Source organism: Erigeron canadensis, chromosome 9 (assembly GCF_010389155.1).
Source record: "Erigeron canadensis isolate Cc75 chromosome 9, C_canadensis_v1, whole genome shotgun sequence".
In the NCBI taxonomy this organism is placed as follows: domain Eukaryota; kingdom Viridiplantae; phylum Streptophyta; class Magnoliopsida; order Asterales; family Asteraceae; genus Erigeron; species Erigeron canadensis.
The window spans coordinates 16,009,193-16,080,843 of NC_057769.1; the positions used below are offsets into that span (position 1 = coordinate 16,009,193).

At 36.0% G+C, this 71,651-nt stretch overlaps 1 protein-coding gene across 1 annotated transcript; it reads left to right on the forward strand.

Annotated features, from left to right (window-relative positions):
- The first annotated feature begins 39,280 nt into the window (after positions 1-39,280).
- LOC122582508 (peptidyl-prolyl cis-trans isomerase CYP22) lies at positions 39,281-49,330 on the forward strand. Its single transcript, XM_043754913.1, has 6 exons — positions 39,281-39,504; positions 39,883-39,970; positions 42,969-43,061; positions 47,647-47,679; positions 48,152-48,208; positions 49,013-49,330. Exons 1-6 carry the CDS (start codon positions 39,296-39,298, stop codon positions 49,121-49,123), a joined length of 591 nt encoding a protein of 196 aa, XP_043610848.1. The 5' UTR covers positions 39,281-39,295; the 3' UTR covers positions 49,124-49,330.
- Positions 49,331-71,651: the final 22,321 nt, after the last annotated feature.

Genomic DNA, 71,651 nt, shown 5'->3' on the forward strand with positions numbered 1-71,651 from the left:
GTAGCTTGAGACCTCTCCATAGCAGCTTGATATGCAGCAAAATCTCTATCAACTTCAGCCTGAGATCGCTGAGAAGTTGGAAGTCTCTCTACAGCGTCAACACCTTTTCCTTGTCTTCTTCTTCGCTTTGGCAATCTTTCTTCCTCTTCTTCATCCTCTGAATCCTCAACCACATTAACCGGCAATTCAGAAGGACCAGCAACATCAACACCAACTTGAGCAGAGGTAGAAGCAGAAACTCCAGTAGTTGGTGGAACAAGATTTGCAGGATCATCAATATCCTCCATAAGAGCATCCATATCTGGATCATGCTCCAGATCTCCAGCATATAAAGGAACATCACTAAGTCCCTCAAACTGGTCAGCTCGCTCTTCTTGAGGATCATCTTGAGCCTGATCATCACCAGCAGCAGCAACAGCAACAGCAACGGGCACTTCATCTTCCCAATCTTGTCTAGGGGCAACATAATTAGGATTAATCAAATGTCCGAACAAAGGTGGATTATCAACATGTACCGAAACATTTCTACCCGACAAGTGCTTCATGCTTTCAACAAATGCCTTATAAGTAAGACGACCTAAATTGAACGTAGGACCATCAAATGGCAATTCAGCTGCAAAGTGACGAATAATTATCATCACAAATCTTGGAAACAAAAAGAATTTCTTGTTTGTACCAAATGACCTCAACTGCTTCTCTAAATTATCAAAGATGTACTAAGAAAAGTTGTACGGCTTGTTCAGCACCAAAGCAACCATCTGAGAAGCATTCTGGATATTCATCTGGTCATAGCCTGTACTCCGGTGACTAATAGACCTCAACAAATAGTAAGCTAGCAACTTCCATTTGCCACGAATATGATTCCTGAAGTATGGGTGAGAAATAGCACCAGTATAACCCATACGACGTAGAGCACCGTCACAAAATTCCTCTGAAAAATCAATCGGACCTTGCTCTATCTCGACATCACCTAAGTGTAATATCATCAGTAAGTCTCCAGCTGAGAACGAGAAAGAACGTCCTTCAACATTAGTGCGAATGTACATATGATCACCCATCTGCACTGAACGGGTTGAGTTCCAAAACTCCTGAACGAGACTTATCACCAACGGAGGGTTCTCTGTCACTGTAAAAAGTACACGAGAACGTGCAAGAAACTGTAGGACACCATGAAACTCTGGTGTGCACCCCGTCTGAGTAATACTGAGATCGAGTGCAGCATTGTGCTGCTTGACGAACACACGAGCATTATTACCTTTGTTAGCCATACCTACACAAAAACAGACAAAAATGACAAGAAACCGAAAAGTTAGAATAAAAAATAAACAAAAATTAGGGTCTTGGCTCGTCTGGTTCATGATGACGTCATCACGAGGAAGATCTTCTTCCTCGTGACGTCAGCACGGGCTTCAAACGAAACCCAGAAACACGAAGTAAAAACATCTCCATTTGATGAGCTAATCAAAAAAAATCATCAACGTGGACTTGTTTGTGGATCGTGTATGCCCAGAAAATCAAAAATCGAAACAAATTCGATGAACACAAAGTGGTTCGTGTTCTTGATGTTCTTCGTGTGAATAGTGACCAAAACATAGTATCTTCAATTAATCTTGATTTTAAGTATGTAACATGAACTTATGTTAGATTTAAAGTGTACAAACATCAATTAATCCAATTTTAAGTCCAATTTAAGTCCAAAACATCAAAAAATTGAAGATCTAATTATTGGTTCGTCCAAGTTACTATTCACGCAAAGAAGATTCAAAACTTTGGGCATCATAACGACTTGAAATCGTTAAATCTGATAGTCAAAACATCAATGATCGATCAAATATTGTGATTTTACCAACAAATCTAAGTGAAAAACACGAACTAAAGATGAAATCGATCGAAAAAGGGGGTGGATGAATAGTGGCACGAAGAAGAGTAATTCATATGATTAATTAGGGTTAATTTACGATTAGGGTAAACTAATGAAAGGTAAAAACCCGTATTTATATTCGAATCCTCATGGGCCGGGCCGAAGGACAAACTTCGTGGGCTTCGTGATGACATCAGCGCGAGGCATGCTGACGTCATCATGAAGGACTTCGAATTTTTCAGATTTTTATTCTCATAAGCTTCATTCCTTAGCCAAATATTGTGAATTTTCCAGAATTACACAAGGAAAAGTTACAAAAATTCCAGAAACATAAACCTATAGATACTCGTTACCAAAAACCTGTATCTACTCAAATATACAATCGTAAATCATCCGTACTAACTTGTCATCACAATAATGTATCAAATAAATCTTACATTATTGTCTTGACATAAAATCGATCATTTCTTCATTGATGTTTAACTTTAAACAAATGCAAACTTACATTAAAACATATTTAATGTATAATGCATTACAAATACATCAAAATATCATATCAACAACCTATCACATTACATCTTAGGTTGTGATCTTGATAATACAATTATAACGTATCACACTAAGTCTTAGGTTATTAAATACAAGGCAATCCATCCTTGTAGCACAGTTCTTGTAATATCTGAGCACCTTGTATTATTCGTCGCAATGCAATTCTAAAAGCAAGCGAAAACAATTTTGCCTTCAATCACAATCTGAAATTTTGATGCCAATTACATTGTAAAATGAGTTTATTATCTGTAACCTGCACACTTAACAAACTTCATCAATGCATCAAAAAAAGTATTATAAATATGCAAAACAACCAAAATCTTAACCTAGCAATCATTACAAGATCTAAGGCAAGTCCAATCTTTGTCAAGCATACTTATCAACCAAAAAAAATTGAAATTTCAAAAATTTACTTGAAACACATTCAAAAATATTTTGACTTTTCAATTTTCAAAATCATTTTATTATCTAAATTAAACAACTTATGTATTAATTAGAAAATCCATCTTTTAAACATACTAACCATAAGCAACAAGACTCATATAATTCACTAAGAATCATATAACTTTCTACAGAATCATTAGATGCTTATCAAATCTCTCGTGCAATAAGAACTAGTTTGACACACAAACTGACATTTATTAGTACAAAAAGAAAAATAAAAATAAAAATAGCTAAAATAAAAACCAAACTACTTTATTTATTTACAAGAAATTCTAAGTTTTTGCAGATTACATCAGATTAGCATTTACATAAGTCTGCAAGTGAGAAATAATTCTCTTATTATTAGTTATGAACAATGACCCAACCACGATTACCGGTATATTTGTCCTCTTAAACACTTGGTACTTCCAGTTTCCTTTGAGTTATGACACTTTCGACATACCCTGGCCAAGGACATTCACCATGTAACCCGACTAGCCTAATATGCCATTGAATAGTTTGCGAACTTATGTGACCCACATTCAGATATACTTCCGTAATCGATACAAGCACTAAGATAACAAATATTCAATATATATTCAAAAACATCCTTAAACAAATCATGAGACACTTTTTAGATAACAAAATTTAATTACTTTGTGATTTAACTTATTTGCTTTTGCATTTCATTATTTATAAGGAACCCGTGATTTTCTATGAGACCCATGTAGCGAATTTTCTGACAACCTATCCCAAGTTGGAAGCTTTAGGTAGGCTAGGTATACAAAGACACCCCAAGGACATACTTGTCCGAATCTCAAAGACCACATTAGCCCCTTAATTTATATTCATTTCATTTGCATAAACAATATCACATTTAACTTTCATGCTCATGAGTTGTAGAGGTTTTTGCCTATATTTTGAACAAATCCTATAGTAATGCTAGATCTTTCACAAAATTTAATGACTAGATCAATTCATTACTGAAAAGCAAGCATTCTCAGCCATATATCTGAATATGTTTCCCACAAGACATTGTATAAATTAAGTTCAGATTTAAGGAAACCTTGCTACTTTGTGTCTACCAATATATCCCAAATTGTAATCACTGAACTAAGCAGTTATATTACGATTAAGCAGACTTAAAAGCTAAGTATCCTCACTTCTAATCATCTGACAGCATTAACTTAAATCTCTTCATATTTTTGTCATTTTCTCATTTTTCATACTTTTATGGTTTTTATGACACTAAGAACTCTTTGTGTATTTTTATGACTCTAGCTATTTACAGACACAAACTTACAAAATTAGTTCTTTGAGAGATTTAATATGAATCATCATTCTTCATCCCATTGAGAAGAATTAACTTCTCAAATCGAGCCTTATCAAATGCTTTGGTATACAAATCGGCTAAATTATCATCGGTTATAACCTTTTCCAAATGAATTAACTTCTTTATGCATGACAGGGTTATTTGTAATGTCTATAGCTGACTTATTGTCTATTCTAATAGGAGTATCAAGAAAATCCATACCGTAGTCACGAAGTTGTTGCTGAATCCACAAGACCTGGGAACAACAGCTACCAGCAGCCATATACTCTGCCTCACATGAAGACTGAGCAACACATGTCTGCTTCTTGCACTGCCACGATACTAATCTTCCTCCTAACAACTGACAACCTCCAGTCGTAGACTTTCTGTCATTGTTACAACCGCCAAAATCCGAATCAGTATATGCAACAAAATCAAATGTTCCTCCAATTGGATACCATAGACCAAGCCCTTGCTTTCCCTTAAGATAACGTAGAATACGTTTTGCTGCAGTCAAATGTGACTCTTTCGGACTAGCTTGAAATCTAGGGCAAAGACAAACAGTGAACATAATATCTGGACGCGAAGTAGTCGGATACATCAATGAGCCAATAATAGCACGATAATAAGTTGCATCCACAAGTTCATCTTTCGAATCAAGAACCCCTAAACCATGATTTTGCTGAATAGCAGTACCATATGTCTTGGACTCTAACATTTGAAACCTCTCCAAGATGTCATCGACATACTTAGACTGGTGAATAAAGAATCCATCTTTCCTTTGATCTACTTGTAGTCCGAGGAAAAATTGTAATTCCCTCATAGCACTCATTTTAAATACATTTTTCATGCTCATTTCAAACTCTTTGCACATCTTTATATTAGATGAACCAAAAATGATATCATCCCCGTAAACTTGTACAATCATATAATCTCGCTTCTTTCACTTGATAAACAATGTGTTGTCTATCGATCCTCTTGTAAAACCATTTGTCAACAAATGTGTTGACAACTTTTCATACTACACTCGCGGTTCTTGATGCAATCCATAAAGAGCCTTATCCAAACGATATGCTCTTCTTAGATACTTCGGATCTTCAAACCTCGGTGGTTGGTGAACATACATTTCTTCTTTAACTTCACCATATAAGAAGGTACTCTTAACGTCTAACTGATACACCTTTATACCTTTGAAACTTGCATAGGCTAAAAATAACCTTATAGCTTCAATCCTAGCAACTGGCGCAAAAGTTTCGTTGTAGTCATATCCTTCTCGTTGTGCAAACCCCTGAACAACCAAACGTGTTTTATTTCTAGTAACGATCCCTTTGTCATCTCGTTTGTATTTATATAGCCAATGAGTTCCAATCAGTTCTTTACCTCTAGGCACATCTACTAACTCCCAAACTCCAAGGTTTTCAAATTGAGCTAATTCTTCTTGCATAGCTTCAACCCAACATGGATTTTGAAGTGCTGCCTTAACATTCTTAGGTTCTACTTGTGAAATGAAACCAGAATATAAACACTCAGTTATCAATCCAGTGTCTTTCACTTCACAAAATAAACTAGTCGGGTCCTTATTTAACTGATTTCTAGTTCGAACTGGTTCTGTAGCATTTCCAAGAATATTTTCAACTGGATGATCCTTATTAACTCGATATTGAGGAACCGAATCAACATTCAAACTTTCTCCTAAATTTGTTCTAATCTGAAACTCAGGAGAGCTAAATCATCTTCCGATTCTTCAGAAATAAGATCATCATCAGGAAGTGTAACCTTCGATGGAGTAAGTGGTGTAGTGTTCTTGGGTTCATTATCATCTGAATCTGGTGTCTTATTCATGTCCTTACTACTTTCATCAATATCAGTAGTAGACTGAACTTTGGTTGGAGTAGTATCGACATTTAGAGTAAGCGGAGATGTAGGAGTATTATCCATGTGATCTCTTAAAATAATCACATCATCAACTGTCTCAGGATCTGAATAAGAATCAGGACCGTGTAGCGAACTAAACACACTATTGTAATTGAAGTTTTTGACACTTCCAAAATGAATAGTGGGCTTATGACTGACAATCTTGACATTTATTCCCAAATCAACTTTGCCGGTCTGTTTATTGTAAACCCGTCGAATTGATGTTCCCGGTTTATAACCCATGAAAAATCCCTCTTCAATCTTTGAATCAAACTTTAACTGAGGTAGATACTTCAAGAAAGTACACGGTGCACCAAACGGTTCAACATTCTGTAAATTCGGTTTCTTCTTATGTAGAAGCTTATAACATGTCTTATTATGACGCTTAACTACAATAACCCTATTTAAAATATGACAAGCTGTATTCACTGCCTCCGCCCAAAACATAGTAAGAAGCCCTGAATCTGCAAGCATAGTTATGGTTGTCTCGATTAGAGTCATATTCTTTCTTTCAGCAACTCCATTCTGTTGTGGTTCATACGAACAACTGTATTGATGTTGAATTCCATTTGACAAACAAAAGACATCCATCACATTATTCTTAAATTCAGTTTCGTTGTCACTCCTGATTCTCTTAACACGAACTCCATAAATATTTTCAGTTTCGACAAAGAAATTTATCAAAATCTGCGGAGTTTCATCTTTCGATTTAAGAAAGAATACCCATGAGAATCTCGAGTAATCATGAGTAACCACCAAACAGTAATACATCCCACCGATACTTCTTACATTTACTGGACCAAATAAATCGATGTGAAGTAACTCGAAAGGATTGGCAATAGAATTTTCTTGTTTCGGTTTATGTGAAGACTTTTGCTATTTACCTTTTAGACAAGGTACACATTTGTCTTCCATTCCAAACCGTTTCATGGGAACACCGTCAACCAAACCATGTTTGACAATGTCATTCATCTTTTGAAAATTGATATGTCCCATTCTTCTATGCCATAGTAACGATTCAGATTCGTTTGCTTTTGATAATAAGCAAACAGACTCCTTTGGATCATCAACACCTAACACAAGGCCATAGATGTCTCTCTTCCTAGGAGCTTTTAGCAGGATCCAGTCTTTAGGAATAACATATCCTGGTTTTAATATAAGTGCTTCTTTCTCAGTAAAATGGACATTGTTACCCTTGTCACAAATTTGAGAAACACTTAATAAATTATGTGCTAACTGGTCCACATAATTGACTTTCTCCAGCGTAATCTTCCCATTGACAACATCACCTTGGCCCGAGATGTTGCCGCCCTTGGGACCTGTGAAACTAACATATGAACCATTTACATCTTCATAATTGGACAAAACATTCTTGTCCCCTGTCATGTGCCGAGAGCATCCACTGTCAACATACCAAAGACTTATAGGCTTCCTTGGTTCTCCCTGCACATTAGACAATAAGATGGTTAGTTTCTGAATGGAACCTAAACCTTTTGAGGTTTAGGTTTTCCGAATTCATCTCTAATGATTAATTCTGTCCAATATCCATCGCTCTGTAATGGAGCCTTGGATGAGGATGGTGTCACAGACTATTTCTTAGGTAAAGTGAAACGAGTCTTAGGAGGTGAATTCCTTGGTGAGTGAGTACCAAATCTAGGTTGACTCCCTAATCGATCATAGAATTTAGACGAACTATTAATTCTAGAAGGAGGAGATCAATTTTGTTGAGTCATCTTCCTAGGTGAATAACTCCTTTGAGGTGTACGAGAACGACTCGGACTTACACTACTAGAAGTAGTATTCTGTGAAGGTCCCTGTCGTTTTGGAGTCTTAGATCTATTGAAATTAATCCTTTGATCTGTAACCGTAGACTCACCATATGACACATTTCTAACTTAACATAATTCTGTGCATTTTTATTATCAGGATGTCTTTTTGCATACTCCTCATAATAATCTCTTTTATATGCACTCATAAATTTTGGTGAAGCTACTTGTTCAACTAATTTACCCTTCCTTTTAGTATTAGGAATATCACTAATGTTGATGTACGTTGATGTGACAACAGCAACTTAGATTTGATATGTCGTTTAGATTGAGACATTATGTTAATTTATGTCGTATCTATATATGTAATTGATAGATTATGGACTTTATGTTTTGGTAATGATCGATTACATGTTTTGGTGTTATATATATGTGTTATGTATGATGTTTGTTGTGTGATATACAAGTACAAACATAATATGTGTTAGGATTCCTTAATAACACTTAGGAATATAACTAAGTCTTATATCTAACGAAGATAAGGTATATCTTCGTTAGAGGCAAACGAAGATAAACTTCGTTTGGTACAAACGAAGATTAACTTCGTTACATGGGCTGGGCAGCTAAGTTCGTAAGAACAAAGCCCAGCAAGCCCAGTTTGACCTGAAATATATATATACGAATGAATACCCTAAAATACATGATCACATTCGACAGATACGTACTCCAGACATCTAAGTTCGTTCTATAGCTTATAGAAACGAATATAGTATCATACGGCTGATTATCTACTTGATAATTAAGCGATATACCCGTTTACTAATCAAACTAGTTATCTCGTGAGGATTCCGCACTCACGACATAATCATAGACGATCTCGAGAGCGATCTGTAGCTATCGAGGGACTCACAAGTGGTATCAGAGCCAATCGATTTCTTATCGAAGGTTCGAGATCGTTTTGTTTGATTCTTTTCACTGAAAATTAACCTCCCGATACCCTTACTGTCGCTAATTTCGTTTTCTCAAACGAATTTAGCAAACGAACTTAACCTCATCTTCGTTTCGAGTTCTTCCAACGTTTTTAGCTTTATTTTCGTTAAGTTCCTTCAAACGAATTTCAAGTTATCTTCGTTTACTCTCACCTTACGGATTTAGCCTTATCTTCATTTCTTTCCTTCAAACGAAGATAATTCTATCTTCGTTTCCTTCCTGCAAACGAAGTTAATCCTATCTTCGTTTCTTTCATTCAAACGAATTTAAAATCTATCTTCGTTCAGTGCAGAAATTTACAAAATGGCTTCCTCGTCAACCAACACTGCTGTTGCTCAATACCTGAATTCTCTTGTCTATCATGATCATCTCGTTGGACGTACTAATTCTCCACCGAAGTTAGTTTCATTGGCTGACTTTTGGGCTTGGAGAGGTTGATTTGAAGATTATATTCAACGAGAAGATTTGAACATGTGGATTATGATCACTGAAGGATATGAATGGCCAACTCTTACTGTAAACGGTGTTACAACTAATTACAAGGTAGGAGCGTTAAAAGGCGAAGAAAAATCCTTATATGCTGTTGAAGTTAAGGCTCTTTCTACTCTTAGGATGTGCATTCCTCAAGAATTAGTGCACCTTTTTCCTAAGCAGGAGTACAAGACTTCAAAGCAATTGTTCGATGCTATTGAAGCTCACTGTGAAGGTGATCCATTATTGAAGCAAAATAGAGTTAAGATGCTTAAGAAACAATTTGATTGCTTTAATGCTACCAAGAACGAACAAGTTGAGGATCTTATCTTGAGATTTCAACATCTTCTTGCTGAGTTAGCCTATTTTGATCTTAAGTATACTCCTACTGAGATAGTGGATAAATTCTTGGATGGTTTGCCGAAAGCTTATAAAGAATTTCGTCATGGATTGCAAGAAAGAGATGATTATGCATCTCTTCGTATAGATGGTGTTATATCCATATTAAGAAACAGAGAAATGAAGGATAAGGCAAAGGATCTCCAAGACAACTTTACACAAGATCCATCTCTTTATCATGCCACTATGAAAAATCCTACAGCTGATATTAATGCATTCTTTTCTGGGGTTGGTACTTCTGGCACGAAAGAGGGTTCTAATTGTGTTATGGATGGAGATGATTCTGCCGGTTTCATGGCTTCTGATGCTGGTTTCAAGGCTCGAAAGACAAATGAGAATGCTAAGCCAGGAAATATGAAGTTTGGTAACATTTCATCTACTTCTGCTGGTTACAAGTCTATGCCCATGGATATGAAATCTGCTGAGGGAAGGATGAATGTATTTGCCGCAATGTGTGTTGCACATGAAGCTTTTGTTGCAGGGAGGATCACGGATCCAACACTCATTGATGAAGATTATGACCAAATAGATCCAGATGATGTTGAAGAAATGGATCTGAAATGGAATTTAGCGATGATCACCAGGAGAGTGCAACGGTTTATGCAACGAACAGGTCGACAGCTTATTGGGGGTACTCAGGGCTTTGACAAGTCAACGGTTAAGTGCTATAATTGCGATGGCTTTGGACATTTTGCCAAAGCATGTCAACGACCAAAGAGAGATGTCAACGTTACCCCTACCCGTCAAGATAGAGGTGGTAATCGTCCTTTTAATCCGATTGCAAGTAGAGATCTCTTGTTGATTGAAGATACTACTGGAAATAGCAATGACAAGGCTATCGTAGCTGCTCAACCTGATGGTTCTTATGTCTGGAATCTTCCACAGGATGAGACTAATAATGCTTATTTGGCCGAAATAGTTGATGATATGGCTCAAATAGCAGATTCTGTTGAGGATTTCTTGGACACCTCAGTTTACCACAGTGATGAGCATCTGTATGAAAATGCTCAAAGCTCGAACTTGGAATCTTCTACTCAGGTATATGACACTGATTCTGAGTCTGATGAAGAGGTTGAGGTTGCTGATACTAAAGATTCTGGAGAGGTGAACGCTGCTGAGAACAAACACGATTCTGCTACTGAAAAGGTTGAAAAGACGATTGAAGAGCAGATGAAGGAGTATGAAATTCCAGCAGGCATGAGTGTGGATGACTTTGTCGCATACATGGCAGACTGCAAAGAAGCAGATCAACAGGTATCTTACTCTCTTCGTACTATTGTTCATGTTTGCAAAATTGTTAATCGAATGTTTGATGAAATTGAACAAAAGAATGAACTAATTAAGCATTTAGAATCTGTTGTTAATGCTGCTCATGAAGAAAGAGATCAGTTGATTAAAAAAGATTTAATTGTCACTGATAGAGAAAAATTTTTAAAGGATAGGATTAAATCTTTAGAGTCTGACATTAATGCTATGAAAGACAAAGTTAAACATGCTGTGGCTGTAGAAAGAGTAGGTGGTGAAGCTTATGCATTATTAGCTAAGAAGTGTTCTACTATTGAGAAAGAACTGGCTGATGCTAGAATAGAAATAGTGGACTTACAAGCTAAGGTTGATTCAGCTAGACATGATGAGCTTTTGATGCACATGAAAAAGTTTGAGGACTCTCCATCTAAGAGTTCTGACACTGCTAAGGTTTCTTACAATAGCATGCCTCCTCCTTTCAACCTAGTGTTGATGTTGGTAAATCAAAAGACTCGTCTCCTAAGCCTACTTTGACTGAGGAGACAGCAGAGTCTAAAGGAGTTTCTTCTCAACCTACCAAGGAAGAGAAATTGAAAGGTGTCGTCCTAGATTCGTCCACTTCTCATGGTCAAAAAGACAGTATTACTCACTTTACACTTCGTAAGAGTAGTAGGGTCTACACTGAGTTAGAATTTCCGTTATCATCTATTGACCCTAAGAGGATTGATAAAGTCTGGGATGTTGATATTAAGGATATTAAGGTAAACTCCTTTACCTAAGCAGTCTAGGGATAGTCAATCTGAAGATGAATTAGTTGTTAATGTCGAGGCAACTAAGGCTTTGAAGCATATCTTAATGCCTGCTCGAAAGAAGTCCCCAAGTAAGTCTAGGATATCACCGACCAAACGAGACCATAAGGATCCTAGTAAAACAAGTAAATCAGTGGACAATAGTGAATCTGTAAGTACCAATAATAAGGTAGATACAAAGAAAAAAACCAAGGTCCTCTCTTGCTTTGCTTGTCATGAAAAAGGTCATGTTTACAGTGTATGTCCTAATCGACCTCGGAGATTGAGTTCTCCTTCAAAGGTTTCCACCTCGGAAGGAAAAAGGGGGTTGGGTAATGATAAACAGGTTCATGAAACTAAAGTTCAATCTTCTTCAAAACTGTTTACTATACCTCAACGACGTGAATCTCCACCAAAAGGTTCTTCCCTTATGGGACAAAGATTCACTACCCCTAGTGGGAGTTCGAGTCGGTCACAAACACCTTCAAGTCGTAATTCATTTTCTGACCAAATTCATTCAAGTGTTAGACCCTCTTTTGGTCTTCATTCCCCAAGACCTTCTCCAACGAGCGGTCAGACGTCTTCTCCAGTGAGAAGACAAGTTGAGAATCAAGTCACACCCACGGCTTCTAGCAATGGATATTGGACTGAACTGTTTCTCAAGGATGAGAAGGGACGACCCAAACCTATGAAGGTTTGGGTCCCCAATGATAACTAATATTTCTCATTTTAAGTGCAGGGAGTTCCTAGGAAACCTATTCATTTGTGGTACCTTGACAGTGGATGCTCCAGGTACATGACAGGGGACAAGAAGCTCTTGTCCAATTATACTGGTATAAATGGGTCATATGTTAGTTTTGCTGGTTCCAAGGGCGGCAACATCACCGGTCAAGGAGATATCGTCAATGGACAACTAACTCTAGAAAGAGTCAACTATGTGGAACAACTTACTCACAATCTAATGAGTGTCTCACAGATCTGTGATAAGGGCAACAATGTTCATTTCACAGAAAAGGAGGCATAAATCTTGAAGCCGGGTTTTGTTATTCCAGAAGAATGGATTATGCTCAAAGCTCCTAGGAAGAGAGACATCTATGGTTTACTTTTAGGTGTTGATAATCCAAAGGAGCCCCTTTGTTTGTTGAGCAAGGCAAATGAGTCTGAATCTCTCCTATGGCATCGTAGAATGGGACATATCAACTTTCGGAAGATGAATGAACTTATCAGTCTTGGGTTAGTTGATGGTGTGCCTGTTAAGAAGTTTGGGATGGAAGATAAGTGTGTACCGTGTTTGAAAGGGAAGCAACATAAGAATCCGCATAAATCCAAAGTACTCAACTCTATTTCCAAACCATTCGAATTACTTCATATAGATCTCTTTGGTCCTGTGAACAAAAGAAGCATTGGAGGGATGTCTTACTGTTTGGTGATCACTGACGATTACTCGAGGTACTCATGGGTATTTTTTCTGAAGACCAAGGATGAGACTGCCGAACGATTTATGGATTTTGTCAAGCAAGTTGAAAATGTCCATGGAGTCAAAGTTAAGAGAATCAGGAGTGACAATGGTACTGAGTTCAAGAATAATACTATTACTGTATTTTGCTTGACCAAAGGAATTCAACATCAGTACAGTGCACCATATGAGCCACAACAGAATGGAGTGGCTGAACGGAAGAACAGGACGTTAATTGAGACAGCCAGGACGATGCTTGCTGATTCAGGGCTTCTTATTACTTTCTAGGAGAGGCAGTGAATACAGCTTGTCACATTCTGAATCGGGTTTTGACAGTTAAACGGTTTAAGAAGACTAGTTATGAACTGTTGCACAACAAAAAGCCCAATTTACAGAATGTTGAGCCTTTCGGTGTTCCGTGCACTTTTCTTAAAACTCTTCCTCAAGGGAAATTTGAACCTAAATCTGAGGAGGGTTTCTTTTTGGGTTATGTTCCAAGTACACCGATTAGGCGTGTGTACAATCAGAAGACTGGCAAAGTAGATCTTGGTACAAATGTCGTAATTGTCAGTCATAAACCTGTTGTACACCTTGGTCCTGCTAATAATTTTGATTATGATGGAATTTGAACAGAGCATGAAGGCTAAGTTTGAGATGAGTGCTATGGGGGAATTAACCTTCTTTCTTGGACTACAGGTGGATCAACTGAAGGATGGCTTCTTTATACATCAGACCAAGTACGTCAAAGATCTGCTTACTCGGTTTAACATGTCTGATGCTAAGGATGCTGTTACTCCCATTAAGACTAATCATGGGTTGTGTCCTGATAAGCCTAATGATCCATCCATCGATGCCACTCAATATCGAGCTATCATTGGATCCTTGATGTATCTGACAGCCTCACGTCCAGATATTACCTTTGCTGTTTCTATGTGTGCTAGATATCAGGCTAATCCGAAAGAGTCTCACTTGAAAGCTGCAAAAAGAATCCTTCGTTATGTGAAAGCCAAGCCTCATCTAGGTCTTTGGTATCCCATGTATGGTTCTTTTGACTTCGTAGCTTATACTGATTCGGATTATGGTGGTGACAACTCGGATAGGAAATCAACGTCAGGTGGATGTCAGCTTTTAGGGGGGAGAATTGTATCGTGGCAGTGCAAAAAGCAGACATCTGTTGCACAATCATCCTGTGAAGCAGAGTACATTGCTGCTGGATATTGCTGTTCTCAGGTGCTTTGGATACAGCAACAACTGCGCGATTATGGTATGAACATCTCCAATACTCCCATTTGTATTGATAATAAATCTGCCATAGATATTACCAAGAATCCGAAAAACTTTAAAGTCACCAAGCACATAGATATAAAGTATCATTTCATACGTGACTGTTTTGAGAAAAAGCTTATTCATTTAGAAAAGGTTATTACTGATGATAATCTTGCTGATCTATACACTAAAGCTTTTGATGGACCTCGTCTTGAGTTGTTATTTCAACTCAATGGTATGAAGAATGCCGAGTAGTTTCTCTCAAAGAACTTAAAATTATTTTTGTGTGTCTTTGTAGTGTAAGTCGTACATAGATAGAGTCATAAAAAAAATAAATACAAAAAGAGTTGTCTTAGTATATGTTTGTAAATATCTAGTGTCAGAAAAATACAAAAACATTGAAAAATAGAAAATCCAAAAATATGAATAAAGTAAGGTTACTGCGCTAAATGATGAGAAGTGACGATACTTTAGCTTTTAAGCCTGCTTAATCGTAATATAACTGATTAGTTCAGTGATTACAATTTGGGATATATCGGTAGACACAAAGTACCAAGGTTTCCTTCAATCTGAACTTAAATTATATAATGTTCTTGTGGGAAACATATTCAGATATATGGCTGAGATTGCTTGCTTTTCAGTAATGAATTGATCTAGTCCTTAAATTTTGTGAAAGATCTAGCATTACTCTAAGATTTGTTCAATGAATAGGCACGAACCTCTACCAATCATGAACATAAAAGTAAATGTGATATTGTTATGCAAATCAATTATATGCAAACTAAGGGGCTAATGTGGTCTTTGAGATTCGGACAAGTATGTCCTCGGGGTATCTTTGTATACCTAGCCGATCTAAAGCTTCCAACTTGGGATAGGTTGTCGGAAAGTTCGCTACATGGATCTCATAGAAAATCACGGGTTCCTTATAAATCATGAAATGCAGACGCAAATATGTGAAATCACAAAGTAATTCAATTCAGTTATCCACAAAGTGTCTCATGATTGGTTAAGGATGTTCTTGAATATATTGAACACTTTTTATTTTAGTGCTTGTATCGATTACGGAAGTATATCTGAATGTGGGTTACATAAGTTCGCAAACTATTCAAATGGCATATTAGGCTACTCGGGTTACATGGTGACTGTCCTTGGCCAGGGTATGTCGAAAGTGTCATAACACAAAGGAAACTGGACGTACCGAGTGTTTAAGAGGACAAACACACCGGTAATCGCTGTTGGGTCACGGTTCAGAACTTATAATAAGAGAATTATTTCTCACCCGCAGGCTTATGTAACATGCTAACCTGATCTAATCAGCAGTAATCATGCATACTGTAAATAATGTATAAAGTCAAGTTAATTAGAATCTAGATTAGTTTATTATTCTGCAATTTTTATTCTGTGTTATTTTTCTTTTTATTGAGTCAAAATAGTATTTTTATAAGTTCTTATTGCACGAGAGATCCTATTCAAATTCTGAGTATATGTTTTGCTGAATTCCTTCATATGAATTTTAATGAGGATGTATAGTTTGTTTACAAAGAAGATTTTCTAATATGGACATTAATTTGTTTAAGTTTAGAAATGATCTTTTCAAGTGTTATGTGAAATGTCAAAGTTATTTGAAATCTCACAATTTTCGCTTGTCACTAAGTTATTAATCGGGTTTGTTGAAATTTGTTTGGTGACATTTTAGGGTTTGACAAGAAATGACCTCCCTTGATCTTTTGTTAGATTTTTAGTTATTTCATATTTGTTAACCCTGATTGAGTGTGATTGTAACTTGAATTTTCTGCATTATACTGTTTTGTTCTCAATGCGTTGATGAGTTATGTGGTAAGTGTGCAGTGTTCAGGTTCGGAAGATAAAGTTGGAGTGCTGATTTCTGTTTATACATCGTTATTCACACGGATGATATCATGACGATAAGATCCTTGGTGTGTAGTGATAATATTTGTAATGCAGATTTGAGCATGTGAAGGATGAATACATGAATTTGTTTTTGGAATAGTTATTTATTTATGATTCATGTATTTAATGAAAATAATCAAATTTGATATTAGTTTCTTTTGAATTTCATGCTGTAATTTATGACATCCTTTTGGAAACTTTACTAAGTTCTTCAGTGAATTTTTGTTGGATTATTCATTGTTTGTTAGTTTTGTAGACGGCATCTAGTATGGGACTTAAGTGTTTCAAGATGGTTTGCCGTCATGCATATCTATGATCAAAGGAAGTTCTCGGTGTAATAATCGTTATTGGTAATGAGGTTCATATTTAAATTGATTATTTTCAGGTTTGTTTATGGATAGCGTTTAAACCATGGGTTTTCATTCAAGATTATAATGTTCGGTTATCTACTTACATTATGATTATGAATTTGGGTGCTAAGCACGTTTTTAGTACAAGGCATGAACAGGTTGCTTTCTAACGAGTTTTTGCTATGTACAGATTGTGATAAAGGGTTGTGTTTTGGAAGATTGCTTGGATGAAAATCTGAAAATTTTTCAGAAACTTGCTGAAATATGGAATATTTTCAGATTTGTTCTTACGAAGATAACTGCTATCTTCGTTCGAAACAATTTTGTTCAAACGAAGTTTATCTTCGTTTGGTTAACTTTGTTTGTGAAGTTAAGCCCGACCCATAGTTGGCCCATTGTTATTTCCATATATAAAGGGGTTTTTCTTCGTTGTTACTTCATCAAACGAAAATTACTTTTATTTTCAAGCAAAACCCTAAAACCCAAATTTTTTTCTTTTCTCTCACTTTAATTCGTTTTCTTGATTCGTTGTGCAAACTGAGATCTAAGTAAGTGTTTAATGTTCTTTTCATTCACGAATACGATTTAGGTTTCCATGTATCTTCGATTTGATTTGTGTTGATTATGTTTATAAAATTCTTGTAATCATTCACCTGGTTTACTCAAACGAATTTAGACTTGTGTGAACGAATTTAGACTTTAGTTCAAAACGAATTTAGATGTGTGCACATGGACTTAGATTTTGAATTGAACGAATTTAACTTGGGTAGAAACGAAGTTACTTTTAGATGATGCCTTACGAACTTAGACCCAAGTTGATAAGGAACAAACTTAGCTAAGTTTAACACCCTTAGGTTTATTCAAACGAACTTAGACTTCGTTTATAAGTTACGAACTTAGAAGATAAGTTTTATAACTTACGAACTTGCATGTACAGTTTAGTCTTTACGAACTTAAACTTCGTTAGCTGTAAATTTAGATTTAATTCTTACGAACTTAAAATCTATTTTCGTTTGGACATTGCTTACGAATTTAGCTTTTATCTTCGTTCAGTATACTTAACGAACTTAGTGTTTATCTTCGTTCAGTCTTATTTTGAGAAATTAAGGATTAGGGTTTTTCAAATTAGGGTTTTTTTTTCGATTCTGCAATTCATTTATCGTGATTATTTATATTTGTTTCGATATTTTGGTTGGTTTTGCAGAAATGGCTCTCGCTCCACGTCAATTTGTGAAAAAGCATAATATTGCACTAAATCTAGATCCCGATCAGCACAATTGCTAGCATTTTCATGACATGTTCAACTATATTGCTCGCTCGCGATTATTTTTTGCTTTTTGTGATTCGCCTGTAACAACCGTACTTTTAATATTATATATGTGCTAGTTAGGTTGGTCTACGTTCCCGCAAGCCCTAGTTATACTTGAAGCTAGTAGGTAATGCCCCAAATTAGTAATCTAAAGCTAATGATATGTATAAGAATTTCCTAATGAAAATACCTCGGAACAAAAATTTTTAGAGGTGATCAATCGATACGATAATAATAACTTAAGACTCGCAAATTGAGATACCAATCAAAATTCCTATAGATTGCCCAACAAATCAAAAATAAAACCAAATCAAGAGGATATGATCATGATAAATAAAATTTTCAACTAAAAATATAATTGGAAGTATTATGTACGTAAAAGCGTCAAAAACTAAATAAGTAAGCATATAAGCTTAAAAATTAATACAAATTTACAACCAATGATCTATGTAACCAACTAAAAGTACAAAAATATATCCTTACACATAAATATACATGACTTATACATCCATGAACATATTCCTAACTAAAACAACCAATTACTTACATTTAACTAACTAAACACTTACAAAACAAATACATAATTAACATATACTTATACAACAACTTATACATTATAATTTAAAAAAAAAAAAAAAAGATAAAACCCCTCCAAATCCCCTCATGAGGCCGGCCCCTTTCCCCCCCTCACACACTCCACATTTTTGAATATTACATCTTCCAACTCTCCCTTGAAACTCACACAAAACACATTCTTCACCTTTTACACACACAAGCTTCTATTCTCTCTAGAAAAACACTTCTCCTCTCCTTCTTCCTCTCTTCATTTCGGCTGGAAAAAAAAAGGGCAAAAGGGCAAGCAAAAATCAACTTAAACTTGTATTAATAATAAGGGTTTAGGTTAGATTAAGCAAGGGTTTGATTAAGCTACATATTAAGGGTTGTTTAAGGTTGAAACAAGGGTTGTTGGAGGCTTAAGGAGTCACGAAATTTCTGCCATATATCCATCTTTTCTTCATCTCAAAGTGTTCTTCAAGGGTATATATCTTCATCTCTTTATTAGATTAATCTTGTTTTTGTTCATATTAAAAAGGTTTTATCAAAAGTCCATGTTTTCTTCATGTTTCTCTTGAAAATACACTTGATGAGGGCAAAGTTGATAGGATCTTTCTTTCCATGCTCATGCATGTTGAATCCATGAAGAAAGATTCAAGGATTCAACTAGTTTAAGACCCAAAAGTGTGGATATATGTTTAATAGTCTTTGATGAGCTTGAGTTCTGTCAAACCGCGGCGTTCGGTACACTACTATTTACTCTGAAAGTGGAGGCCTGTAGTTAGTTAGTTGCGCAACTAGGTTTCGTCCGCCCACCCAAAGCGTACCGTTGGAAGGTTGGTTGCCTTCGTGACAACCTCCACTTCTAGTCTGGCCCCCGGGTGTTCTAACTACCTTAAGATAATCGGGCGTCTCCATGGCACGACCCATTATCATCATTGTTATTATTATTACGGCACTTGATTGACAGCTTGTGCTATGAATTGAATTATTGGATTGTAATCGAACTTGAATAAAATGGTAGTAGTAGTGGCTCAAGTATATACTCATCTAAGATAATGGAATTAGACCCTTGTGGTCATATGACAAGGATTTATTTACATGGGTTAAAATTGAGTTGAACAAACGATTATCAAAGGATGAATTGGAAATATTCATGGAAATTGGTGATTCCTAATTTATTTTGTGATGATGTGTATATATGCTTATTGTATTAGTTAAAAATCTATGAACTCACTCAACTCTCGTAGTTGACACTTTTTCTTCATGCTTTTCAGGTTTAGAGCAGTAGGTTTGCTTATGGACCGCTTTTGGACATTGTGTTTGTTTGGTGAACGAAGACATGTAATGCAAACAATTTATCTTTTATTCGGATTTGGACTTATGTAATGATTTTTAACACTTTACTTTGAACTATGTAATCGTTTAATTTGGAACGGTTTTAAGACTTTAATTAAGATGTTTTCCATTTAATCTTTTGTACCATGTCGTTCTGTGGCATCTCGTGTTTCCGCCGTAGTCGGGGTGTTACATCGCCAAGACTGGTTAGGCAGTATATTGATTCTTTCTGGTCCACTGCTCACGAAGTCATGGTTGAAGGACAGAGTTTTGTACGTGCTACTGTTGCAGGCACAACTTTTGATTTCAATGCTGAATCGCTCCGCACTATTTTACATCTAGGAGCAGAACCAGACGTCGAAGAAGAGGAAGACGTTGAGATGACATACGAGTTCGCCCTTCTTCTTCGTTGCTTTCAAAGGATGGGATTTGTTGGACAGGTCAAGCTTCCTTTCGACAAAAGTGGGTTTCAAGGACGATGGCGTTATCTAGCATATGCATTGCTCGTCTGTTTGAGCAATCACAAGGCTGGATTTGATCAACTGTCTGCTCAGATTGCATCGCAGATGGTTGCTTTGGTATATAATCGACCTTATCTTTTCTCCCGATATTTTTATCAAGAGTTTATTGATCAGATTAACGCTAGGGGGAGAAAGCGATTTCTTTTGTATCCTCGCTTTGTGATGGCTATAGTTAGACATTTTTGTCCGGACTTAGAATATGACCAAGGTCCTCGCTACGTTCTTCATGCTTGGCCTTCGCGTCTTTTTGCTGATCTTGAGGCCAATACGAGTAATGTGGCTGGTCTCCATGATCCACCACTTTTTGGTCACCTGGTTAATCCAAACTATCAATCTCGTCTTGAGAATGATATGTTTGTGGATGATGTTGATGCCGATTCTGATTCTGGTTCTTCTGAGAGTTCTGTTGATGGTTCTGATGATGATTCAGGGGATGAGTCTGCTGGTTCGGATGATGGACATGATGAAGATGATGTTGATAGTTCCGACGGTTCTGCGGCTACAAATGCGACAGACACAGATGATTCTGCTGCTGCTGAACGTCGAACTAAGATGATTCATGACGTCGCGGCTGCTTCTGAAAGTGATCATTCACATCAGTCGTTTGATCAAGAGGGTGTTGCGTTCCATAGAGAACGTAGAAGCAAGACTTGTCATGCTATTCCTGTTCTTTCAAATTCAGCTAACTCTACTCCTGCTGCTGCTGCTGCTGAGATTGATCCTGATGTTGCAGCTCAGCATGATTCTGAATTACGTGAGATTTTTGAGGATATGGAAGATCCTGTAAATAGAGCAAGTTCGGTTAGTCCGGCGAAGAGGCACGGGAGTATTGATCTTCAATATACCAGAATTAAGCGTCGACGTGTTGTTGAAGCTTCTTCTGTAGCAATGCCTGATCCTCCAAGACCGACTGCTGCTGTTGCTCCTGTTCTTGGACGTCGTGTTGATCTTTTGGAGACCAGAGTTCGCACTTTGGAGTCTGATCTCACTGATACTCACGCTGCCTTAACATTTTTGATCAACTGGGTCAAGAATCAAGGGGGAGAAGTTCCTGAAGAGGTCTGCAGATTGTCAGCGGTTCAACCAAGACGTCAGAATGACGATGATGATGCTGATAATGCTGGTGAAAGGAATGTTTCTCGCCCAGTTGAAGATAGAGGAAAGGGTGCAGCGATCGAGGGGGAGACAGGAGGTGATATTTCTCAGCAAGGTGCTTCTGGTTCTGGTGCTGGTCCTTCTGGTGCTCATCGTGATTCAGGTTTCTAATTTTGATTATGATAAAGATTTTTAGATAGACTGTATAATTGATTGTGTGTAATAAGTTATGACATTTTGTGTAATGAAAATGTAATTTATCTTATTTCAATGCAAGTACATTTCATCTTTATTATAATTGTCATGATTATTCCTTCTATTCTGGTGTTCATTTTGTGATCCAGATTATACAGATTTATTCTTTGATGGTGATGAGCTCGAGGAAGGCGAATTTGTCCCTGAACCAAATCTAGATATATTCAAGAAGCCTTATGGGTTTGATGAAGTATGGGACTCAATTCCTGAAGATCCGTTGATTGAAGAGAATAGAGTGCTGGATCAGAAGAGTTCAGATGTTAGAGAAAGAATGCTTCAAGTCCCATTCAGCAGCCTAACTCAAGTTTTACATTTTGTTGTGTATGCTAAGAATGGTGATGTATCGATTCCATCTGACTATGAGGTTAATGTGACAAGGCCATTCAATTCAAATGATTTTCCAGTTCCTCTCAGAGATGATGATTCATTACATATTATTGATCGACGTGTTCCCGAGAAAAGAGTGAATGATTGGATAGTACATAGGGAAACGTGGAAACCGAATCTGTATTGGACTCATATCTCGGATAAAGATGCTGCAAAGTACAAGACAATCATCTGGAGTTGGTTTTATGATGATGAATTGAAGCTGTTTGTGCTTAAAAGACCAGAAGGTTGTCAGTACTTAGCGTGGTGTGAGAGACATTTCAGAAGTTTATGTGAAGAAGATTTACATGAGCTTGGAAATAACTGGATTATCAATCCAAGCGATGATGGCTTAGCTGATGTTGTTGGTAAGAATCTCAGAAAAGATTTCTGGTTAAGGAAGAACATGAAAGATTCTGATAAACCACAGTTTAAGATCGAGCCAAGATCGAAGAAAAGAGTGGTTAAGCCAGATAAAACAGTTGAGTTTGTTCAACATGATATTAAGTGCATGATCAAGGTCCCTGCCAAGAAATGGGCACAAGATGTCTTAGACAAGATGGATAATTGGGAAATTGATCGAAATTCTGGTGAAGCCAAGATGTATGCAGATTCAAAGAAGAAGATTTTGTTGAGAAGAGTTTATGATCCGATGCAGCTGGTGAACTTCTCAAGAAATGATCTGAGAAAGTTGTACGATACAGAATGTTCGTTTTTGCCATTTTGGAAGCATGAAGAAAGTAGATATCGTAAGATACTTCAACTCTGCTTACATGAAGATATTCATGCAAATAGCAAAAGATTGTTGTTTGATGAATGATCAGATTTTGAAGACTAAGAAATCGAAGGTGCTGCTGTCAATGGGGAGTTTGTTGATGTACGTTGATGTGACAACAACAACTTAGATTTGATATGTCGTTTAGATTGAGACATTATGTTAATTTATGTCGTATCTATATATGTAATTGATAGATTATGGACTTTATGTTTTGGTAATGATCGATTACATGTTTTGGTGTTATATATATGTGTTATGTATGATGTTTGTTGTGTGATATACAAGTACAAACATAATATGTGTTAGGATTCCTTAATAACACTTAGGAATATAACTAAGTCTTATATCTAACGAAGATAAGGTATATCTTCGTTAGAGGCAAACGAAGATAAACTTCGTTTGGTACAAACGAAGATTAACTTCGTTACATGGGCTGGGCAGCTAAGTTCGTAAGAACAAAGCCCAGCAAGCCCAGTTTGACCTGAAACATATATATACGAATGAATACCCTAAAATACATGATCACATTCGACAGATACGTACTCCAGACATCTAAGTTCGTTCTATAGCTTATAGAAACGAATATAGTATCATACGGCTGATTATCTACTTGATAATTAAGCGATATACCCGTTTACTAATCAAACTAGTTATCTCGTGAGGATTCCGCACTTACGACATAATCATAGACGATCTCGAGAGCGATCTGTAGCTATCGAGGGACTCACAACTAACATCCTTTGACTTGACTTGACTGTCATTCTTAGGATTCTTGACCTTCCTATTTGGACATTCAATAGCTATATGACCTTTCTCACGACAAGTATAACACTTCTTTACTTGTTGTTTTCTAGATTGACCATTTTCTATTTCAGGGATTGGTATACCATATTGCTTCATTTCATTTATGGTATCAAGCGTCTGTATTGTTTCTTCCATAGTTTTTACTGGTTTAAAAGGAGCATAATGTCTATCCTTATATGGAATTTGTTCAGCTAACCATTCTTCTTTATTTTCCACACACCAAACTTTATCAATTTTTGATTTAGGTTCAATCCTATTTATAGATACTTCTTTATCATAGAAAACTGTATCACGGTCTTTCAATGTGTAGTATACTACTTCATCTGGATTAAAACCTAATTTATTTTGTTGGTGATCTCTTTGTAGAAGTAAATCAGAATCTTTAGTCATGTTACTTTCCTTCTTAAGAATAACATTTTCAGCAGTTAAATTTTCTTTCAATTTCAATATCTCAAGTTTTAAATCTGACACCATTTTACAAACATCAATTATAGAAAACAAAGAACAAGATACCTTCTGATCTGCAGCCTTGCAGTCTGCCATGTATGCAACAAAGTCTTCAGTTGTCACACCTTCAGGTATCACGAAGTTCTTGATTTGTTCTTCAATGGTCGTCATAGAAATGTCATCAACAGGACTCGATGACTCTTCCTTTTGTTCAGATGCTTTCATTGCTGTCATTTGTTCACTCTCAGATCTTACAGTCTCAGCAACATTACATACATTCTTCTGAACTATCTCAGATGCACTTTCTTCACTTGAGTATACAGCATAATCAATTGTTGCAGCTACCTCATCATATAATTCTACCTTGTAGGCATGATTCGAGGTATCATCGGATTGTGTATCCCATTGATAAGTACCATCCGGATTCTGAACAACAACAGCCTTTGACTCCGAAAATGGTGACGAAACTGGCTGTTGTGGAGTAGCAGGATATGTAATCATTGCTTGAGTTTTATGATTACTCGGAGGAATACCACCTTGATTGTAATTTTGACGACCAGCAACGGTATTATCAATCCTCTTAGGTCTTTGACACTCTCTTGCAAAGTGACCAAATCCATCGCAGTTATAACATTTCACCTTGGATTTGTCAAAGCCTTTAGTGCCATTACCTATAGGTCTCCCAATTCTCTGAGTGAATCTTCTGACCTTAATAGTGAGCATAGCTAGTGTAACACCCGTCATTTAAAAATCTGGATTTCAAAAACTTTGCCAAACGGCGTTTAAAAAGTAGCGGAAAAGGATCACTTTAAAACAGCCCCATCCGTAACCGGATGGTACCTTTATAAAATGGTGTTACTAACGTGCATCATCAAAACAATATAAATAAAATCCAAGTTATGGCACCAACATAAATGCCATCATTATTACATGTTCATAAATCATAAATGAAAGTAGCCAAAACGTAAGGCTAAGGGAAGTCTAAGCATTCAACAATCTATGCTAGTCTACTTTATTACTTCTACCCATCTCACCGAGCTAATCCTTTCCTAGCTCAAGCTTGCTTATCCTGAAGGCACAACATTTTCAAAGAACAAGTGTTAGCTAATAAATTAGCTAAGTAAGATAACATAATTTGAAAACATTTGCCGATTCATAATATATTAACAAAACATATCACATCAGAAGATAAACATGACACAATAGGATCATCATATTCCTAATGTGCCTAGAATTCCTTTCTTATCTTTCTTTCTTTACTTCGTTTCTTTACCTAGACGTAGGCTAAGTGACTTACGTCACTTACATAGGGATGTGGGGTTTGTGTGCAGGCGATCGGAGACCATACATGGAGTCCCACACCCGACATGATGGGTAAACCTTTCGGTGATCCATCGGCGTCGTTAAGGAATTGACAAAGTCATTTCCAACTGAATAAACCGTTTATGCCTTTGTGCAATGGTGGTTAGTTAATCCACCCGGAATACTCAAACGTAACTATGCCACGGGAGGTATCATGATTCCCAAACCACGTGACCACGTACGCCCTAGCTCCGAGGAACTAGCACGGGTTAAGCTTAACACAACATCTTGAATATGCTCGAGACTTCTTAATTATATTAGATTAGGCTACACTTTCACCTAAACTAATCACATACATCATCTTTTACTTTAGGGCCCTTATTCGTGCACGTGTCATGGCAATCCTATTTATATGTCTAGTGACTAGGTGTTCAAGCCATGCAAACATTCATAAAAACATTTCATTATTTCATTTCACATGCATAACATCATACATTTAAATCATTCATATCTTACCATACATCATCAATGGTAATCATCCCATATCCCATAAAGCCTCCCATATAATCCCATAATCATAGTATGCAATTATATTCATTTGGGGGTTTCAACTTATACAAACTATATTTTGTTGTACCCTCAGGTGACGAAAAATGTTATCTTACCTCATTAAGAATGCAATAACAAAGTGTCACACCAATTAAGACTCAACAGTAAATGCTCAAACCTTCAGAACCTACGATGTACGAAAGAGTCCTATTAATTGCTAATTTACTCACTATCATTGTCTTTTCATGAGGACTCAACATCATGCTTTTATTAGTAAATACGTTTAATTTAAGGTGTTAAATATTCAATAACATTTAGTTTAATAATGACAATTTCAATCTCGAACTACAAGATTCAAAAATGACAATTTCAATCTTGAACCATAAAGATCAAAAATTACAATTTAAATCTCACAAGATTCAAAACACAATTTCAATCTTGCAAGTACCAAATATGTCAATTCGGAACTGTAAGGATCAAAACTGTCAATTTCAAAACTGTAGGGATCAAAACTGTCACTTTTCAAACTATAGGGATTAAAATCGTCACTTTCAAAACTACAGGGGTCAAAACTGTCATTTTTGAAACTACAGGGACCGTTTATGTCAAATCAAAAACTTCAGGGACCAAAACTATCATTTTCGAAACTACAGGGCCGTTTATGTCAAATCCGAAACTTCAGGGACCAAAACTGTCATTTTCGAAACTACAAGGACCGTTTTGTCAAATCAGAAACTTCAGGGACCGAGAACAACGAATATGAAACTGCAGGGACTAAAACTGCAAATTCTGATAGCTGCTGACATCATGGTGACATCAGCAAGATGATGCAGCATGATGTCACCTGATGTGACATGGTTCTCGACGGGGCTTTGGAACAAATTGAGCTGCTTTCTTTTTCTTTTTTTTTTTTATCAAATTGCTAAATGTATGAACCTTCAAAACACGATATCTAATTCGTTATCAAACGGATTTAGACGATTCTTTTTGCAAAATATTTGTTTTTCATGAAGAATATAACTCCAGAAAATAATTTATTTTAATTTAATTTTTAAAGAATAAACAACAAAAACGTTACAACATCTTTATAAATCTTTAAAACAAGATTCCCGGTTCGTTATTCAACCAAATCAAGTGATTCTTTTTGCAAAACTCATGATTTTCAGTAGAGAATCTAATTCCAGAAGAAAATCCCATTTTAAAAGTTTTTTTCTTCAGATCTAATGAAAAAGACATTAAACACGTTTACAAATCGATTTGAAATCTATATGTATGAATCAAAATACTTTCAAATAACTACATAACATTGAAATACATCAAAAGAGAATGATTTTACTGTACTTAACCCTTCTTGTAAAACCGTCATCATTGAGATCCCAAAATAACCTCGAAAACGTTAATTTTCGATATCAAAATCTCTAGACACAAGCAAGGATCATTATAATGAACACATAATGAACAAGAATATGTTACCTACTGATTTCCAGGAAGTAACTCATGAAATTTGAGAGAAAAAGATGGAGAAAAGTGAGAGAATGGTAAAACTTAGTGAAAATAGGTTATTAGATGATAATGATTATTTAAAAGGAGGTTATCATACTTGGTTTAACCTAATGGACCAGATTTTATCTTTAAATTTCGTGCATAAGGTTTGGGCTTGGCTAAAGTCCACTACAACAAGTCCAAAAAGTCATTTTAGCATAAAAACTAGGGTCCGAAGCTAATATGTTTACTAATGGATGACTAATTAACGTCTTAAGCACATAATGGTGAACCGACACACCATATTAGCATCACATAACTCAATAACTTATTCACATATAGGAACATTAATCATCGTTTATCATCAAATTAATCGCCTAGCAATTAACGAAACTAGCGGCGTTAAAGATCAACTAACGATAAACCGATAGAAGTTGCCGACTGACTAACGACAAAGTCAAGGTCAAAGATCAAAAAGTTTAGGATGTTACAGCTAGCTGCCATTGTAGATCCATTTCTTTCAAATCATCAGGATCTATCTGATTGTAATCCTCATCAATTACTGCAGGATCAGTAATCTTTCCTCCGATAAATGCTTTATAAGCATTACAAAAGGCTGAGTAAACACTCATTCTACCTTCTGCAGAACTCATACTCATTGGCATAGAGTGGAAAGATTGTACATTGCTCTTAACATTCGTATGTGCATTGTCATAAGCAACATATCTAGCAATACCTTCAGCATCTACTATTGGTGTAGCTTCTGCACCACTTAGAAATGCATTGTTTCCCGAGCTAGAACTTGCTAAATGAACAGACTTAGCATGATATAAAGATGGATCTTGTGTGAAATCCGAATGAGTATCTTTAATTCTTCTCTTCATGTCTTTGTTCTTCAGCTTGGAAACTACCTTTTCAAAGTCCCATGTACTGTATTCCTGATCATCTTGAAGTTGATGAACATAATCAGTCCATGTCTTAGGCAATGAGTCCAAAAACTTATCAACTAGCTCAGTTTGAGGATAAACAGCCTCAAAATACGACAACTCAGTGGTCAAATGACTGAATCGAATAATAATCTCGTCAAGAGATTCTCCTTTCAGTCCATTAAAGGCTTCATACTGGCGCTTCAGGAGTTTGATACGATTCTTCTTCAAGGTTACATCACCATCACAATATCTTTCAAGAGCGTCCCATAAGTCCTTTGAAGTAGTGTACTTTTTGAACAAATGTACACTATCTTGAGGCAAGGCCATAATAAGAGTGGACAAGGCCTTTCCCTCAATTGCGTATCTTTTACGTTCTTCAATCGGCATATCAGCATAACTATACCTACTGATCACTCCATTTTTCTCATACGAAGGCCAATCAAAACCTTGAGTTATCACAAGCCACATTTCCATGTCAGTGAGACGAATGTAGTCTTCAAAACGTCTCTTCCACATCCAATAATTTTCCAAACGGAACAACTTTGGAGGTGTGTTTCCACGACCAACCTCATGATCGTGGATGATCATCTGGCTGATAAGTAGGGCATTAGGAGGGTTTGCGGCAGCTGGTATAGTCGTCATTTCGAATCTTTCAGTAAACAAATCAAATGAAATAACACTAAGTTCGTGTGATACGAAGTACACGTGACACGAGGCACGAAGTATATGTGGCACAAAGTACGAAGTATATGTGGCACGAAGCACGAAGTATACGTGGCACGTAGAACAAAGAACACTAGTCACGACCTAAGTCACGAAGAGTGGTTCGCGCTGACGTGGCACGACGTTAACACAAAGTCAACAGATGACGTGAACATGAACACAAAGTTCACCTCGTGTTGACGTATGCACGAAGTAACACGAAGAATAGCACAAAAATCCTTTTTAACACGAATTTCAAAACGAATTTGCAATCAATAGCCAATCAAACGATCTTAAACCTTCTGGTAATCAACCTTAGGGCTCTGATACCACTTGTAAGGTGCCCTATTGTTGTGTGGATCGTAATAAGATGTGATTCGTTATGTCAAGAGTGCGGAATCCTCTTGAGACAACTAGATTGCTATTGCCTTCCCTCGATTAATAAGCAATTAACCAACCTAAGGAGATGCACAAGGCTTGTGGTTCGTGTAGGAGGTCACACGAAGGAACAATTAACCTTGATTCGTGTATAATTAAAATGATTCACTAAGATCTACAATGATTAACCTAATTCCATAGATTAGGACTTGTATTTATACTAGTTATGTATTGGATCGTGTGGGCTTAGGCCTTAATCGAAGATTAGGCCCGAAACAATAAGCCAATCGACTTGCCTCGTGCTGATGTCAGCACGAGGTTGTTCCTTCATACTGATGACGTCAGCACGAGGGACGACCTTTGACTCTTTGTTTAGCTTCGTTTGGCTCGTACATAACATCCAATCATCGTTCAAGTGTTCTACGATACTTATAAACCTTGATTCTATGTTCTTGTACCTGCAAAATAATATATAACACACAAACACAATACAAAACATAAACAGATATAATATTGAAGTTCAACTGTAATCATTAAATATCAACACAAGTTCTTATTTAAATGATTACAAACATAGTTCCTAAACATAAACGATAATCAAATCTATGTTGCGATTGTCACAACGAACCTACATCTACAATTTTTTAATGCTAACCAAAGTTGTTTTGATGTATTGAATCCATTAAATAAATGTAATATTTCTTGTGGCAATGACATTTTTAAACATGATAGTGCTTTTTTTTCTGCCTCATACAATTTTTTATTGGATTCAGTCATATCTTGTTAAGCATAAACTTTGTTAACACCACTGTCCTCATATGTTGGGGCACTATATCCTTCGGTCATACAAGTCCACATTCTAATATCCTTGAATTACATAAAGGATTCGAATCGACCTTTACAAGAAAAGTATTGGTCAATGATCATTAGCTTGGGTGGTGAATTACCCTTACCAGTTTCATGGTCCATTAGTATTAGCTGGTTAAGATAGTTTGTGGCCATTATGTATTATGTTCAGTCTAAGAACACGCAAGACACAAGAACACGCAAATGGGAACATGCAAAATGAAACAAGCAAAAGTTTACTAAATGAGAAAACCACAAGAACTCTCAAAACCTCAAGAACACTCAATCCGAATGAGCAAAAGAAACACGCAAACTACCTAGGAAGTATCAAAACACGCAAAAGATACTGTACTTAAGAAACACGCAAAGTACACCCTTAAGAACACGTAAAACACCACTCTCTCACGTTTTCTTAGATCCCAAACCCGATATTGTTCCTTGATCAATGAAAACTTGAGAAAATGATTTTAGGAATGAGATATGCCTTATTTTGGTGTCAAGTTTGAACCTTTATTTCAAACGAACCTGAAAACACTTCTCCACCTAAAAAAGAAACAAAAAGTGGGATACCCAGACCGTGATCAATCTTGAAACAAGATTATTGATAACCTATGGCTCTGTTACTAGTTGTAAGTCCCCCGGGTCTTACTGAACTGAGATTGACTTAAGGATATGTTGAGGTGCGGAATTGCTCGAGATAACCCACGTTTTCTATATCTACCTTTTATGATATATATATATATATAGTATCACTATATATATATACCCTTTTTGTGTGATTATAAAACACTCAGGGAACGGCTCTCCAGACAAACCTTACCAAACACGTGGTAATCTAAGTCTACGAGCCGTCCAAGTCGGGTGTGTGTTTGCGGTTCGTGCGTAAGTCGAGTACCACCCACAAGATCAACCGTGCGTGTTCTTGGTTTTATCTCTCTAGGTTTTGCTCATTACTGTAGATGCAGATTTGTGTGACAATAGCAACATAGATTTGATTAACGTTTTTGTTTTAGGAATATGTGTGTAATCGTTTAAATAATAAGTCGTTTGGACTTACGTTTGTATTTAAAGATTATGTTTGAACTTCAATGAGATATCTGTTTATGCTTATTGTTTGTGTTTGTGTATTATATATTGTTTTGCAGGTACAAGAACGTAGAGCCAAGGTTATAAGTGTCTTAGAATACTTAAACGGTGGTTGAACGTTATGTACAGGTGAGATAAAGGATCCAAGAAGACGAACTTCGTGCTGACGTCATCAGCATGTTGTAGTCATCCTCGTGCTGACGTAAGCACGAGGATGTGAGGTTTTGATGGATCGGGCCTTAATCACTTCGTGTGAGCTAGGTCTACACGAACCAAAACCCTAATAGTATAAATACTAACCTAATCCACGAAATTAGGTAATCGATTGTTAATAAACATTTAACAAATTTACGAATTAAGTCGAATTGTTGTTTGTGTGATCTCCTACACGAAATACTACTTCGTGCAACACCTTAGGTTGGTTAATTACTCATTATTTGACAAAAAGCAATAGCAATCTAGTTATTTCAAGAGGATTCCGCACTCTTGACATAACGAATCACGTCTTATTACGATTCATACAACAATAGGGTACCTTACAGTTTCTCTCTCTACACTCTTGTTGGAACACTCATGAACACACACCCCTATTTATAGACAAGTGACAAGAACTCTCAAATCTATTGGGTTTGAGTATTCTCATGTCAAGCCCATTAAGGTTTTGGCTTGTTTATGTGTTTCCCAGAACACACAAAACTGTTTGAGAGTTCTTATGTAAGCTTCTTTTTTACGGTTTCTTTAAATCATTATATGTATATATGTATAGATAAAGAGAGAAGGGGAGACGGTGAGGCGGATGCGGATTTAGGTTGGCTGAAATATAGGGTAACTCCACCATGTTTTTAATAGCTTTGTGGTGTTGGTGGTTTGTTAAGATTCGGCGGTGGAGGTTGTTGGGTTTGTATTGTACATTATTCGCTCATCACTCTGACGAGGTCTCAATTGATTTTCTATCCTGTATCATTTCCAAATGTATATCATTAACTCATTAGTTCAAAATAGGTGAGGATCTTCCCATATTTATTTTCTCAAAACTTGTGTATATATAAATATATATGAGGTTTTGATTTTTCTTTTAAGGGTTTTTCTGAAGATATATATATAAAGATGATTATCGATCGAAAAATCATGGTGGCATTTGAGACAAATGTAACATCCCAAACTTTTAATTAACGGTTCACTTAAGTCGTTAAATCAACACTTCGAGTTCGTTAAGTCTCTAGGAGATTTATTGATTATGTGTGTTTAATGTGTTATATCTATGAGGCTTTAATGCCTTAATGATGTATATGTTAATGTGTTTAAGATGCTCAAGATCTGCGCAATGTATTGCAAGTATTCCCAATAGGTGATTTTAGCCTAATATGAGCCATAAGGAAGTCTAGGGACTAGTTTTTACATAGGGTGAAACTTAAAAACGGGATTAGGGGTTAATTAGACCCTAATCACCATCACAAATCAGTTTCTTCTCCTTCTTATTCAAATTCTAGCAGCCCCTTTGGTCTCTTAAGCAATCCTAGTGCGTTTATTTCGATTTCGGGTAGACTTATGATCAATCGATGCACATATTCAATCCGTTAACCATCCTCCAAGGTATAGATGGTAATACTTGCTTATTATCACTCATTTTCATCCATATAATTTGTTCATACTTGGACCTATTGAGTAATGGTTGATTGCAATCATTTTGTGATTAGATTTGACGATTTTGAGTCAATCGGTGATTGCTATTGCAATCATTTAGTATCTAGATATTTCCTACAAGTATAAAATCATTGTTAATGTCATTTTAATGTTCAAATGTAACCAATATAGGGTTCACACCTGGTCTAGAGGTCTGATTGGGATTCAAATGCGTTTTTTGGTCAACTTAGGTCATTTCGGGTATTAAAACAATTGTAAAATGTGTGTAATGAATCCATGAATCAATATATGATTTAATGGTATCAATTAAATCATATTTTGGGTGTATATGAACAGTGGGTGTCATGGTTAATTTCCATGGATGTTTGATGGTCGAGATCTTTTGTAAAACAAAGTGCTTATAAGGTCTGAAAATTGAGTCATATTGCAAAAATCGTATATCCTTTATAATAATGAGCTAGGAGATGAATCTTATATTTTTGAAAAATTATTTGAGTCCTCTACATTTGTTAAGAACTGAGTTTCTCTCATTTGGTTATCTTATATGCCAAAAGTAGTCTACGAAACTGAAAATAGTCAAAAGATGAAAGTAGTCTACAAAATATGAAAGTAGTCCACAAAAAGAGAAGTAGTCTACAAATGAGTCAATTAGTCTACAAAAGAGTATAGTAGTCTACAATAGATGAAAGTAGTCAACATGGACTATTATATGACACGTAGATAGACTATAGGCCGGTTTAGCTTCATTCATGCTCGTTAACTGGTCCTATGTTTATTATAGGTAGTCATGAATACTTGCTTTGCACGGTAGCTTTTGTTATCGTTTGTGTGCGCTTCTACGAGGTAAGATACACAACTTTGGCATGCTTAAGGTTCAAGAAAACATAGTTTTGATATAATAACTTCCACAAATGATATCTTGTTTGCTTATCGGTATTCGGGAGGTGATATAGGCTATGTAGATGATTAATAAAGCCTGAAATGCTACCCCATTGAAATAGAAATAACTTGTTCATCATCAATCATTATCAAGATCCATGCTTGAAACTTTAATTTGCATAAATAGAAATAAGTTGTTCATAAGGTAACATTGAAAGATACTTGAATAGATGATTTCCAAGTGACAAAATCTTCTATCATAATACTTGCGTGATTGACAACTATGTGCTTAAGTGTTTCAAATGATGTTTAGGGTTTTCAATTATAGAGTCATGGATATCTCATTGGATATAAGAAACTATTGAATGTTTTTTGTAAAAAACAATGGGAGGTGCTAGCGTTGTTGTATGTCTTTTTGTGTAATACATGATATTTTAAGTTGCTTGCTCTATAATAATATATTGTGTAGGTGTGTCATTTTGCCTTAAAAATGAAGAAAGACTTGATTCAATATATGTGCATTATGTGAAAACAACTTGCTAAGTGAATATCACCAAATCTACCATAATATGTGCTAAAATTGATGATCAAGTCCAAGATGTAACATGTTGAAATATATGAGACTCGAATTAATGACATGATCACATGTAACTTGGTTAAGTGCTCATTGGTTGTGTATATGTCAAAATGTTTGTACACATCTAGTCACACCGATTATACTAAATATCCATGATACATGATGGATAATGATTATTTGAATCTCATGCATGATCACGTGCGTAAATGGTTTATATCATATATGTACCAAGCTCAAATAATATATGTTCCTTATATGTGATCCGATGCTATGACTTGCAGGGTAACAATACATGATAAATGATTCTTCTAAGTTAGTTTTATGGGACGATATGAATACCTTGAAAAAAATGTGGGATTATAACTCATGTGTTCAAAAAGGCTTATGATAAAAAGTGGCAAAACGTTGTTCTTCTCTATATTGACAGTTTATAGATAACTAACGCTAAAGTTTTTTTTAACAATAATTAAGTGGTGAATTAAGAGATAGACCCAAAGATCTTATTAACGTAAATGAAGCACTTATGTTTGTGAATTGCGAAATTGTTTAATTGATTGTCAAATTGAATTTTGAATAATATCTTTTTGCCACTAAAGATTGGATAATCAACATGAATGAGTTGTGTTACGTGCCAAACATCCGCGTATGAAGAGTATACTCCTTCTTGTATTAAAATGTTATGTTTAGGTTGCATGCTTAATCGTCTGTGATTACAATGTGAACAAAGTTGATGCATGAAGAGTCTTAGCATATGTAAGAGAATTGGGTACAAATTAGATTAATTAATAGATTTACACATCGAAATATTTTTTTAAGATGAATTATCTTTGGTATCTACATGCCTTAATTGCAAAATGTGTGTTAATTTCATACCTAGAAACCCTTGAACTAAACATGAATTAACATGCTAAATTGATTAAAAGTGGGCCGATATTATCTTGTGCTAGAATACGATGAACTATTATGAAGATCAAGATAATAATTGTAGATCTACACAATGATTGACACTATATGATTAGGTGTATTAGTGTGCTCCAATGGTAAAATACTCATGTGGCTATGTCTAGAACATATTCTTATACATGAACAAGTGTATATGCCCTATGCTTATGTGTCAAACTACATGTGGTGCATGTCTAGAGAACTCGATGAAATTTAAAGAATATGTTTACTCATACACTATTGATTGAATACTTCATAAAAGTTATTTAACAATCAAGAAGAGTGAGTATCTAAGCATAATGTTATTACCACGTATCTCATATGTAAAATCTATCTTGGTGCATACATTGTTGATCATGTACATGCTTGAAAAATATATTAAAAAAAAAGGGTGTGTGCATATTTGAAAACGTGGTCATACTTGGACCTTGAATATTGGTAAAGAAATAATTTTCATAATGGGATATAGTTTGAAAACACAATTCATGCATTATGCTCATATTGGAAAATGAATTGGCTTCTCCATTTACGTATATGAACCCTTCGTAATTTGATGCAATAATATGTTAATATGAGGGAAACAAAATATGAGAAGCAAATGTTGTGGGACCTTGGCATATCATGACCTAAAATGTATGATCGAAATCATTTTCGTACACCTTATTTGAGTGTTGTCCACCAAAGTGTATTAAGTGAAATGTGAAGATTGACATTGATGTATAATTTGAGAGGGGCTACAATCTAGGGGGAGGTAAATATTATTGCATGTATATCTCTATGCATACTCACTTGCCTCTAAATGTGTTGTGTTGGTATGATTACTTGATACATGCTTCATGATTCATGACTTATATGTGCACATCGGTGTCATTAGTTGAATATGTGTATTGCGCTTATATCACGTTCATACTTGTATGTGCTTTGCTTGCTTTTAGTTTTTGTCGGGAGGTAACTTTCAAGGGGGAGCTATTTTTTAGGTGCCCACATGTCCCATGGATCGCAACCTAGGCACTAATACCTATTTCCCTTCTTTTTGATTCGACAAGGGGGAGAGGCATGTAGGTGTGTTATGTAGTTAACATGATCAATTATATACTAAATTTACCTATATGTGGTATATTATTGTCATCATCAAAAAGGGGGAGATTGTTGGTGCATACACGGTTTAATACTTTTATAATGCACTCCTTAGTTTTGATGATGATTGAGAACATGCCACATGAAAGTAAGTGTTATATATAAATGATCATACGTATATTCTTACATGCTTCAACATCCTTCTAAATAACGATTAATAACGACGCAATGTAGCACTATCTATAGCGTCGGTCATTGTGTGGCGTGCTATAACATTATATGGAATGTGTAAAATGGTATTAATAATGATTTGGGCATACATACGTTAATTCGGAATCTAAAACGTTGAAAACGTGAAGTTTGAGTTTTGTGTAGTACTTCATCGAAAAACCCTGGCACGACCTCACTTCAGAGCACGGCTCCAGAGGACGGCCTCATGTTCTGTAAGAGCCGTGCTCCTTCTGTCCTAATGTTAGTTTTTCACCGAGCCTTCGCTGCATACTTCCGTGACTCCAAACTTGTTCTATAACCATATATTGATGTTCTAAGATGTTTGGAATTGGCAAATTTCAAAAATAACAACTTTCGTTTTTCGTCAAATTTGAGGTCTCAAATTTGTCTAAGTTTCATGGAGCACGGCTCTTGCTGAAACAAAGGTTGTGCTCCCTCTGACCAAATCAATGAGATTTACCGAGCACTCGTTACATAAGTTCATGACCCGAAACTTGTTCCTAAGTCTTATATTATCATTCTAAGGTGTTTGTAAGCGTCAAATTCCAAATCTAAACACTTTGATTTTTCATCAAAATTGGAGACCAAAATTTTACTAAGTATGAAAGTCAAAATTGGTCAAGATTTAGTCTAAGTCAAAATTGGGCATATGGGTTGTGGTCAACATCTGAATATTTGGATATATATTTGAAAGTTAGTGGGTGGTGGTTTCATTTCCATAAGTTATCATGTGACTTCCTCATTCCCCAATCACCCATTCTTGTTAAGCATCTTCATCCCATTTCTTCTGTTCTCTTTTATGTAAATTTTGCAATGGGAAAGTTATTGTTGTAATGGAGGATTCATTGGAGATATACAAGGCTTTTTGTGAAGTTCCAGGTAGAGCACGGCTCTTGTGTGAAGCACGTCTCTTGTGCCATAGAGGACGACCTCAGTTAAGAGTCGTCTGGGTCAAACGGTCATAAAACACTTTTGAGCTATAAATTGAAGACTTGGTGACTTTGGGAACTCACCTCTTGCATCTACAACTCCTGAAAAAACTCATACTTATATTTCAAATCTCATATCATTGATTATTAGCAAGAGTGTCAAATTTGTGGTGAGAAGATTATTTAGTGAACTAATTGAAAGCCTACAAATTGTGTATTCGATTACACTAGTGAGTGTGATTAGTGTGTATTCTCTTGAAGTTTCAAGAGCTTGTGTTTCCTAGTGGTTAGGAAACTTTATATCTTGAAGTGTCAAGATTATTTGGGTGTAAATTAAACTCTAGTGGTTAGAGTTGGGCAAATCCTTGAAGTGTCAAGAATTGAAGATTTCTTAGTGGTTAGGAATCATTGGTGTGTATTGAAGTGTCAAGACTTGGTAAATTCCTAGTGGTTAGGAATTGTTGGCTTATCTTGAAGTGTCAAGATTGTATTGTGTACTCTCCACCGGTTTTGGAGAAAGATAGTGCTACAAAATCTCGATTGTGTATCGAGGAGTGGATTAAGGCGGATTAGTTAACATCCGACCCCAACCACTATATATCGTGGTGTTCATGTGGTAATATACTTACTTACCCTTATCTTCTTATTATTGTTTATTATCTTGTTATCATATTTGTTTCTCAAGGATTCAATTGGTTGTTATAGCTACAAGGGTTAACTTCTTTGTTGTTCAAATCATGTAAGTTTTGTAACTAGTATGTTAAGATTGATTGTTAATCAAAAAGTTTTGTAAACTAAGTTAAAAATCGGGTACAACCTATTCGCCCCCCTCTAGGTTGCACTTACAATACCCATAGTTACTTCTCATATAAGACATTTGCACTTTGTCTAGACATTGATGACTTTTAATTATTTTGATGTCGGTTGCTATATGTTGGGCAACCGTCGGGTTTCCATTTCAACTAGTTGTGATAACATTGCTAGTAACACCATTTGATAAACGAACCAAACATGTCCCTTTGGTTTTGTCTTTTAAAGTTTACTTCCGCTATCTTTTGACGCTGTTAGGCAAAAAATTTTAGAAATTCATATTTTTAAACGATGGGTGTTACAAGACAAAAGAGTCTTTAAATTTTAATTTTGAAAATGGGTTTAAAATCATGCAACACCAAGGGCGTGTATAATATCGATTCACATAAAAATCTGGAAAATGAAACACAAAAATGGAAGCAAGAAGATAACATCACTAGTGGTCCTTTAGAAGTGTAAAAGACTAAAATACCCTCATGTACACGGCACGTGAGTGATTTAATGGAGAAGAGATGACGGACGTTAAATGAAAGGACTGTAAATGAAAGGACCGAATGTGATCCTTCTTTTCCCACAAAGGGCTGCCAATGAATAGATAAGGATAAAACTTGACTTTTGTGGTAAACCACGCGGACGATTTCGGTCGTTAACTCTATTTATAATAAGGTAGAGGGTATGGGGTTTTATCTAACAAAGAAAAGCACTCATAAAAAAAAAAATCTAACAAGAGAAGTGAAGAAAGAAAGAGGAATAAGGAATAGGAATGGCGGCAGTAGGAGGAGGTGGTGGTGGTGGTGGTGGTGGTGGGGGAGTAGAGTGGCATCAGAGACCACCGAATGCTAAAAATCCAATCGTATTCTTTGATGTTACAATCGGAACTATCCCTGCTGGCCGCATCAAGATGGAACTCTTTGCTGATATCGCTCCCAAAACTGCTGAAAACTTTCGCCAGTTTTGTACCGGAGAATTTAGGTTCCTTCCTTTATCTATCATTTCCCTCCATCTTTTTTTCTTTTCTTTTTAATCAATAACTTTCCCTTACAACTAAATTAGTATTTTAGCTCTTTCCATTACTTATTATCTAATTTCATTTATTTTATTAAGTACATAGATAGATACATAGGTAGATTAGGCTGTGTTTCACAGAGGCTTTCTTTCTTTCGTAGTTAGGTTTGGCCTTTTTTTTCCTCCGTTTTTTAAGACCCGGTAGGTTGTAGAGTTTATATAAACCCCCAAGGCCCCAATAATTAATTTTGTTATCTGTATCAATTGGCTGTTGTTTATTTCAATTTTAATATAAATAACATAAAATATTTCTCAAGAATATTTGTTACGTTTTTTGCATTGCAGAAAAGGTGGACTACCTGTTGGATACAAGGGATGCCAATTTCATAGGATTATCAAGGACTTTATGATACAAGCTGGTGATTTTCTTAAGGTAGTTTTCCATTTAATTCTTTCAGTTTTTATTTTTATTTTCTCTCTACTAGAAGATCACCAATACAATGCGGAGGCAAGAATTAGTCTTAACTTTCAACAAAGAAATTCCGATCCCATGTTTATTAATTAGGTAATTACTAGTATGGTAACCTCACAATGCGGTGATAATGGCTATGGCCGTGATGGATGGTGTTGGTGGTGGTGACTGTTGGTGGTGGTGGTGGCGGTGGCAAGTGGTATAAGTAATTGTTATAAAGATATTTGATTTAAAGGCATAATGGATATCCTTTAGGGGGTGTTTGGTAGGAGGGAATCATAGAGAATGGAAATGTAATAGAGAATGGAAATAGTGAGAAAGAGAATGAGTATTTGAAAAGAGAATGGATTTCGTTGTTTGGTACCCACAGAGAATGAATATATATAAAAAATAAAATTTTAAATAATAATACATTTATTACATATAACATCTTAAAAAAAAAAAATTTCTTTTCCATTCTCACCCATTCTCTACAATTTGTAGAGAATTGAGAGAATGGAATTGATTCCCCTTTCTCCTTTCTCATTCCCTTTCTTCGTCGCAAACAAACAAAGGAAGTCTTTCCCATTCCCTTTCTCCCATTTCCATTCCATCATACCAAACACCTCCTTAGAAGATAATGAAATGATTGTGTAAGTTAATTAGTTAGGGTAAAATGGTAATTTTGCATGTCTCAAAAATCTTAACTTTTCAACATGACTTGTAATTTTTATATAGTAGTATAGATAATAGAAGAAGGGTTATTTAAGAACCCTTAAAAAAAAAAGAACGCGAGAACAATGGATCACATATTCTTTCCTTTTTTCCTTTTTCAATAAAAAATGAAAATTCATCTATATCATTCAAAATGTTTTATCTCACAAACCGTACATTATTAGATGAAAAAAAAAGTATAGGTAGTCCTAAAATTTCGTCCTCTTTCATTAGATGCGACTCGATATACTTTTTGATGACTTTTTAATTTTCTTTTTTTCCCCTTGTACTGGTGTACTCGCACATATGTAGGATCTTTGTTTTCACATGTAAATTACTAAATGACCATTTGTACACAACGATAACGGTTAAAGGCAGAGCCTGTCAATCCATGGCATAGCCATGGTGGCCAAGGGCAGAGCCCGTCATTCCATGGCGGAGCCATAGCGGCTAAGGGCGGAGCCCGTCAGGTTGATCCCCCATCATCGATCATCCCTATGACCTATCGTATGACCTATCACCCTCTATGACCTATCACCCCCTATGACCTATCACTCCCACCAGCTACCCTCTCACTCCCACCCTCTATGACCTATCATGCTATGAGCTATCACCCCCGATGTACGGTTTGTGAGATAAAACATTTTGAAAGATTTGGTTGAATTTTCATATTTTAAAGAGGAGAGAGAAAAGGAAAGAAAATGTGTGGTCCAGAATAACCCACCCCATACATAATAAATAGTTTTCTTTATTTTTTATATAATAGATTATATGATAAAATATTAACTTTTGGTGAATAACAAAAAATATAATATAGTAAATGTTAGTCATCAAAAACAAAATTAAATTGTAGATTATATACTTTCCATAACTTGGAGTTCTTAAAACAAAACTAAATAATAAGGCACTCCTCTCCTCCTTTATAATAAACTAGAAAATGTACCCACACAATGCGTGGAGTTGTATAGGTTTAACGTAAAGACAAAATGAAAGGTGACGGCGTTAGGTTATGTCGACCGAGGTGTGTAATGGAGTTGTATAGGTTCGAACGTGGCTCCCCAGGAGGCCTAACGACTATGCTACCATGTACAAGGTATAGCAAGGGGAAGGCACGTAATTTAATATTGTTCGAAGTTTTTTGTGTATCTCATGTTGCTGACCTATACTTTATAATAACATCTGTACTCTTTCTTCACAAGCCAATTATTTTATAATGAAAACCTTTGCCATTTGGCATGGTTGTAAACTCCCTAATCTCGGTTTATTAATCACCGGTTAATCAGAAATCGAAGGGTACACCATTCGTTTATGGCCTAATCGGACTGATAGGGTGGACAGCGTCCTCAAAATCGGTCAACCTTGGTAGAATCGGGTTCAAAATTGGTCTGAAAGTCAGATCTTGCAGCCAGAGATGTAGGAAATTTGGCCAAATTTGGCCAAAGAAGTATAGGGAAGATAGGAAAATAACTCGGAGATGGTAAAAGAAAAAGAAAAACTTAGAGAAATTGGTGTTCCTTCTTTTTCTAAATTGTATATGGTATTTTGTATGGTTATTTAGCCAGTCTCTTCTAGTGAAATATGCTGATAAAAAAAAAAAAGTAAAAGAAAAAGAGGGTTTACTAGGGTGAAGAAAATTAGGGTTTATTGGGAGATGTAAAAATCCCTTTTATCTTGGTTTTTGTATTTTATCATTTTAAGATTAGTTTTATTTCAAGTTTATATTTACTTTTTATATTTTATATCTATTAAAAATTTTCTTTTCTTGGTTAAACAGTACTCCCTGCGTAATCTGAAAACTTCTACAATGGACCCCGGTCTATCCGAGTCGGAGTTGCAAGTTTTGCAATCTTGCCATTTAGAGATTAATTTAGCGTTTCTATATGCCTATTGTTGTTACACTCCATCATCGTAGAGTACTTACCTGCTCATACTACAATCACTTTCATTGGCATGTCAAGGATTGTACTTCATTCCTATTCTAAACACTTCTAGAATGCTAGGTTTAGTTTATGTCAGCATAACCTCTAAGTAATCGTATCATTATGGTGGTTACATATTCTCATTTAATGGATGAAGTACATCTTACCATTGAATAGCTTTTGTTTCAAGTTGCAACCACTGCTATTACTTGGATTCAATGCAAATATGCAATAAATTTGTATACTAGCCTCATATCACAATTGACACTACGAGTTACTTTTTGTTACTGATGATGGTACATGTAAACTAAAGCTCGTAGTATTGAGGCCCCTCTTCTCTTTTGCAGGGAGATGGCAGTGGATGTGTATCAATATATGGAACTAAGTTTGAGGATGAAAATTTCATAGCCAAGCATACTGGACCTGGCCTTTTGTCAATGGTATGCATCTTTCAACTTTCTCATGCTTATTTTTCTCAAGTTATTTCACAGATCCTCCCCCCTTTATCAGACATATAACATTACATTCTTGAATCTATTGTTTTTTTTTTTTTTATCTGTTATCCTTCCTATAAAAGTTTGTTTGCCTTCTCCCTAACCTTATTTGTTACAAGACTGTAATTTTGTTAATTCATTTCTGGATATGGTTGCAGTTTGTACTTAGATAGTTAGATTAATAGGGATCTTATACTTGTAGAAAGACCTGCTTACCTGCAATTGGTATAAATCCTAGGGTGTTTGGTAGGAGTGAATGGAAAGCTTGGAAATGGAATGGAAATAGTTTCCCTTATTTAGTTGCTACTAATAATGGAAATGAGGAGTTAGTTAAGAGAAACACTTCCATTCTCTTAATTCCACACAGAAAAGAGAGACATTGAGAAACAAAATATTCACGCTTATAGCTTATCTCATTCATATCTCATTCCCATGTGAAAGTCAAAACTTAAAACACAAAAACCCAGATCAAATTAGCCGCATATAATTTATACTAGATTTATGCCCGTGTTAAATACTCGAACACGGGTTGTTTATAACATGTTGAAGATAAGATTAATTGTCAGTTATGTAAATTTAAAAGTAAAAATGTAAGCAAAATCAAATTTGAAGAAATTAATTCTAAAACATTAAAAACGTATATTGTATTTTATCTTTTGTAATACTTTTGTAGACGATATTTGTTTATATATTTTGATATGACTTTTTTTTATTTATAATTACCTTAAGATACTTTTCGATTTAACTTAAGAATTCGCAAGTCTGTAATTAAAAAATGGACGTTATAACCACAAACCAACTTTTGATAAAGATACGTTACCAATTGAAATGAGCATTGAACTCTTAAATTCAAAATTTAAAAACTAAATATATTGAATTATTGATTGAAAAACAATATTTGAGATTCATTATCAAATTAAAAGATAACGTTTGAGATACAAATAAATGAGAATTGATATTAATGAATAAATTATCAGTTAATAAAATTAAAAAAAAAAGAATTATGAATTTAAAAACTAAAGAATTGTGTAAAAATCTTAAATTATAAGCACTTTTAAATTATTTCGTTATTCATCTAGGGTTTGGGCTGTTCAGGAAAAAAAATCTAGGGTTTGGGCTGTAACCAATTAACTATGCACCGTCCATTTCAATATATGTGGTTTTGAATTTATAATTTTTAATTATGGTGGCTTGTGCTCAAATTTTGAAATCTATTCAGTAAGAATAAAAAATTTTGTATTCTTTTTGTTGTTACCTTTGAAGAATATTACCCTGACTTAGTTTTTAGAAAAAATTGCTTTCTGCTATAATTTAAAATCTGTTCAGTAAGAACAAGAATTTAAAATCTGTTCATGATGTCGTGCATCTAATGTGGTAAGTAGTGAAGTAGTTTTGGGTGGGGTTTTTGTAATATTTGTTTTTCAGTCTTGAAGATGATTCTTTTCTGTTTCTGATATTGATTCTCTAATTATACCAAATAAAGAAATTATTCCACTTTTCTCTATTTCATTATCTGCTTTAATTCCATTCTATACCATTCACATGTACCAAATACCCTTTAAGTATGCTATCGTGCGATTGTCATTGCAGACAAGCACATAATAAGGCCAACATTTGCCAAAAAGTATGTATCACATTGAAGATAAAACTAACATGTTACAAACTAAAAAGAAACCCAAGAGAGAAAGTCTTCATTTCACACTCAACAGAAGTCGCCTTCAAGACTGTTCAAACGTGAAAAGGAGACATACTTGAACTTGTTCGGATCCAGTTTATAATCAGATTGGGTTATACTTGTAACATTGTTGCTATAAGTTTAATTAAAATACCAGTTTAGTTTACCGAAATAGGCTAAGAGTAAATTGAGAAGCAGCTTCAAAATAGTCTAGACCACCAAACCCATCCCAACCAAACCAAAACTGAAGCATAGCTAGTTGCGTTCTTGTTTCAGTTTTACAATTTTGTCATTCGTTACTGGTTTCTGCCAAATCTATATTGGTGATCAATTAAACAGTGAAGAAAATAATTATAATAAATGTTCAGCAATTATTTGCTTCTTTTTTTTTAATGAGTTAACTAGTGAAGATAATACTAAAAATTTCTATAATTGATTATATTTGAAGTAAAAATGAATATCGAGCTGAAAAGTCTTTTCATTATATATGGATAGCGGTATTAATTGGGATTTAATGATTTATGAAGTAAAAGTTAGCCTTTGGATGTAATAAATTCGGAGGAAACATCAGGCTTGTTGTATTAAATGGACACCTTAAGCAATATCCTGTAATTTCTTAACTCCTTTCTTGTAATTAGGAGATACTTATGATGACATAGAGATTAAGGAATTGTAGTTCGACTTCTGAATTACTAGAAATTTTTTAGGAATACTTCATTACAATTTGGGAATGGAAACACCTTGGTTCTAGGTAGCTTAGAGCATCAGGTATGGGGGGTTCACCCGGACCCGAATGTGATGTGGCATGTCGGCAAAGAACCAGCCACCATTCCGCCCCTTTCGACGCCGACCCTTGATTCGTGGTCCAGCATCTGAAAGCCGATGCTCGGTGTTACTTTCTCTTTCTCCCTTTCTGTCTTTGTCTTTGTTTTATCAATACTTTTACTTGTGTATATATAGTATAATATTAAGATATATACCTTTGTGTATAGTAGAATGAAACTAACCGATGTCGTTTGAAAAGATGTGGAAGTTGATTTATTTTGATTTATGCGGGATTTGGTAGTGGGATGGTGGATTCTATATATCCGCCGGTGGTTGTGATTATTAATTGTTTTCCGATGATGATGATGTTAGTTCATTGTTATGTCCAAGCACCGAAAGAAAAAGATAAAAGATGTGGGTTTTATTTGAAGCACAATTTTATAGGAGTTGCAAGTTGTATTTTAAAGAAATTGTTTGACTAAAAAAATGTGATGGTCGGCTTTTATTTTATTTAGGAGAAGATAAAGTGGTAGAGTAAGTGGAGAAGACAAAAATTCTTATCAACATTCAATATGTATATATGCATATAATAATAAAAAAAATACAATAATGATACTATAATAATTAGCTGAATAAATAAGTTTGTAAAAAAAATCAGTAAGTTAGTACGTAGTAATTTAAGCAAAGTAAATTCATATATAAGTGTGTTAGGCAATCATATCTACAGAATAGCATTCGTTTTATATTTATTGTGAAAAAAATTTAATGCATATTTTGGTTTTATTAATATATTTTAGTTTTATTATATGTAACTTTTATTATTGAGTAAAAGGTTTTTAATAAAAGTATATAATTTATATAGTTAAATAAAAAATTATGAAAAAGTGATGTCCTGCGTTCTGCGTGGTTCTGCATCCATAACGGCCCAAAATTGATGGAATAGTAAAAGCTGATGTGGAGCTGAGGTGGCGTTCTGCATGATTCTGTATGGTTTAACCATACCTGATGCTCTTAGGGCATTGACATTGTAGGACAGAGAAACATGTTTTTTGCTAATAATTTCTTTTTTAATAATTTTTTCTTTTAGATTCCTTGCTCTGCATGTAGATGCTATGTAAGAGTTTCCTAATGTTTTACAGACATGTTATTCTAAAGTCAAACTGATCAAAATAATAGTAAGCAATGTGCATATGAAATATGCATTTCTTATACATGGTATGAATTTCCCATCCCTCGCAACAGGTAATGACGGTTGGTAACTTGGTATATTCTCCACTTGTTTCACTATTTTCATTTCAGTATTTCCTACGACATATACTTTTTTCGCAGACTGTTAGCTAAAACTGTGTGGTTTCATCTAGCTGTATTTGCTGTGAGTATTGTGGTTCATTGGGTTTGGGCCTAACATTTTTTTTTTTCTCTGTTTGTAAAATTCACAAGAATATTTCAGTTGTGATTCTTTTTTAATGATCAACCTTTTACCATTCACTAAATTGCTTTTTGTAGTTGAACCTGTAACCTTGCGTGTTATACGCAGTTCACTTGTCAAACCTGGTGTTCTTTATGGAGCATTGACTTTGACTTTTCATATTATGGAATGTATTATCCATTGCATTTGCCTGAACATGAATGATAATGGATTCTTTATATGCAGCTTTCTTTGCTGCTAAAATGCAAAAAGTTATGGTTAGCATTCAAAAGTTATGGTCAGCATGGTCAACATTTAATGGATTCTTTATAAGCAACTAGTAAGCATGGTCAGCATTCAAAAGTTATGAAATTTGGTTGCATTATTCACAAATTGCAACTACTAGCTGTGTTGTATTCCCTTATAGTTAATGTTACTATTCTTTATCCGTGTTTTAGTTTCATATTCTTAGCTTTATTAACAAAGTAATAATATATAGAGAGAGTTATTTGTGCGTGATGCAATACAGTTCTTACAGTAAGGATATTGGTTGACAAAAAAATATTGTTGATTTATTGATAAGTTAACCTACTATCTTTCTTTGGAACACACAGCTCTGTTTTAGTTTTGAGCATCTATTTTACTTTTTTCTTACTCATTATGCATTTTTTTCCCTTTGGCAGGCCAATAGTGGACCAAATTCTAATGGATGCCAGGTACTTCACTTTTTGTTGGTTTTTACTAAAGTTATTAACCAAGTGGTTTGTTTCATTGCTTTTGGCAGTGGCAAATTTTCAACTCATTTTGTTATGAATGGGTGGATCAAGTAACAAGTTATCGTTATCTCTAATGGGAAAAAAAGAGTAAAAAACTAGCCTGAAATAAAATGGGTGAAACAAGTGAAAGTTGCGCGTTGTGGACTTCTGATTTCGATCCATATATAACTTTAAGAAGGATATATCAGAAAGTTATGCTTATCGAAATTCTACAACTATTTAAATCATATTTGACATAGTAGTTATCTTAAAAAGATATGAAATATATTGGGCAAGAAGTATATTGGTTCAGACGTAACTGATGCGTACAAAAAGAAGTCCCTGTTGACTCATTACCCAACGTGCCAATTTTTTGCATCTGTTATAGATCAACCTTCTTTAGTGCTTGACATTGCAACCTGTTCTGTTGCAGTTTTTTCTCACCTGTGCCAAGTGTGATTGGCTTGACAATAAGCATGTGGTATTTGGGGTATGTTTTTTTTCACACTTTTTATGTGTCTTACAATAGAAAAAAAATCGAATCAACTAGTGTAGGGTCAAAAGTACGACTACTCAAAATAAGCCAATAGCATACTATTTACTAATATTGTCAATGAATGCTATATTCGGGTCGCTAGTGAACCGCAAACAAAGTTGTATAGGTCCACTCAAATCTTAACGGCTCGTTTCAAATGTGACTCCATATATTTGCCTTACAGAAAAATACTCATCTCCTTCCTTCTGCCTATTAGGAGGGCTTGAAATTGGATGGGTCAGGCGGGTTGGTAAGGGCTCAAAAGAGGTTTGGCTTATAAAAAGAAATTTTTGCCTTGACTAGAATTGGGTCATGCTGGGTTGGGTTGACGAGACAACACTTTGCTGTCCAAATCTTTGTATAGTAATAATTTAAGAAAATAGTTGGGTAAAAATAATTTACTAGTTTTTTAGAAAGGAAAAGAATTACACACTATGCCTGCCTGTTATCTGCACTTATTTCTCAAACAAGACTTGCCCGCAACCCCTTGGTTGACTATAGCTGTATTGTTATATCTAATTTGTTTAAGTTGATTGTTTAGGATGTTGAAAACATTATATTAACACTTTGGGCTACTTTCAACCTGTTCTACCTTTTTGATCTCAAGCTAACTTGTAAAACTTGACCAATGTATCTTGTAGGAGAACATAACCCAAATCGACCCATTTTCAAGTAAATGGGAATATATTGCCCTCTCTATTCATTTCTTAGTTATAAATGGTAAATATTTTCATATGTTAATTTAATTGTCATTGATAGAGAGTTCTTGGTGATGGGCTTCTGGTGCTGAGGAAGATCGAAAATATAGCCACTGGACCAAACAACCGTCCAAAGTTGCCCTGTATTATTGCTGAGTGTGGGGAGATGTGATCACGAGTTTGTTTTTTTTTTGCACGTGCACTTGTGTATTTAGATTAATCACTTGCATAAATGCATCCTCTCAGAGTGTGTTAATGATTGATTATCTATCTGGCTGGTGAAGTCAAAAGGTAAGCATGCAGGTTTGATATAGAACGACGTTGTGTTGCTCTTTAGGCACTTGGTTCATTTCTTTATTTAAGCTGCATATTTCGGTCACCCTGCTCTATTAAAACATTGTTGGTTTGAATATAGGACTGGATGACGATGTCAACTACCGGATGATGTTTTACTATGATGTTAAGTTGGATTAGTCGGTCTATAATTTTCTTTTCTTATCTACTAAGTTAATTCTTATATATTAAGTTAATTCTTACATGAAATGGTTGACCTTTCCCCTCTGTCGTATTTCGAATGAAAATCTGGGATAAGAAACCCTGACGGTATGTTTAGTTGTAGAAAACTATAGTATTTTACAAACTAATTCTCACTAAAAATAATAAACCTTGTTTTCCAACTTACAATCAAAATAATTTTCATTAAAAACAGTTATATAGTTTTTCAACTTATATACCTATATATATTGGAAAATTCATGTTTATATTTTTCCAGATATTTTTGTATCAATTTTAGTGGGATTTTGTTTTTCATTAGTCCATTGGGATATGGGACAAAATTGCATTCCAAATTTCGTTTTCCAATTTTTTTGTGGTATTCTAATATAGATACCAAGGTTTTTCAACACACGATCAAACCCCCAAGAGTAGCAGGCAATAGCTGAACGGGAAAGGAACAACCCTCTATCTCAATTGAGCAATCCTCATAACCCTATTGAATGTCATTAATAGTACTGTTGGCAATTTCAACTTCAATAGCACAATCTAAGAATCTAAGGGAGTAGTAACTTTGTCGAGCTTAGGTGCAAACAATGTAGACACAAAAGGTTTATTTGTACCCGAATCAAAAAGAACAATAGCAAACTTTGAATTAACAAGAAAAGTACCGTTTACAAACTCATCATTGTTTTTGGCAGCATCGACTGTCATCTGAAGAGCTTGAACCTTTGGCTTTGGTGTAGCATTCTTCTTTCTATCATCCTTTCCTTGCAGGCAATCCTTGATGAAATGACCGCTTTGATGACACTTGTAGCATTTAGGCTTGTCCTTGCATTATAAAATAGGACCTGTACCATCACAAGTATCACACCTACGAGTCTTATCTAAACATATTCGATAAAATACCGTCACCCTTGGTTAGAATATATTAAAATATAAAGAGCAGACAATATAGACAATATAGCTGAGTGCTAGTTGAGTTTACAAAACGTCCATGCACAAAGGTGGAAAACAGATTACAACCAATCAGAAACAATAACAAACACTAGTAATAAATAAGAACTAAAGTCCATAGTGATTAACTAATAAAACTAGAAGATCCCAGGCAGCAAGCAATCTCTCCAGAGTGGATGTTCTTCTGTATTTAAATGTAAGCATCTTAAGTCGCACAGTTGAAAGAATCACCTCCACTAACACATCAATCAATCTAGAGTATTGTTTGAACAATCACCCATTGTATTATTGCCAAATGAAATAAACTGTAGCAGTGAAGCAAAACTTATCAACATTTTGCATCGATTTCCTCTTGGCTCTCGGTTACAGGTACTCCACAAGTAGTTCCGATTGATGCGGTCGTGGTTGAAGTCCAGCCTTACGATTAACTTGACTCCAAAGCTGCAAACAAAAACTACAGCTGAAGAATAATTGGGAATGAGAATCCGGCTGTGATGAGCAAAACAAACACCGTAGGTCTTGATTTACATCCCATTGTAAAAGTATGTCTTGAGTTTTAAGTCTTTCTCTAAAAGCCAACCAATGAATGAAAGCATGTCTTGGTATACAATAATTAAACCAAACCAGATTCTGCCAATCCACATTATCATGTCTTGGACGAAGATCTTCCCATACAACATTAACCGAAAAGTTTTGAAATTCACCATTTCTGTCTTTCCACAACCATTGATCAACATTTGTAGTATGCACATGAGGGATAGAAATCGTAGGAAACGTGTTAGTCCACTCGCTAGGCCATCACCATTCTCCATTAGTGATTAAATCACATACTTTGGAATCAATCATGAATCCATCTTTGTTTATTTCTCTTGGAGTAATCCGGTCATATAAAGGACTATAATTACACCAAATATCATGCCAAGCAAAAAAAGCTTGACCATTACCAATTTTAACCAAAATGAAATTACAAAGTACTGGTCTAATCAGAAGCAATTTCCTCCAACTCCAAGATAAATTACCTTGATACGGAAGATTCCAGAAACATGTACCTCACAATTCATTTGTATGTACCCATTTTACCCAAAGTGACTTCTTGTGAGTAAGGATATTCCATGTTAGAAATAATATTTGTAGTAGCTGATTTGTATTTCTATTGTATTTTGTTCTCTTATTGTAAATGTCTAAGTATGGAAGGGGGCTTAGTGTAAAATATGTATAAGTATATAAACCTCCTCCATAAGAAATTTGTGTAACCTTTTCCCATTTCATGCAATCTAATCATCCCATTTTCCACATACTCTCTCAAAATTACACACACTTACACATACTCAAACCATCATTGATATACACTAAAACACACACTAAAGCTCGATTTCATTGAATTACAGTTGGTATCAGAGCACAATCAGTGTATATGAACGATCCACAAGCTTGTTTGAAGCTGAATTTGTGCTAAATTTGATTCGAAGTTAAGTTTTAGAAAACTGCCATTTGCAGACCGAGATGAATTCTGGATGTTCAACATGTTTTTGTTTAGTTTTTTTGTTCGTAGTTAATTTCTAAATACAAAAATCAAAAAAACATATTTCAATTTTAGGTGTTAATGTCATCATTTGATTAGTTTTTGAAGGTCTGCAAATCAACTATTTTTAGGATTTTGATTCTGGTTGAAATTGATGTTTAATTTCACTTACGGTTTGTGCGCGATCTTATCCTGAAGGTTTTGATATAAATTTCGAGTCTTAATTCTCAAAATTGAAGGAGAATTTGAAGATATAAGTTCTGATCTGCAAATGAGGTGTTTCTGGAGGTTGAAGATGATGTCAGTCGACTATTTTGTATCTTAGTGAATTTCTAGTGTTTGTAGATCGTGTTAGTTAAGTGTTGAAGATTTTGTACCATTTAAAGACGTTTGTGATCTGTAAATTCAAGGTTTATTAATTTGTGCCATTTACATACATGGCTAGTCTGTAAATACTTGGTTTGATTCAAGTGTTGTACTGGGAAGGTTTTGTATTATTTGCAGACTTCATTGGTCTGCAAATAGACACTTTAGAAAAAAAAATTGTCTAAGTGTTGAGAAAGGTTACCATTTACAGATTCATTGGTCTGTAAACAAGCATTTTGTGTGGAAATTTGGCTAAGTGTTGGAGAAGTGGCATTTGCAAATTTCATTGGTATGTAAACTAACATTTTGTGTAGAAATTTGGCTAAGTGTTCGAAAAGTGGCATTTTCAGACTTCATTAGTCTGTAAACAGACATTTTGTGTGGAAGGTTGGCTAAGTGTTAAAAAAGTGGCATTAGAAGACTTTTTTGGTCTGTAAATAGATATTTTGTTGTTGAAATTTGTCTAAGTGTGGTAAAAGTGAGCATTTACAGACTTCTTTGCTCTCTAAACACATGTTTTGAAGAAGGCTTTATTTCTGGTCAAGTAAAAGTACCCATTTACAGACTTCATTGGTCTGTAAATACTTTTTCGTGACTCGAAGATGCGTTAGTGTGCTCGGGAACCAGGAACTTGAAAAAGTAGCCATTTACAAACTGTTTGATATGCAAATCAACATTTTTTTTGAAGAAATCATTCCAGAACCATTTTTCAGCAATTACCATCTACTGTGTAAAATTTTGAAAAATTTCAAATTTTTTTGTCCATTTACAGATCATTCTGATCTTCAAACAACATATTTTTTATACTTAGAAAATTTTCTAAGTCTTTTTCTTTTACACTCATTGAAATGGCTTCAAGGGAAACATTGGCTCTTGACCTGAAGGTAGACTTCTAGTGTTATATTGAGGTTACTATCCTCAATGGAAGAAAAGGTTTTTGAACTTGGTTGACAGACAAAAGAATGGGAAGAACATCAGGAAATCATTGAAAGATGGTCCAGAAATTCCCAAGAATCCGGTGAATGATGAACCTTTACTAGAAGAAAGTTGGAATACAGATAAGAGAAATCGTGTTGAGGCTGATCAAATGTCCATTGCTTATCTTTAGCAAGCACTTCCAGATGACATCTATTGCAATGTTGACTCTTATGAAACTGGAAAGGATATTTGGGATAAAGTTGAAAGACAAATGGAGGGTTTTGATGTATCAAATACCAAAAGATTGTCAAATGTACTAAACATGTATGAGACCTTTAAACAAAAGAAGGGTGAACCTCTGAATGAAGTTTACATCAGATTCCGCAACATTATCAATGAATTGAGAAAGAATGATGTCAAAAGAACCAACATGGAATTGAACATCAAATTCATCAAGAATCTTGAGAAGGAATGACAAATTTATGGAATTCAACTCAATCAGCAATTAGATTTTGTTAAACTCGCCATTCATACTTTGTATGAAAAGTTAAAGTTGAACATCGATCATGTTCTGAAGGCTCAAAAGATGAAAGAAGAAAGTATTCAATCTGATCCCCTGAGTTTAGTAGTTGAAAAGAAATCTTCAAGAGTTTCAAGAAAGAGTTTTGTTGAATTTGAAACTGATTCTGATTCAAGTGAAATGAGTGACCCTGAACGGGATGAAAAAGAGAAAGAAATGTACAAGGAACTGATGGGTGTTTTGTTTTTATTAATGATTTGAGCTTTTAAATTTATAATGTTGTACAAGTAATTTTCCAAAAAAACACACACACACACTTACGAGCAGAGAACACGGCCTGTGTAGTATAGTCTAGTGGTAAATTATAGGATCATTCGTAGGGACGCTTGCACTACCTAATATAATATGTGTAATTCTAGTTTGTTTTGGGGTTTGTCACTAACTCCTGATAAACTACTACCTAACAGTAACTATCCGGTATTACCGGGGCAGACTGCGTCAGAAGACACAACGTAAAATATTGAAAAAGCAAATACAGCAAGTAAATTAAAATACTTGTTTGGCATCTCTGATCTCATGGTACAACAAAATACTATTCTACCCGTTTGTTAGACTGTTGGAAACTTAATCACGGCTCAGATTCTCGTTAGATTCACTTTGCCCAATTACTAGTGCTGTCGCTAGACTCACACTAACCTATAAATAAATTCTCGCTAGAATCATTGTTTAAGCATTAACTACCTAAAGTTTGTGTTATTAATCCATCTTTTAGTTACCCAGCTCTTAAGCCATGACCAGATAATAATTCTCTCCGGTGACCACAGTGCTCGGTTACAAGTCACTGGATCGCGTCTGACATTGTTAAGTATCATGTTCAATTCATCCTAGTTACTATGGTTCTGGGATCCCTCAGTTACAAGTGAATCACTTTTTACTCCTAGTTATAGTCCGACTAGTGTTTTCTGTCCTAGCATATTAGTCTTAGTGTATGATCATAGAAAATTGTGAAGTCCGTCACTCGATGGTTTAACCCACAAGTGTAGAATAACAAGTCAAGTAATCACTAGAGATGACTAGTATTAAACGTCAAGAGAGCACTAGATTGGACTAGTATTATGATTAATATAAATGCAAGAATATATAACGTAATACGTACTTAAGCAATATAAAGATAAGCAAATAAGTAAATACTAAGACACAATGTAATTTTCAAGTGTATTTTATTTATTGATGTTAAATAAAATACAAGGTTGTTGCGGAACAAGATATTACAAAGTAAGTATCTAAACAACCTATGAATTACAAGTGATCTAATGTATGCTAAATAAACTCTTTGATCGAAATACTTAAAGTTGTGAAGTATGACTGTTTAGATCGAGAGTATTTGAGCAAAGGCACCAAATTGCAAAAGTATGTAATTTGGACGAGGAAGTGACTTGGTATTTATAGGCAAAAAGAATAAATATAATATTCTTTTTGCCGTACAAATATGGTTACATACATTTAAGGAAATTACATTAATTCCTTAAAAGCATTGATTAAAGTCACATGATAGTGACTTGTCTTCTAATTAACCAACCACCTTTACATGCGTGTAAGGCTTTTAACAAAAGACAAATGGATTGTCCGGTTAAAGGCATGTAAAGACATAAAGTCAATTCCTCGTAATCAGTGTTCAGACTTGTAAGGTCTAGAACACTGAAAAGGACTCCAGTCAGGAGATCTGGTAAGTCTTCCAGTGAGCTCCGCTATTTTTCAGACTTCTTTCTTCAGACTGACTTTAGTGAGAATGTTCTTCAGTGGAAAGATCTTGACTGGAGTGAAGTCCAGTGAACAAATCTGGTGGAATCCAGATTTCTATACAAGTAAGTTGTTCACTGGTCTTCACTGGTCTTCACATAACTTCTGGACAAATCTTCAGAGGGCTCCAGTAGTTACGTCTGGAGGGAGTCCAGTAAATCTGGACCTAACAAATTCCCCCTATTTGTTTAGAAATTATGCAAGGATTTTCAAGCTTTTATCTATACAAGTTTGTGCTTGAAGAATCATTGAAAAATTTGACTAAGTCTAATTTAAATTTCTGGAGAGCCACTTTATAGATCATCAGTGTTCTCAGTTTGTACATTTTAATTTCTAGACTTAACCTGGATAAGTACTTGTAAAAAAAACTAGGAATTGCAACTTATATATACAGACATCAACTTTGACCCCTGAATGAAAGCCCAATTTCTCTTAACTTTGACCACCCAAAAGCCCTGATTGAGGTGTCTTTTCTTTCATCAGTAAAGTTCCTTTCTCTGAAGAGTTTGACATGGAACTTAGAGAAGTTATCATGATTTTCTGCCAGATGGATCTCAGCACCCATTATTGGTCGGACATCAGCTCTAAATTGTGACAAATGTTCATACTTTTCCTTTGTCTGAGCCCTTTTCACCATTTCATCCACTTCCCTGGACACCTTTCTCTGTTCAGCAATTTGTTGAAATTTTTCTTTATTAATCCTTTCAGTTGTGTTCAAGGGAATGAAGGTACTGAGATCTGCATCTCTGGCAGCTTTGGTTTTCCTGACTGGTGCCTTGGGCAAACCCTTGACTTTCTTCCTATATTCATGCTCCAGAGCAGTTGCATTACTCCTTACTTGTTGCTGGAGATTTTTCAGTTCTTCTCTTCTCTGGGCAATAAGATCCAGTATGCTCACCCCATAAATTTCAGAATCATATACTTGTTCATCCTGAGCATACATGGATCGAATATAGACATCATCCAAGGCATCCAGACACTTCTTCAGCCTGGGATCATCCTTCATCTTCTTGTAAACTTCAATTTGTACGCCCAACCTACCAGCGTTGTAAGAATCCAGAGTCCCATGCCTGGCCATATCCAACTGGTGAGCAATCAAGTCATCTTTTAAGTTTTTCTTGAAGATTTCGATTATGATGCACTCTTGCTCCAGTCTCTTTGCCTTGGCCTCATCAGCAGACACATACTCTTCTGCTTCATTTGTTGGTTCCCCAGATACCACTTTATTTCTTTTGAGACTTTTCATTGTTGTAGTGATATCTAGGAACTCTTCAAAAACTGGCTCACTGGCATTAGTACCAGCAGCCTCTTCCTCAACTTGTCCACTGGCTTCAGTACCAGTGACATCTTCACCAATAACCTTCTTCTAGACTTCTATCTTCTTCCTGAGATCAACCTTCTCTGTTCCAGAACCAGAACCTTCCCCCTTGGAAGCATCTCTAGACTGAAGATGATTCCACACCTGATCTAGTATATGTCTGTCAGAAGAGTCAAATGTTGGACCAGACACTGGAGCAATGTTGTTTACAGTTTTCCTCAACTGCATCACTTCCTTTTTGATTATCTCAAGATCCTGAGGAAAGTGGCGAGGCAACTGGGCGTCAATCATCTTCATAACTTCAGGCAACAACCCATCTCGGAGATTTCTAAGGAGAGTTTCAGACACCTCCTCAGTGATTTCTTTCAACATATATTTCCTCTGAACTTCCTAACAACTTCATCATTGAGGGTGCTGACCACTGAGTTTTTCTCCAGGGTTGGCCTGCTCTCTAGAGAGCTTATTCTGGTTGTCAGATTCTGAACATCACCAGTCAGACTTGCCAGATGTTGAGCAACTTCAGTTTGAATGGCAGTCTGAACACTTCTTACCACATCCTCCTTGATACCCTGGACTACAACTTGTACTGATTCAGAATTTCTATTGGTAGCCATGACAAGTTCATCCAACTTCTCGAAGACTATCTTCTCATTACCAGCAAAAATGTTCATTTCTGACTTAAGATTATTGGAAATTATAGATTTGAAGTCAGAAATAACTTGAGAAGAAGCCTGAAGTGATCTCTCCAAGTCTGCCACCTTATCAAAAAGGCCTTGGACCTCGGTTGAAGAAGAAGAGGAGAGACCACTGGAAGGATTGGTGATTCTGGTGATTGATGATACTGGCAACACCCTTGTGATAATTTTCAGTTGGTCGGGTGACTACCAGTGGTTCAGAATGTTGAATTTATGGAGCAGAGGGTGATTCAAGAATTGTTGTTGTTTGTTCTGGAAGGGGTGTTGGTGTATTTACTGGAGGTGGAGGAGGCATATCAGATAGAATTGACTGGGAGACAGAGTGGATGGTGCGATCAATTTCTTCTTCTCCCAGAAAACTCATGTTCACATCAAAATCATTGTCCTCAGACAGTGGAGAATCAACCATATCCCAATCTGGGCCGGTTCCACCTGCCTGGTCCTCTACTTGTACATTCTCCACCCCAACATTCAAATCAATCTGAGCCACCTGCTCCAGATTCTCTCCTTCAACCTGCCTAACTTCTTCAACTTCTTCAACAATCAGGGACCCATCAGCAGCCATGATGTCCCCACTTTCAGCAGTTGCCACTGGAATGACAAGAGGTGATCCAGATCCTCTTTCTTCTTCACCACTTCCTTCTACTTGTACTGGGGAAGTGGTTACTGGGACAGTTTCCTGACCCATTTCTCTACAATCTTGATGAGTAGATTCTGGAAGGGCTGATACCAGAACTCCGTCTCTCCTCAGACGACGAGTTCTATTCCTTGGCCTGGTGGGGTTAGGTGGAATTTCAACAACATTCACACCAGGCTGTTGAAGATCTGGGGCAATTTGGGAAATAGGTTGTACCCTTTCAGCATTAACTTCATCAACAATTTCCTCATCATTATGAGGCTCACCAGCAACCTCCTCATCAGGTGATGATGCAATTGCATCTTCTTGAATTCTGAACTGATAGAGCATCACCGATGGAATGTCGACCTCAGTAGGAGATGAGGTCAACTGGTTGAGGTCCCTTAGATATTCACACATTGAAAAATGAGTTGTATTTACATTGTACTCATTCTTCAGGGCCCTCCTGAATATGATGGACAGAAATCGAATGTAAGGAATGAAGGCCTTCCTGCTTTTGACCCTCAGTCTGTCCACCAGATCATTAAAGAAGATCTGGGCAAAGTCCACCTGTATCCATTCCATAGGCAGTAAGCAATCTGGAGCTGTGTCTGGTTAATCTGATCCAGACCTCCAGAACTGCCACCCAAACACTCAACAAGATGAGTGAAGAAATACCTCCATGAGTTTGTCAGCCTGCTCATATATACAGTGCCCTTCCTGAGCAGGTGACCATTCTCGTCCATTATTTCTGTGTGCCCCATCAACCTGCACACCTCCCTGGTATTGATTCCAGATGGAATCTCAATGGGCATTTCATTTTCATCAAAATAATTCATCCTCAGGGCATCTCTGAGGGAATCAACAGTAATGGTGAAGTGTTTGGTGCTTTGCTTTAGGGTGTAGTGGATCGATTCATCACTTTCCACGTACACTGCAGTATACCAGAATTCACAGAGATATTCATGATACATTTTGCCCGGATTTAGAGTTAGGGCACCATAGAGTGGACTACTCAAGAAGAAGGTGTTCAACCTTCCAATGATAGAAGTGGCAATGTGATTTGTTAAGAGTTTTGCCATCCAGTTATTCATATTTATGCGGATGGCATCAGCAGAAAGAGATATATGAGATGCCTTCTTGACATTATTGGCAGGATTATAGTTTGCAGCAAGAAGATTTTTAGGAGATGGTTTAGGAGACATTTTAGATATTATGAAAATGAAAGTGAAAGCAGAAATTTAATAAGAGAGATGATGATGACTGGAGAGTAAATGAAGAAGGAAATAAATGAAGGAATTTGAAGATTAAGGAGTAAATGATTTTTCGAGATGAATCTGAAAGTGAAGGTAAATGCGAGTATTTATAGATGAAAGAGAAAATGGAATTCAAAACGGTAAGTTTGAAAAAGTTCAAAATAGTTTTGATCGGTTTTGACATCCGCATTTAATGTTTCCCATCACACATAAATGTATGATGGTTGACAGCCCACAAAAAAATACCCACTAACACTTTTTGTCTTCCCAAAGTAACAAAAACCATCATTTAAATTGAAAGTGTGATGCTACGTAAGCTGAACAGTAACTGTCCAGATGAAAAATTTGTAAGGTTGGCATGCACTATCCTTAAATTTTAAAAAGAAATGATTTGACACACACAGACTCATTTTAATGCATCTGGAGGTTGACTGGACACTCTAGTTTCATTGGTAGATTAGGCCAGTAGAATTTGCATTAATGGTACACTGGAGAGACACTCCAGTAAGTACCCAGATTGACCATTCTGGTAATCCTCAAACACGCACATCAACTAATATAAACAAATGAGAGGGACACATTTACAAAGCAACAGAAGTTACTTCAAACATGCACATCAACTTATCCAGTATTAATGAGAGGGACACATTTACAAGGTACTAGAAACATTTTTCAGAAAAATTTGTCGAGTGAGAAAATAAATTAATAAATTCCCCTTAAAACTTAGATATATATAAAGAAATGTGGTCTGAGTCTTTCCCCCTGGAATGGTGATCCATAAATCTATCAGTGCAAAGATAGTATCACAAAGGCGTTCGATAGCTTTACTGGTATAGATTTATAAATCTGGAATCAAAGAACCCTGCCAGTTTCACAAAGGCGTTCATAACAAGGTTCTAGATTAAGGGTTCAACATTCCCAACTCACTGACAAGATTTTGAAAAGTTTTCTCATCCAAAGGTTTTGTAAAAATGTCAGCAAGTTGTTTATCAGTGGGAATAAAGTGGATTTCAACATCATTCTTCATTACATGATCGCGAATAAAATGATACTTGACATCAATGTGTTTCGTCTTGAAATGCATGACTAGATTGTTTGAGATAACAATGGCACTGGTATTGTCACAAAAGATAGGAGTCTTTGAGTACTTAATACCATAATCAAGCAACTGGTGCTTCATCCAGAGTATCTCAGCACAACAACTAGCTGCAGACACATATTCTGCTTCAGCAGTGGATAAAGAGACTGAAGTTTGCTTCTTACTGGTCTAGCTCACCAGTTTGCCACCAAGGAAATGACATCCACCAGTAGTGGATTTTCTGTCTATCTTACAACCTGCATGATCTGAATCTGAATAACCCATTAGATCTAAGCCTGAGCCTTTGGGATACCAAAGACCCAAACTGGGAGTACCCTTAAGGTATTTCAAAATGCGCTTTACAGCCGCCAAATGAGATTCTTTTGGGTTAGACTGATATCTGGCACAAAGACATGTTGCAAACATTATATCTGGTCTACTGGCAGTTAAATACATTAGTGAACCAATCATGCCTCTATAGACAGTGGTGTTCACTGGCTTCCCATCGGGGTCTGAATCTATTGTTAAAGGTGCAGAAATAAGAGTTGATTTTGAGGGTGAAGAATTCATATCGATTTTTCTTAAATATCTCTAACATATTTTCTTGATTAATAAAAATACCATCACTGGTTTGTTTAATCTGGAGTCCAAGAAAAAATGTTAATTCACCCATTAAAGTCATTTCAAATTTTGAAGACATGATTTTTGAAAATTTCTTGCACAAAGATTCATCAGTAGAACCAAAAATAATATCATCAACATAAACTTGTACCAACAGAAGATTACCTCTTTCACGAAGAATAAATAAGGTATTGTCAATTGCACCTCTTTTGAAACCATTTTCTGATAAGTGTTTGGTCAGAGTATCATACCAGGCTCGAGGGGCTTGTCTGAGGCCATACAGTGCCTTGTCCAGACGATATACCCAATGTGGATGCTTTTCATCAATGAAGCCTGGAGGTTGCTTGACAAAAACTTCTTCTTCTAATTCTCCATTCAAAAATGCACTTTTTACATCCATTTGGCAGACCTTGAATTTATGATGAGCAGCAAAGGCTAAAAACATTCTGATGGCTTCTAACCTTGCTACTGGTGCAAATGATTCTTCAAAGTCAAGGTCTGTCTGGACGTACCCTTGTGCCACCAATCTGGCCTTATTTCTGACCACATGACCATCTTCGTCAACTTTATCCTGAAGACCCATCTGGTTCCAATTGGTTCTTTCTTACCAATTGGAGGAGGAACCAGATTCCAAACTTTATTTCGTTCGAACTGGTGAAGCTCTTCTTGCATAGCTATCACCCAGCTTGGGTCATTCATTGCCTCGTCAATCTTCTTCGGTTCCATCAGTGATAAGAAGATGACATATAAACATTGTTCACTAGAGGCACTTCTGGTCTGAACCCCTCTACTGGAGTCACCGATAATCTGGTTGATTGGGTGAGCTTTTGTCCACTTAGAGTATTGACCAGGATTGTTTCTTACAATAATATTAGTGCAAGAGTTCAACTGATTTTCTGGAGTAGGATCTTGCTAGACAACTTCAGCATCTTCATCTGAATCTGTAAGATCACGATTTGCATCATGAAATTCTTCATTTAACGGCATTTCTTGGATTACTGGCTCAAAATCAATTGAATCTGATACTGGAGGAGTAGTACGAACATCTGATCCAATAACAAGTTCAGAGGGTAGTTTGAAACTTATTGAAGGATAGAATGAAGTATTACTGGAAGCAATTCAGGATGACTGGAAGCATCTTCAGATGAATCTTTATTGAAGTTGATAGGATCATATTCACCAAAGATAATTGGACTTTGAGGGAGAATTAAGGGTGGCCTTTTATTGATTGCTTCATTTGACTCATCAAATGTGACATGTATTGACTCCTGGACCTTTTCCAGTATCTTGTTGTAGACTCTGAAGGCTTTGCGAATGGCTGAATATCCTAAGAAATATCCTTCATCAGCTTTAGCATCAAATTTGCCTAACTGACTGGAGTCGTTCAGGATGTATACTGGACATCCAAAAACGTGAAAATAACCAATATTTGGTTTTCTATTTCTCAATATTTCATAGGATGTCTTCTTGTGTCTCTTCACGTATACTGAGCGATTTTGAGTATGACAAGCGGTTGCAATTGCTTCAGCCCAGTACATTTTAGGAAGACCAGATTCAGCAAGCATACTCCTGGCAACTTCTATCAGCGTTCTGTTCTTTCTTTCTACAACTCCATTCTGTTCTGGTGTGTGTGCTGATGAGAAATTCTGGGAGATGCCAGTGTCAGTGCAGAATTTATCCAGAGTTGCATTCTGGAATTCTGTTCCATTATCACTTCTTAACTGACACACTCGCTTGTATTTGAGTTCAATTTGCTTGATAAGAGCGATGATTTCAACAGCAGTTTCATTCTTTGATCTAAAAATATTACCCAACAATATCTGGAGTATCATCAACAACTACCAGGGTATATTTCTTACCAGCACGAGTCTGAACATTCACTGCACCAAAGAGGTCCATACGAAGCATATGAAGAGGTTCAGATATGCTAAAATTCTGTTTGTCTTGAAACTGGTACGTTTCTGCTTCCCCATCTCACATCCTGCACATGGCCTTTCCTTTTGAAGGAGACAAAAGGTATCCCATCTGCAAGTTGTTTCTGGACAACTTGTTGATATTTTTGAAATTTAAATGGACAACCTTTTATGCCATAGCCAGTTTGTGTCTTCATCAGCCTTGGTATTGAAACACTGCTCAGAAGGAAAGCTTTCCATATCCATTATGTACACATTCCTTTTTTTGGGAGCAATCAATACTACCTTCCAATCCTTATTAAATACGATGCCTTGAGAGATGTTAAATAACACCTGGTAGCCATCATCGCATAACTGGCTCACACTTATAAGATTATACTTCACCCATTTACATAACCCACTCGTCTGAATTTGACTTGACCATTGTTTAGAACACCATATCCCTCAGTCTTTCCAGAACCATCATTTCCAAAAGTAATGGAGGGTCCGTCTGAAACTTCGAACTCCTCCAGCAGGGTCTTACATCCGGTCATTGTCCTGCCAGTAGCGCTGTCAAGATACCAAATATATTTCTTTCGATCGCCTTGCACATCCACCAGATTATTAGTTTAAAGGTTTGCGAACCCATCGACTGATGGGTTCTTGGATCCACAAGGATGGATTCCAGCAGTATCTGGTTGATTTCACTTTAAAAAATAGTGGGTTTCTCAGTAAACACCACTGGAACTGTCATTTTGAAACCTTTTCCTTTTTCTTGTCAATAGGTGTGCTGATTTTCTTTCTTGGAAAAAGGTTTTGTATTTTGTTTAGGGCCAGATGAAGTACCCTCAAAATTGTTAATTCTTGCATTACAACTTTGAACTTGACGAGCCAGTAGTTGAAACGGACTCTCCAACCTTAACAAAAATATCTTCAGATGACACCATAGCCTTTCAGTTGACTGTACTTTTGGCTTAGGTGGAGGAACAACATTCTTCTTTTTCTGAACCTGTGGTTCTTTAGAAGATGATTGAGGCAAAGGTTTATTCTGCTTAACCTTCTTGACTGGAGCATTCATCTGTGGAGCTCTAGTCTTAACCTCAGACAATTGAATACTACAAGTTTGGGTGTTGTTGGTTCATCATAGATAGTGCTAGGTTTTAACACTTCAGGCAATCGGTCAACAACAGGTATTAATGCAGCAGCATTAACATCACCCCCTAGATATGCACGTTTTTAGGAGGGGTACAGGTTACGTGCAGCATTATATGGTTTCTTGGTCTCAAGTCATGACTGGAGAACAAGTTTTTCTTTTGATAAAAGATTTTCCAGTTCTTCCTTTTCTTGGACCAGTTGTTCAGTAACCAAAACTTGTGCTTTGAAAGCTAGTTCAATATCTTGCAATTCTTTTAACTTAGATTGTAAGTTTGTCATTTCAGAAAAATGTTTCAAAATTATTGACATTTCTGAACGAACAGTTTCCACAAACATTAAATCAGAGTTAAAGCTTCAGCAATGTCCAATTTAACTCAGGATCAGTTTTCTTTGTCATAATCTACCTTTTAATGACAATGTCCACCATCTTCCAGATGTGACATCTTCTTTCACCAGATGCTCTTCATCAGCTAGAGCATGTAACAACAATCTCTTTCCTCTTCATCATCGACTGATGAGTCATCAGAGGGAACCCATTCTTCTTTTGCCACCATGCATTTATTATCTTTTCTGCAGACATGAGAGCAATTTGAGCCTTAAGCTTTTTGTATTTTAATCTGTAGCTATCATCAGGTGTTATAGAAGTTGATGGACCAGATTGTGAGACAAACTGATTGGACTTGCACTCTTTCATGAAATGACCTTTTCTGCCACACTTAAAGCATGTCAAATTGGTCTTATCAGTGGAAGAACTGGGTGTATTGTGTCCAGTGGGTCTGTTAGCTCTGGCTTTAAAACGGTTAAACGTTTTAGCCATCATAGCCATTAGATCATCACTGTTAGTTTCATCATAATCTGGAGAGATATTATTCATGACTCCAGAATCCATTAATTCAGACATCATCTTCTTTGTAGAAAATACATTCTCGGAAGACATTAATGCTGCACATGGTGGTTCAGTATGACTAACCACTTGGGAACTACTGGAAGCATAATTAATAGCATCTTTTTCTGCCTCAATTCTCTGGGCTTGATTCTCTTCAGCGAATCTGAAGGCTCCATACAAAGATGACAGAGTATGGGAATGCAAGGTTTACCTTGTCTCAAGACCACGATCATATGAGACCATTTTGAAGGAAGAATATCACAAAATTTTCAAGAAGTATGTCCTTGTCCTTCTCTACCCCAAGCCCTCTTAACTGGTTTATGATAGACATAAATCTGGTGTAGGTACCAGTAATGATTCATGGGTAGGGCAAAGAATGACTCGTACTTCTTATTTAAAGCCACTTTCCTGGTAACAATAGTATCATCACCACCTTCATACTGGTTCACTAGTTCACCTCACATGCTTTTGGCACTGCGATAAAGCACTAGTGTAGGAATTAGAGCTTCAGGAACGGCCCCGAGGATCATGACTTTTAAAGTAGTGTCAATATTGACAAGTCTTGTTTTCCTCTTCAGACCAATGTTCCTCTCTCTTTTCCCTCCCAGATCTGCTCCAGTTGGATCAAGAAGTAGATTGAGAGGACTTCTAGGAATATAGGGTCCTTCATTTAAAATTTTAAGCATATTCCTCTCAATACCAATAACATGTAATAAATCCTGGCCTTCCACGTGCCAAATTCATCACCATTCCCACTGAATTTAGGAACAGGAGGTATTCGAGTAGTGCATATGCACGTGTGGAGAGCAGAAGAAGGAATAGGAGTGGTGGTGGTGGGGATTATTGTTCGCATGGTCATTGGTTTGTTCAATTCATTTATGGGAGGAGGTCCAATATTTAAAGGGTTTCCTTGTGATTTCTCTGGGTTGGCATCGAGAGAATGCAGATCTAGGCAAGTATGTTAGCCTTCTGCTCTGATACCAATTGTGAAGTCCCTCACTCGATGGTTAACCCACAAGTGTAGAATAACAAGTCAAGTAATCACTAGAGTGACTAGTATTAAAGTCAAGAGAGCACTAGATTGGACTAGTATTACGATTAATAAAATGCAAGAATATATAACGTAATACGTACTTAAGCAATATAAAGATAAGCAAATAAGTAAATGGTGAGACACAATGTAATTTTCAAGTGTATTTTATTTATTGATGTTAAATAAAATACAAGGTTGTTGTGGAACAAGATTACAAAGTAAGTATCTAAACAACCTATGATTTACAAGTGATCTAATCTTTGCTAAATAAACTCTTTGATCGAAATACTTAAAGTTGTGAAAGTATGTTTTTAGATCGAGAGTCTTTGAGCAAAGGCACCAAATTGCAAAAGTATGTAATTTGGACGAGGAAGTGACTTGGTATTTATAGGCAAAAAGAATAAATATAATTCATTCTTTTTGGCGTACAAATATGGTTACATACATTTAAGGAAATTACATTAATTCCTTAAAAGCATCGATTAAAGTACAAGAATAAAGTCACATGATAGTGACTTGTCTTCTAATTAACAACCACCTTTACATGCGTGTAAGGCTTTTAACAAAAGACAAATGGATTGTCCGGTTAAAGGCATGTAAAGACATAAAGTCAATTCCTCGTAATCAGTGTTCAGACTTGTAGGTCTAGAACACTGACAAGGACTCCAGTCAGGATATCTGGTAAGTCTTCAGTGAGCTCCGCTATTTGTCAGACTTCTTTCTTCAAACTTCAGTCTTCGACTTCAGTGAGAATGTTCAGTGGAAAGATCTTGAGTGGAGTGAAGTCCAGTGAACAAATCTGGTGGAATCCATATTTATACAAGTAAGTTGTTCACTGATCTTCACATAATTTCTGGACAATCTTCAGAGGGCTCCAGTAGTTACGTCTGGAGCGGTCCAGTAAATCTGGACCTAACAAAAACCATCAGAAAAAAGGGCAAAATAGGGGGGAAATAACCAGAATAAGCAAAACCAAGATTGAGTATCGTCCTATAAACAAACAGAAACTGTAGGGATAAACCGAGTACATCAAGAGTAGAGGGGACGGAGAAATTGGTCAGTAAAGTTAGTACCACGAATCCTTATGCATTGTTATCTGATTATGGTGAGGGTGTTAATGATCCACTTTTTGAACCTGGGGATGGCAAAACTCAAACACAAGATTTTCTGATGAGGAGGTGGAAGAAGTTTATGATGAATCGGCTGTGTTCATGTCAGTAGAAAACGAGAAAGTAGCTCAGGCTGGGGGGGCAAGCATCCCCGTATAATGCAGGTTAAATGGGTAGTTTAGCTTCCTGGAATATTAGGGGGCTGAACCGCTCGCTAAAACAAAAGGAGGTTCGCCAGGTAGTGTAGATAATTATCTAATGTTTGCGCCATTATTGAGTCCCATGTTGATGTCTCTAACTGTTTAATGTATGCAAAAGATATGTCGTTCTTGGGATTGGACCTCTAATGGTTCTTTATGCTCTAAAGGGACGAGAATCATTATGGATGGAATGTTGAGGTGTTGATGCCACGGTTATTTCACAAACTTATCAGGTAATTCATGTACAAGTTATCTTTAAGGAGGATATAAGAAGTCTTTTTTGCTGTTGTGTATGCTGATAATAATTATAGGAAAAGAAGAGATTTGTGGCAGAATTTGTGTGGCATAAGCTTTGTTCATCAAAAACCTGGGTTCTTATGGGGATTTTAATTTGCGCTTAATTTGGAAGATTGTCTTTATGGCTTCCATAAGTACTAGTATGAGGGATTTCAGGATTGTGTTGAACAGCTAGAAGTATTTGATGTGAATAGCACTGGATTACACTATACTTGGAGTCAGAAGCCTAATAAAGATGTGGGATATTTAAAAAGATTGATCGGGTAATGGGAAATATGAGTTTTTATGAGAATTCCTGCGGCTTGTGCATTATTTCAAACGTATAGAGTTCAGACCATTCCCCTTGCATTTTGAAACTTCCCTCAGTTACAAGAAGCCATCCTAAGCCATTTAAATTTGAAATTTACTTGTTGTTGATGCACGTTGATATGACAACAACAACTTAGATTTGATCTATCTTTTAGATTAAGACATTATGTTACTTTATGTCGTATCTAGATATGTAATTGTTGATAGATTATGGACTTTATGTTTGGTAATGATCGATTACATGTTTTGGTGTTATATATATGTGTTTGTATGATGTTTGTTGTGTGTTATGCAAGTACAAACATAATATGTGTAGGATTCCTGTTGATGAAACATTTAGGAATATAACAAGTCTACATCTAACGAAGTTTATCTTCGTTAGAGGCAAAAAGATAAACTTCGTTTGGTACATACGAAGATTAACTTCGTTACATGGGCTGGGCTGCTAAGTTCGTAGAACAAAGGCCAGCAAGCCTAGTTCTGAAACATATATATACGAATGAATACCCTAAATTGAGGTAACACATTCGACATACAGATACAAGGAGACTAAGTTCGTTCTATAGCTTATAGAAACGAATATAGCATCATACGGCTGATTATTACTACATAATTAGCGATATACACGATAACTAATCAAAACTAGTTATCTCGTGAGGATTCCGCACTCACGACATAACAATAGACGATCTCGAGAGCGATCTGTAGCGAGGGACTCACAAGTGGTATCAGAGCCAATCGATATCTTATCGAAGGTTCGAGAGTTTGTTTGATTATTTTCTCTCAAAACCTCCCGACACCCTCACAGTAGCTAAGTTCGTTTTCTCAAACGAATTTAGCAAAAGAACTTAACCTCATCTTCGTTTACAATCTCTTCCAAGTATTTAGCTTTGTTTTCATTCAGTTCCTCTAATGAATTTAAAGTTATCTTCATTCACTTCACCTCACGAATTTAGCCTTATCTTCGTTCAATTCCTTCAAACGAAGTTAGACCTATCTTGTTCCATTCCTTCAAACGAATTTAAATCTATTTTCGTTAAGTTTCAACTAACGAAATTAGCAACTTTTTCATTTCAACTCTCTTACGAAAATTTAAAACTATTTTCGTTCTCACATCCATTTCGTTAAACAATGGCTTCCTTTTCAACCACACTGCTGTTGCACAATACCTGAATTCTCTTGTCTATCATGATCACCCTCGTTGGACGTACTAATCTCCACCGAAGTTAGTTTCATTGGCTGACTTCTGGGCGTGGAAGAGGCCGATTGAGATATATTCAACGAGAAGATTGAACATGTGGATAATGATCACCGAAGGATATGAATGGCCAACTCTTACTGTAAACGGTGTTACAACTAATTACAAGGTAGGAGAGTTAAAAGTAGAAGAAAATCTTTGATGCTATTGAAGTTAAGGCCTTTTACTCTTCGGATGTGCATTCCTCAAGAATTAGTGCACCTGTTTCCTAAACAGGAGTACAAGACTTCAAAACAATTGTTCGATGCTATTGAAGCTCACTGTGAAGGTGATCCATTGTTGAGCAAAATAGAATAAGATGCTTAAGAAACAATTTGATGCTTTAATGCTACCAAGAACGAACAAGTTGAGGATCTTATATTGAGATTTCAACATCTTCTTGCTGAGTTAGCTATTTCGATCTTAAGTACACTCCTACTGATATAGTGGATAAATTCTTGGATGGTTTGCCGAAAGCTTATAAAAAGTTTCGTCATGAATTGCAAGAAAGAGCAGATTATGAACTCTTTTATAGATGGTGGTTTATCCATTTTAAGAAATAGAGAAATGAAGGATAAGGAAGGATCTCCAAGACAACTTCACACAAGATCCATCTCTTATCATGCCACTATGAAAAATCCAACAGCTGACGTTAATGCATTCTTTTCTGGGGTTGGTAGTTCTGGCACGAAAGAGAGTTCTGATTGTGTTATGGATGGAGATGATTCTGCTGGTTTCATGGCTTCTGATGCTGGTTCAAGGCTAGAAAGGCTAATGAAAGTGCAAAGCCTGGAAATATGAAGTTTGGACATTTCATTACTTCTGCTGGTTACAAGTCTATGCCCATGGATATGAAATCAGCTGAGGGAAGGATGAATGTATTTGCCGCAATGGTGCTGCACATGAAGCTTGTGCGGAAGGATCACAGATCCAGCACTCATTGATGAAGATTAGGACCAAATAGATCCAGATGATGTTGAAGAAATGGATCTGAAATGGAATTTGACGATGATCACCAGGAGAGTGCAAAGGTTATGCAAAGAACAGGTAGACAGCTTTTGGGGGCACTCAGGGCTTCGACAAGTAAAAGATAAGTGTTATAACTGCGATTGCTTGGACATTTTGCCAAAGAATGTAACGACCAAAGAGAGATGTCCATATTACCCTACGTCAAGATAGAGGTGGTAATTGTCCATTAATCCGAATGAGAGTAGAGCTCTCTTGTTGATGATGATACTATTGGAAAATGGCAATGACAAGACTATCGTAGCTGCTCAACATGATGGTTCTTATGTTGGAATCTCCATAGGATGGGACCAATAATGCTTATTTGGCTGAAATAGTTGATGATATGGCTCAGATAGTGGATTATGTTGATGATTTCTTGGACACCACAATTACCACAATGATGAGCATTTGTATTAAAATGTTCAAAGCCGAACATGGAATCTTCTGCTGAGGTATATGATACTGATTCTGAGTCTGATGAAGAGGGTGAGGTGATGATATGAAAGATTTTGGTAGAGGTGGAAAGCTGCTGAGATCAAAGACGATTCTGCTACAGCAAGGGTTGAAAAGACAATTGAAGAGCAGAAGGAAGGAGTATGAAATCCCGCAGGCATGAGTATGGATGACTTTGTTGCTTACATGGCAGACTGCAAAGAAGAGATCAACAGGTATCTTACTGTCTACATACTATTGTTCATGTTTGCAAAATTGTTAATCGAATGTTTGATGAAATTGAACAAAAGAATGAAAAATTAAGCAATTAGAATCTGTTGTCAATGCTGCTCATGAGGAAAGAGATAAGTTGATTAAAAAGGATCTAACTGTCACTGATAGATAGAGAAAAATCTTAAAGGATAGGATTAGATCTTTAGAGTCTGACATTAGTGCTATGAAAGACAAAGTTAAACATGCTGTGGCTGTAGAACGAGTAGGTGGTGAAGCTTAGCATTGTAGCTAAAAAGTGTGCTACAATTGAGAAAGAACTGCTGATGCTAGGATAGAAATAGTGGAATTAAATGAAGGTTGGTTGATTCTGCTAGACATGCTGAGCTTTAATGCATATGAAAAAGTTTGAGGATTCTCCATCTAGAGTTCTGAACTGCAAGGGTTCTTATCATAGCTGCCTCTCCTTAAACAATAACTATATCCTGTAGAAAATATTCTGAAGTCCTACTCAACTAGTTGATGATGGTAAATCGAAAAGACTCAATCCTAAGCCACATTTGACTGAGGACAACAGAGTCTAAAGGAGTTTCTCTCAACCTACCAAGGAAGAGAATGAAGGTGTGGTCCTAACTCGTCCACTTCTACAGTCAGAAAGACCAGTATTACTCATTTTCACTTCGAAAGAGTAGTGGGTTTATACTGAGTTAGAATTTCATTAGCATTATTGACCCTAAGAGGATTGATAAAGT

Excerpts from the sequence above, each read along its gene's own strand:
- LOC122582508 (XM_043754913.1), top strand. The coding sequence starts at position 39,296 with ATGGCGGCAGTAGGAGGAGGTGGTGGTGGTGGTGGTGGTGGTGGGGGA. Across the intron at positions 39,505-39,882 it reads TTTTGTACCGGAGAATTTAG|AAAAGGTGGACTACCTGTTG; the intron begins GTTCCTTCCTTT and ends TTTGCATTGCAG. Across the intron at positions 48,209-49,012 it reads ATAAGCATGTGGTATTTGGG|AGAGTTCTTGGTGATGGGCT; the intron begins GTATGTTTTTTT and ends TGTCATTGATAG.